The sequence below is a fragment of the Miniopterus schreibersii genome (genome assembly GCF_964146895.1).
Source record: "Miniopterus schreibersii genome assembly, chromosome: 13".
Lineage (NCBI taxonomy): Eukaryota > Metazoa > Chordata > Mammalia > Chiroptera > Miniopteridae > Miniopterus > Miniopterus schreibersii.
The window spans coordinates 42,878,881-42,950,969 of NC_138113.1; the positions used below are offsets into that span (position 1 = coordinate 42,878,881).

General features: G+C 38.3%; 1 protein-coding gene and 1 pseudogene across 3 annotated transcripts; both read right to left on the reverse strand.

The window, feature by feature from the left end:
• Positions 1-210: 210 nt before the first annotated feature.
• GCFC2 (GC-rich sequence DNA-binding factor 2) lies at positions 211-32,355 on the reverse strand. Of its 2 annotated transcripts, XM_081156585.1 has the most exons (17): positions 32,027-32,355; positions 30,880-31,005; positions 26,967-27,191; positions 25,777-25,874; positions 23,819-23,934; positions 19,494-19,680; positions 18,009-18,132; positions 16,983-17,064; positions 16,338-16,450; positions 15,193-15,392; positions 12,655-12,805; positions 11,910-12,031; positions 8,079-8,155; positions 6,596-6,662; positions 5,250-5,396; positions 2,590-2,714; positions 211-1,791 (listed from the first exon to the last, which is right to left on the reverse strand). In XM_081156585.1, exons 1-17 carry the CDS (start codon positions 32,304-32,306, stop codon positions 1,674-1,676), a joined length of 2,358 nt encoding a protein of 785 aa, XP_081012711.1. In that variant the 5' UTR covers positions 32,307-32,355; the 3' UTR covers positions 211-1,673. The 2 variants fall into 2 exon arrangements, with proteins under 2 accessions (XP_081012711.1, XP_081012712.1); XM_081156586.1 differs by lacking the exons at positions 211-1,791; positions 2,590-2,714 and adding an exon at positions 3,714-3,820 and having other exon boundaries at positions 32,027-32,350.
• A 10,976-nt stretch (positions 32,356-43,331) lies between these two features.
• LOC308566258 (large ribosomal subunit protein eL42 pseudogene) lies at positions 43,332-43,657 on the reverse strand (annotated as a pseudogene). The gene has a single exon. The product of its transcript is annotated as a large ribosomal subunit protein eL42 pseudogene (transcript).
• Positions 43,658-72,089: the final 28,432 nt, after the last annotated feature.

The following is a 72,089-nucleotide window of genomic DNA, read 5'->3' on the forward strand; positions in this document are numbered from 1 at the left end:
ATTATAGTATATGACGGATAAAAATCTTGAGGTTCAAACTCCAAACATAATGAAACTTAGTTGAAAATGGCTGAACTTGAAATCAATTTGTAGTTTTGAAAATAGATCCAATATTTTCCATTCTATGACAAGCAAGAGAAATCTCTCTGCCCAAGTTGAAAATGTAAGAACACACCCAATACATCTTTAATAAAAATGCTAAGTCAGAGGGAAGTTTCCAAATGTGTATGTACTTTAATAGTAAAAAAAATTACAAATTTCATATGCAAAACAATAAAATATGGCTATTTATGTAAACAAAACCACACACACATGCACTTGTAAATAGAGAAAAGGTCTGAAAGAGTAACACTGAAACGAAAATAGCACTGACCTCTGGGAACAAGAATTGTGTGGGAATGCTAAAAGCTTTTCAGCAATGGCTTTAATCTTCTAGATGAGACTCTATTCCTGTATAATTTGTGTAATTAAAATAAACTTTAAAAAAACTATTCATCAAGTGAATCATGAGTCTTCACTGCAGTAGAAATAACACATCAATCTGTTAAAATATATGCAGCTTCAAAGCTAGGGTGACAGTGTCAGAGGCCTCAGGCTCAAACCCTACAATAGAATCATGTTTTTCCTGATTATCTTTTGGGCAAAATATATATTTAGGGCTGCCACTGAGTTATTTTACAAATAGATTTAAGAAATATTATTAGTGAACTCTTACTTTGAAAAATATTCTCAACATTAACCCTTGCCCCAGATTTTCTTAGTTATACAAATATTTTTCCAGAAAATGAATCACATGATTTGTTATTTAAAATACCAGTTTCTTATCTAAATTTACCTCATGACAAAAACCATAACAAAATAGTAATTACCTAACAAGTAATGACTTATTATACCAAAAATAGACACAGAATTAAAAGAAAAATGGCAAATGACACAGGACAGACTAAACACTGGTATCTTTAAATATATGAAGCTCACAAATCCATAAGAAAAAGACCAATAGACATGTCACAAAGAACTACAAATGGTCAAAAAACAAGCAATCCCACTCTAATAGCCCAAACACATAATTAAGATTTTTTTTTTCACTTATTAAATTTACAATGAGTTAAAAAAATAATACCTATTGCTGGGGGGATTCACAGGCCTCTCTCGCACCTGTGTTGGTACAACACATTGGTACAGCTTTCTGAAGGACAATTTGATAATTATTAGCTATCAAAGCCTTAAAAATGCCTTAATCAGTTAATACTTAATAAATAATTCATTCCAATTAAGATTTCCATTTTAACTTATTTGTAAACAGAGATCATTAAAATGAAAAGATGTTTTGTGGATCAGGGCATAACACAAGACTCACTAAAGCCAAAGCAGCTACAAGCAAGGTTTCGCCACCTCCTCTCTTAAACTGGAAAAGCTGCAACAAAAATGGAAGGGGAACTCGTAGCTCAAATTCTTAACTGCCCAGTGTGCTCAATTTCTGCAAACACACAGGATCAGGAGGGCAGCCCTTCCTGATAGAGGGAGTGGAGGGATGAAATCCGTGTTTTCCCCCCAAATGCTCGCCTCCATTACTAGGAATAAAGAGGCACTAGCCACTCCTCCACCCCCCAGCAAAGGAGCCGAGTGTGACTATACTAAAATCTACTTTAGTACTTTCCTATAAAGTTTACTCAAACTTGATTAATTAATGATTTAAGATGGTCTAGGTGATACTCTTCTATGAATGATTCCGCTTGATTCAAAGCTCTTATTTTCACCAGAATAAGAATTATTTCTTTGACTTCATCCCTGAAAAACAAAAACATTTTCCCCTTAAAAATGCAATGTATGAGAGCACAGTGAACCATCAGTTGTTTACCTGTAACAAAAACTTCACCTTAAGCCAGTAGCTAGAACAGCATAATATATTCAGATGCTACCTTCTCCAGGTGATTATGAAGTTCCACTTCAGACTATTTCGTGGGTGTATCCTGCCACATTTTAATGTGAATGGCTGTGAAATGCAGAAAAGCACAGAGCAAATCTGTGGTGTGCTGCTACCAGCTCATGTGGGCTATTATGTGGGGGGTATTTACCCCACAGACATCCTCTAATGCCAGATCTGGGCCTTGTAATTTTTGGAGAGGTGGTTCACCAGAACAACACTGTCCTCAAGCCCCTAGACATCCAATGCTGTGAATGATAAAACAGGGATCTAGCCCCTGTTGGGTAAACACCAGGCTGCAGGCCTATACTTAAAAAGCACTGACCCTTTAAAAATGGCCAGGATAATTAAAAACATATTAAAAACATGCTTAATAAGAGGTTTTGATTTACACTTTTAATTCTAAATTTCCCTGTGCTATAGTTTTCTGGAAGTGATTATTTTGGAAGACATTTACATTAAAAAATATGAACTATATATATGCATGAGGTGTGAGTATAAAATAGTGATTCCAAAGGTTGTACATAAAAATATCTAGTAATTCTATGGTAATAGTCTCAACAGGTTCTTAAAAGTAGAGTAAAAGTACAAATCTTTCCAAAAATTGCTGAGAATAGAATCCTTGAGCTATGCTTATGGAGGGACAATTAAATATACATTACCTGAATTCATTTCTAGATAATTTATGTGCAGACTGCAGTAAAAACTGGATGAAGTTTTCTAGCTGGGGAATAGATGTTCTCATGGCAGAATTTTCAAACCATTTTTCTGGTAAATATGCTATTATCTGTTAATCAAAACACATGGTTGGTTTTAATAATGACAGTTATCACTTAAGGACTTTAACATGATGCTATTTAATCTTCATGGTGAACATGCAGGTAAATTTTGAGAATTTCCCCTTTCTTTGTCAAAGGTTATAAACTTAACATAATTTACAACTAAACACCAGAAATGCCCACACAAAACACTTTTAGTTGACACAACTATAAAATATATACATTCAGTATTAGTTCACTAAGATATTGGGTGACCTAGCATATGATCTACATAAACAAATTACAGTTAAGGAATCAAGTAGGTAATTCAAAGATACACAGAGGAAAAAAAAATAGTTTTGATTTTCTTCTAATTTAATACATTGCTTTAAATGTCCATGGCAGCATAGAGTGTCAGTGCATGTGCATTCAATTTTTCTTTTGAAAAACCACCACCACCACTCATTATCACACTAAAGGTAATACATGACTTGGGGGAAAGTTTTGGTAAGAACAGAAAAATTTTAACAAAATAAAAGAAAAACTTTATAGCAGAAGGAAGAATAAAAAGGAGAGAAAAGGGGAGAAAGGAAAAACCTGAGGTCATACTATTCAAAGAAATCCTTGGACGAACAGGTTATGCTATAGTTGGTAAGATCAAAATCAGTACTTTTATAAGGTAAAAGGGGGAAAATGCATGTTTAAAAAATGTTAAATGAAAGTTCTAGAATACACTCTTTCTAAAAGAAATCTGATTGGTCAGCACTGAAAACACAGATGAGAGAAAAGATTTATCCCACTCCTAGTCACCCTTTGCAATTACCCAGAAAAAAGGCAGACACACTGCCTGCCCAAGGCAGAGTCCTCCAAGTTGCATCTCTTTTTCAAGTTCTGAAACCAGCCCTCACTGGCTTGCATTGTAGTATCATTTGCACCTGCTTTCCCTTTGTTCTGTATCAAAAGCCTCAATAAAAGTCTCATGGAACCTCACAGCTTTTCCAGAAAAGATCCCAGAACATAAAACTACATTGCCTTGGCTTGGTTTTCTAGCCACAAGCTGTGGAGAGAATGTCATGAGTTGTCTTCTCTACTTCTGCATGGCAGACTCCTATGGTGAAATGACACTAAATGGAACCTGAAACACACAGCATGGACGATGATTTAAATTTTTGGTAGATAATGTAGTTAAACTACATGACATAGAAACCATAGCCAGAAAAATTATGGCTGGCTAGGATCTGCAACCTAGAGTGAGTGTGTGTATTTAAAATTTAAATTATAAAGTAACTATTTTCTCATATTCTTAAAAGTTCTTCAACAACATGACTTTTATCTTATGGACAGAAAATGTTTTCGGACATTAGGTTGTTTTTAATTTTCTTCCGTTATAAATAATGGTATAATAGTATTATATTCCTTGTACTTCACATCTGTATGTGCACCTTTGATTTTTAACTTAGGCTAAATCCCATAACACTGCTAAGTCAAAGTGTATGAACGTTAAAGGTTTGGTATCAATTGTGCCAAAACAGTCTCCAGGGTTGTGTCCCTCCTACAGCGCAGAGATTGCTTCCCTGGACCTCTGTGCCACACAGTCCAGCTGGTGGTGCCCCTGGAACGATATGGGGTTGCTGTTTCCCTGTGTTTATGACGGTACTGGGAATTATAATGAAAATAACAGCAATCAAGTTTGCCAATGCAACAGGTAAAATAATATCCTCACTGTACTATTTGCATTTCTCTATTAGTACTGTTTAGAGGTTATTTTTGCATATTATTTTTTGGTGAATTGCCTGTTGAACGTCGTTTGGCCATTTTTAACTGGAATATTTGAACTGTTTACTGATTTGTAAAGAGCTTTTTTGTATGTGGATATTAATCCTTGTTACATACGGGAGTGAGCAAAAGCAGGTTTACAATTGTAAGTATACGAAACAGAGTTTATTCTTGTATTACAATTTATTACTTATTGTATTAATAACTATTAAGTTACTTTTGCCCACTCCTGTATTATAGCTTTTGTTTTTCAATTCACTTTCTTTTTAACTTTTTATTGAAGAAAAATTCAAACATGAACATCAGGAGAAAGAATAAGTAGAGTGAGCTCAATGAACCCATCTTCCAGTTTTAACAATGATTAAATAATCCTGATATCTTTTTGGTTAATGTTTTTTGATCCACTGAAGTTTTATGTCTTTATCAAATCTATCTCTTTTTTTCATCATTTCTTTTGCTTTTATGTCCAGAAAGGACTCCCTTACCATCACAGTCATTTACCTTCTTAGTCCAATATTTTATTTCATTTTTAACACTTACTTCTTTATTTCACCTGAAATTTATGTAGGTACTTAACAAGAGGTAAGGACCTAACATTCTTTTAGTAAACAAGAAACCAGTATAATAATTTTTAAATACTGAGAAGTTGCTTTTGGGTTTCTAGTTTATTAAAGAGATTTGTTTGCTATTATTGTGAACATCACAATTTTAATTATTTTGCTACAAAGTAATTTTAACAACTGAATTTTAAAAAATGATAAAATTAGAATAATTTTCTACTAACTCACCTGGTTGCACTTTTTAACAACATCTGGCCCAGGCGTGGCATTAAGAAGAGCTATGATAAGGTAACGATTTAGCAGCTTCCCCAGTGCTAGCTCTCGCAAGGTATCATCTGGGAGGAGTCCATTCCAAAGAAGAATATTGCGAAAGAGCTAAAATAAAATGAAATGTCAAGTGACTATGTACCTTTTCTCCAAAGGAAAACTAAAATAGTCTCCAACAAACAAGTTGGTCAAACTTGTTTAATCTTTCACTACAAATTAGTTGGAACTGTCCATTTTAAAATCAATAAAAATATTTCTAAGTACCTGATACGTTCCAGCCTCATCCTATTTTCACTTTTTAGGACAACCACCCAAAATCCATTTCAAATAAACTTGCTGGAGCCTTTCAAAATCAATAATCTACTTCCTCAATCCATCCCCTCCCAGACCGTGGGGCCCCTGGATGCAAGACTCCTCGCTTAGTTCCCTTGATGCCCCTCTCTGGTGCCCATTCTAAGTTTCACAGTTCATTCTACGGCTTCTCTGAAGACTCCACTTTCTCTGCCCACCTCTATGTCAGTGTTTCCCAAAGTCTGTCCTTAGCCTTCTTTTCCTGCTTCAGCCAATCTCAGAGGTCGTCATTCATGACCATGGCTCCAACTACTACATGTGGTTTGACTCCCAAATCTCCAACTCAGATCTGTCCCTTGTAATTCAGACTCGCATACCCGGCTGCCTCTTAGGCCTCTATTTGGTATCTTTAGTTCAGTCTAAAACAGATGTATCTTCCCTCCCAGACCAGTTCTTCCTGTATCCCCTCCAGCGTCCTCAAAGAATGTCCTAAGTTACCAGGTGCTAAAGTCAGAAGCCTGGCTAGCACTCTGCATTCGTTATTAATTAGCCATCAAGTCCTTTCAATGGTTCAGCCTAAATACCTCTGAACCCCTCTTCTCCTTCCCATCTGTTACCACTGACTTGGCACTGACTTCGTCCTTTATCTTTTAGACCAGAGGTGCCAGCTATGGTTTGTGGGTTAAATCCAACTTACTGCCTGTTTTTGTAGAGCTGGTGAACTAAGAATGGTTTTTACATTTTTAAATGATTGAAAAAAATAGAAGCAAATTTTGTGACATGTGAAAATTATGTATTTAAATTTCAGTGTCCAGAAGTAAAGTTTTATTGAAACAGCCATGCTCATTTGTTTAGGAACCGTCCGGCTGTTTCTGCACTACAGCTGCAGAGCTGACTAGTTCAACAGAGACCACGTGGCCAAGAACAGTCTGGTTCTTTACAGAAGTTTATTTTCTCCCTCTATAGGAAACTGAATTTACTAGAAAACACTTTTATTTTTGCAGTTCTCTGCTTACCTTTAGAGCTGACCAAAATTGTCTTTCTTGGAACTTTGAATGTGGCGATGTTTTGTTTTCTACAGCACTAATGTGAAATGAAAGAGAAAGGAGAAAATGCAAACCACTGTTAATCTTTCAGAACCAGAGTTTAAAAAACTTTCAGAACCAGAGTTTAAAAAACTGAGTGCTGTTGTGTGTTTTTTTAACCAACCAAATTAAGCCTTAATGGAATATAAGTGGAGGTGCTCTGATTGCATCAAAATTACAAATGCATGCACACTTTGACCCAACAAACCTATTTTTGAGAATGGCTTCTGTAGATATACTTGCACAGGTACAGAATGTGTACAGAATGTCCACAAAATGGTTCACAGCATTGTTGGTAATGGTTTACCACTTAGATGCCCATCAGTGACAGTACATCTATATGACAACAAACTACTTATATGATGATCTCACTTATATGAAGATCTCAAAGATATACTAAGTAAAAAAAGGTACAAAACAATGTAGAGCTGTTTACAGTATACTTTCTTTGTTCTAAAAAGAAGGAGAAAATAAGATTACAGCATATGTAAGTATTCTTTTTTTATTTCATTTTTAAAAACTTGTTTATTGCTGAAAGTGTATTAATTGCATAAAGAAATCCTGGAAAGGTAAAAAAATTACTGCTTATTGTTATTGCATGCACTTATGTACACAGTGGAGGAAGGTCAGGAGTAGGATGGAGTAAGACTTTTCATTTTAAACATAAAGAACATTTAAAAAAAGATACACTCATACTTTGAACCAAGTGAATATATTACCTGTCTAAAACATTAGAAAACAAACCTTAACAAGGCAGAATTTTTACACAGATATTTTTCTTGATTCAAACTGACCAGAAAGCTTAGAAATGCCCTTCTTTTCTTTCCATAAAACTCTTGAGTTCTCTGAGTACTCGCAGGGCAGCTTCAGCTCATGATTCATTACTGTAACTGATGCCTTCTTGGCAAATGTATGAACATGCATCAGATAATACTTATTCATAATTTAAGGTCAATACAGAATTCACAGATGCGGTTTCTGGCCCCTCAGTGATGCTCCAGGCCTTCTGCTGTGTTTCTTCTGTGCCAGGCACTGCTCCAAGCACTCTTCATCTTCACAGTCCTTCCAGGTAGGCATTAACTTAATGTCCCACTTTACATTTGAGGACACAGAAAGGCCCAAGGTCATTATCTAGTAATGGTGAATCTGGACTCCAGAATCTGTGCTTTTAATTACTCTGCTATGCCACCTGTCATGCTCTTAATAATAATATTTAAAAAACAAACAAACCTCTCTCCAAGTGCCAAGCATCAAACATGGTATACAGAAGGTAACTGAGCAATATTTGTTGAAATCTCAATTTGCATCTAAATGGGTATATGAATGTTTTAAATATATAGTTTCAGGTATTATATTCTTAATCTGTATTACATGATTAGCTATTTCAGACAATCTAGAAATTAATAGCTCTTACCTCTTTGGATACAGAGGAATAAAAACATCATCTTCTACTGCTTTCTTCATTCTTGAAACAATGGATTTAGGTAAATCCTATTATTTAAAAAATTAAAAGCATCAGTGATAATCATAGGTAGAACTATATTTACCAAAAGGAGTATTTTGTACACACCCAGAGAATCAAGTATTAAAATGTCAATTGGGTACAAGAGAACTTTAACTTTGTTCATCCACGTTATTGCATGTCACTGCAGTTAGTACATTTTCCTTGCTGCATAGTATCCATTGCATGAAACTACTGACAGGACATTTAGATGGTTTCCAGTTTGGGGGCTACTATGAATAATGTTGCTATGAAAGTTCTTGCACATGTCTTTTAGGAAGTAGTGGTACTCAATTTATAGTCCCACTGGCTGTGTATGAGAAAACCTGTCCACTTACACCCTCACCAAAATATGGGTTTTTTGTTGTTGTTTTTTAATGTTTCTGGTGGGTATTTAGTCATATTTTATTTTTATTTTTCTGTTGAGTAATGTGATGTTGAGCACTCTCTCATGTTATTTGCCATTTGAACATGCCCTTTTACAAACTACCTAATTAAGCTGCCTGTCTACATATCTGTTTATTTATTAGGTCTACCTCTTTCTTACTGACTTGTAGAAGCCTTTTATATACTCTAGCTATGGGTCCCTTGTGGGTTTGTTAGTGTCCTTTGATACAGTAAATTTATTTGAGAAACTCATTTTCTTAAATTTGTATATAAAAAATTGGAAACAACCAAAATATTCAATCATAGGGACTTTTAAGAACATCAAGTTATAGCCATCATTCATATTACATGAAATACTATTTAGCTAGTAGGCTGTAGTAATATATACATTTAAATATTTAGTGAGATAATATTAAGTGAAAGAAGTAGGTTGCAAATGTACATGTTTGTTAGGATTACAATTTTGAAATGCTGGATGAAAATATCCTACAATGGTATCAGTTCTTGGATGAAAAAGATAAGGGGAGGTAAACAATTTTTTTTTTCTTGTATTAGCAAGATTTCTATAAGATACTGTTCTTTTAAATCCATATTTGAAAAATGAAAATGGCCTACATTAGATTGAAAGTTATTTTCTTATTTAAAAAATTTTTTTTTTTAAAATCCTCACATGCTCAGAGTAGGGGAAACATCAATTGGTTTGCCTTCCATGTAAGCCCAACCGGGGACCCAACCCACAACCCAGGTTTGTGTCCTGATGCGGGATCGAACTGCCAACCCTTTAGTGCACAGGAGACACTCAACTAAATGAGCCACTCTGGCCAGGGCTGAAAGTTATTTTTTAAGTAAGTGACAATATGTGTAGCACAAATTAAACTGTCATATACTCTACACTAACCAAATTACTCATAAATATAGAATTCAACTAAATATATTCTTTTCTTGAAAAGTATATCTAACTGAAGTCCTGTTTCTCATTCCACTTAAATATCTGTAACCTATTCCCTAAATGGCCAAATAGCAATAGCAATATTTAATAAACATTATAAACAAAAACTGAATATGTAGGCTACTTTTATTCATGACACTTTTCTGTAAGTTTTACATTATTTTAAAATAAATTGTTTAAAACAAAAGAAAACCTAAATACATGTATTTTAAAACTCAGCTCATTAACTTTTCCAAGTATTAAAATACATTATTTGGTGAAAAAAAAGTTCTCGAAACAAGTAGACACACACACCTCTGCATATATCCTTTAAAACAGCTTTGAAAAGGCACTTAAAAGCCCCAGCTAGGTGTTTTTACATTTCTCTGTATAACTCTGGAGATAATCCTGGGTGGCTTGGGTGGATACTGAGGCCCTCAGGGAAGAATGAGGGCAGGTGCTCGCCATAGCAGTAAGTAAATTTATAGATCAAGTTTTGCTTTTGTGTGTGTTTGTGTATAGGGGTGGGTGAGACTTATTTGAAAAAGGCTCTGTTGATTAAAAAAAAAAAAAAAGGTTGAAAACCACCAATCTATCTACACACCCAAACGAGGCCATTTTCACACTTCCACTCACTCGTTAACTAACCTATGCCTAAAAGCATGCAATGAAAGGAATCATCTCCTAAGGCCGCCCATAACTGTGGGCAGCTACTGCCTATTAGATTTCAGTTAACAAAGAAACAAACCTCTCTCTCCTACACCTTCCACTCCATGGTCCTAGTTTACTTAGGATTATACAGGACAATTTTTAGCTCCCTTCATGTTGCTATATGTTCAAATCCTCTCCGTTCTTAGATCCCACCTCTAACAAACTCTTTCACTGCAGAAAGTAACTTCTCTGTCCTGCCTCTCTTTTGAAGTTTCATAGCACTTTACCTGGGCTGCTCATGGGGGGGCACTGTGGTCAGTGGGATGACGCTGGCTTTTAAGACTAATGAAGGTTCAAATTCTAGTTCAAACTCAAGGTATTACTGTGAACAAGATTTTGAGACGGCTACTTCGTCTATAAAACGAAGCTATCACCCATTTTTTATAAGACTGCTGGGACTAAGTAGAAGGACACAGTTATAAGACGTAACAGAGTATATAGCAGGAATTGAGTGTTCTGACTTCCCCACTCCTCACTTCCTGTTTTAAACAATAGTTTGTGTTCGTCTTACTTCCACTAAGATTATGTACTTCTTGAAGGCAGAATCATGATGGAACCCCGGTCTCCCTCTTCTTAGTGTCCCTCCTTCATGATAACAATTTCAAGTGCTAAAGTTTAAGTGCTCAGAATATGAATATGACACACCTCCTTTTCAACCACTTTGGTTATTCTACTCTGGGTGCCCTCCAGTCAATCTCTTAGTTTACTTAAAGTTCAACATAAAATTAATTTACTTATTTAACTGCATAAGTATACAACATTTTCATAAACAAAAAGAATGACAAAAAACAGTACTACAATAAAAGTTACAACAGACTGTCACCCAAGGCCTCTAAAAAGTTCCTCTTTATGTTTAGTAAAACTCAGTTCTAAATCATAGTGCGGTGATAATCTATCCTATTGAACTCTGGATCCTGGTCTTTGGCAGATTACAAATAATTAGTTAATATAATGAATGTTAGTCTAATTTTAAAATCATTGTTAAAGCAAGGCCACAATGCCACCAGATTTTTGCCAAAAGAACAAAGGTAATGAGATTTTTTAAATTTTCTTTTAGAAGGAATGAATTTGCTCTAATTCATTTATGGCTGTTCATCTCTGCAGGACCAATGTACATTCACAAACCTGAAGGACAGCTAGCTGGGCACGAGAACACAAATTAGACCACTGAACAGAGAAATAAGCTAGTAAGAATCAACACAATAATCTGGGTCTCATTATATGTATGTGTATCCTGTAATAATGGTTTCCATTCCTGTTATTCAGGAATATTAAAGTGTATTCTTTCATCTTATTATAAATAGAAAAAAATGGTCAATCCTAGTTTCTTCCCTTTTTTTTGGTTAATCTTCACCCAAGGATATTTTTTCTTTTTAATTTTAGAGAGAGGGGAAGGGAGGGAAGGGAGGGAAGGGAAGGGGAGAGAGAAACATGGAACAGTTGCCTCCCACATGCGCCCTGACCAGGGCCAGGGATTGAACCTGCAACCCAGGTACATGCCCTTGACTGGAAGTTGAAGCTGAGGCCCTCTGGTGCGAGGCTGACGCTCTAACTACTTAGCCACACTGGACAGGGTCCTGGTTTCTATAAATTAGAACTAAATATATTTTGCCCCCAAATAGTCTTCTAATGATTACTTTGTGCTTCTTCTATAAACAAAAATTTATAATAAAATTATACTGATTTATAAAGAAATATATAACTCTGGAAATTATTACCTGTTTGCCTTTACTAACGTCATTCGCACAAGTGGAATGTTCTTCAAGAATCATTCTGCAGTTTGTTATTAAACTTGTTGTCTGTGAGGTCGACAAGGGATCCCATATGAATTCTACAAAGTCTGAAACAAAAATTTCAGTGGTGCATAATTTACTCAATTGCTTTGCTTGTTACATATGAACAATTGAAGCTTTTTAGTAAAGACTACTGCCTGCCTTTTATGGTTTAAAATGCACAACAATTACCATGACATATTTGCACACATCCTCCATTTCCTTAACCTTGGGGCTTTGTTGAAGTTGTCTGGCTAAACCACCCTTTGCTAAACGCACCTTGTCACCGAATCTGTGCTTGCAATCATGCAGCTAAAACGTGGCTGGAAAAAACTACACTTCAAATTCATCACCATGAAACTCTAGTGAACACTGAGCCACACTGGCCAGGGGAACAGTATCTTTTTTAAAGAGAAGAAATAAAGAGGAGAAAGATAAGGGGACAAGTTAAGGAAATGAAAAAAATAGCATGGAGTAGGGACAGAAGTGTGCCACTAAATAAATGACTTAGGAGTTATATGAGCAACGCTAATGTCGCAAATGCTAAAGGCCAAAGATTATCAATAGTTTGACAGCAAATCAACTGCAGGAACAACTATTTGTTAACCAGCTTTAATTATAACATCTGTAACAGAAAGTAATGATCTTATACTCTGCCCAAGAATAATTTATCAAGACTACAAAGCAGTACCTGTAAGTCGAGGAATAATTGTTTTGTTGATGATAGAAGATAAGATTTTCTTATCAGAACTATCTTCCTTCTTTGATTCTTGCACACTATTATCCATAAATCCTTCTATAGATGTAAACCATGGCATCTGTTTTAAACCTACGGAATCAAACTTATAAAAAAATTATCAAAGTTATAAATAAATTCTTAAACATTAGTTTATTTTTAAATGGTTAACTTTTTCAGTAACCACTATAGCTTTCTAAGGATCAAAGGAGAATAATTCCATATTTAAACTCCATATATACAGCACTAGAACACCAAGGCTAGGCAGGAAGACACAACTAAGGCAGGATGTCTATGCAGTAAGCATGCATTTCTATGACAAATGCTCCAAAAATACCCACTGTATGTTCAAAACCGAACACACCTGCCGGTACTATTAGGAGCCAAGTATACATTTATAAGAATAGAACTTAGTAAGAGATATTCTTACTTATTTTTACACAAAATTCATTCTGGCTCCCTCAATTCTCATAGGCACAAATGTTTATTTTGCATGTGATTTAGCTTACTAGGCAAATAGCAAATGGCCAGTTATTATTATTCGCTGAATGAACGAACAGATTTCTGCTAGGCATAACAGAGTACTTCATTCAGCCTAAGTGGTTAACAAGTAGGCTGCTGTCCCACCACCGACCTACCATTCCAAAGTAAGCATGGCGCCTGCACTATGAAGACTATGGCCTTGAACCTAAGGCAGAGCCCAAAGGCCTGGCGACTAGGGCAGAGAAAGAGGAAAGGACACAGCTCCACCTTCACCCTGTTAAATCTCTACCTTCAGCTCTCTCTCTTCCTAGAATTTCATTACCTCATTTCTGTTTGCTTACCAGGCATATCTAGATGGATGTCCTGTTATTATTTCATTATCTATAAAGTGAAACTTCCTTCAAAAAACCCTTTCCTTTTCTGAAAAGTCCCCATTTCTATTAACTACCACTGTTCTAATAACCCAGAATCGAATGTTGGGGTCATATTTGGATGTAGAGTGTAAGGTTTATTCTTAGCATTTTGCTGATTTTTGCTTCACAACACCTCCAGTAATCAACTATTTTTTCTCTTTCCGTTGTCACTCACCCTATGTAAGAAATTCATCACCTTGTACTTGGGCTACAGCAAATCCTTCCAATATATACCCCTACCTTTTATCTTCCATCCCTCTAGGTTAGCTTACTGCTAGGATTTCCCAAACCATTACTTGCATCATGTCCCTCTTCCCATTATTTGCCAAAACAAGTTCATATCTGTTAATTTAAGACCTGAACATCTGTGCAGTGTCTAGCTTCTGAACTCTGTTTTTCCCTATGCATTTTTACAAAATACCTTTTCCTCTCTCTCCCCTCATGTTTAAATCCTATATACCTTTCAAATCCCCATTAAAATTCTTCCTCCTCAATGCATTAGTTTTACTGACCAACTATTCCAAATATGTTATCTCCAACTTCAGAACTCCTGGTACCTCTATTGATTTCCCAAGACTGTAAAATTCTTAAGGCCTAACATTACCTTTACCTTTTGAGTGATCTTAAACTTATCAAAAAGAAGCAGCTTAAAAAAAATGTTTCCTTTACTGGTATTTAGTGCCACTCAACCTCAAAAATAAAGTGCAAATCAAGAAAAGATGGATGTAGATTATTACTCCAAAGCACCAACTACCAACTCCAACTCTGAAAGTGAGTTACTTTACAGCTAACCTGATAACAAGGGTATTTAAGTAACTACAATAAACCTTTGATTTCGTGGACCTTGATTTAATGGACTTCAGATTTAATGGACAACATTTTTGGTCCGTATGTCATATGTGAAAATTAACACCTTGTTAATTTTAAAATGCTTTTAACCAAGATTTATAATTAAATTAACAGGTTATTTTTTGTTATTAATTCACTGTTACTTTTAACAAATTTTAGCAAACAGGCTATGTGTTGGGAAAAACACTGTAGTAATTATTAAGTAAACATAAGTAAATATTACATATTTACAACTATAGTCTTCATATTTAACTCCAAGAATCACTGCTTGTAAACAATGTTCAGCAAATGATTAGCAAGTGATCATATTGCATCATACACTGAAACTGGTTTTGTTTTCTCGTGGACTGACTGTGTGTAGCAGTTTTAACAGGTGTGGGCTAATGTTCCGACATGTGCTAAGCCATGCCCCAGCTGTGTGCATTTGTTTACTCGAGGTGGTGATTGTACCCATTTACTAGACCTACTTAGTATAAATTTAAAATTACAGTAATATATATAGAAAACTTTTCTGTGAAATTAAACTTTTCATACTTAATTTTAATTACACAAACATGTCTACATTAAGAAAAACCAGGTAAACTAATTAATTTGTCAATTTTTTAACATACCCACTCTAAAAACCTATTTTATTATATAATGGACTTCTGGCTTTAATGGACACCCTCTTGCCCGAATTAGTCCATTATATCGAGGTATTACTGTAATGTGATCAAAATTACTTTTTTCACATGTTAAGCTTAAATACCTTAAGAGGATTCCAATCAATCAACTGAACTCGTATTAGGGGATTTAAAAGCTTCGGTATGCATAAACCAATGAAAGCTTCATAATAAGAATCAGGGAACTTTTCTCGCCATTGTTGAAATTTTAACAAAATATTTTGGATATTACAAAAATCATCATGCACATCTTCAAAAATCTTCTTATGATCTTGTAAAATGTCATCTGTGAACAAAATGAGTCTTTGTTATGCATTTTAAGTGTGCTTCCTATAAACAGTCATATATAACTATGTAATCAATGGGTTGAAAACTTTCCTTTGATATTGACGTACAAACTAGTTATTAAAAAATAGCTTTAGTAATAACAGCAATATTATCAGTAATAAAATCTACCACTTATTGAGCCCCTCCTATATGCCAAAATATTACAAATACATTATCTCAATTTCACCATAACTACCGTCCCTAAAAGGTAGGTGTTACTAGCTTAACTATATTTATTTATTTATTAAATATATCTTTACTGATTTCAGAGAGAGGGAAGGAGAGGGATAGAAACATCAATGATGAGAGAGTCATTGATCAAGCCCGAAACCGGGCATGTGCCCTGACCCGGAATCGAGCCCCGATTGCCTGGATCCTAGGTCGATGCTCAACTGCTGAGCCATGCCCGGCTGGGCTAGCTTAACTATATTTAGATACAATAAACTAGCAAACAAACAACATCAGATTTAGGGAAGTCAAGGAATCTGTTCAAAATCACACAGAATGGAGCCCCTCTCTAAACCCATCTCATAGACTGCAAAGCCCACAACTCTCAACTGTAGGTATTTTACCTTCTCTTAATGCTACAATGGCTTAACCACATTCAATTATTTTAAATTACAAATGATCATATAGAAAGTATGTAGTGGAGAAATGAAACAAAAAATGTTCATGCTTCTTTTATAAAAGAGAAAGGCTGAAGGAAAAAAACTATAAAGATGCAGTAATACAATGTTCTCCATTTTACCTCATTTTTTCAAAGGTAGGAAAGAAAAGTGGTTTTCCCCCCCCTGAAATTTTCCAGCTATTTTATATAGCTATGTATTTAAGGGCAATCACTACAAAGCAATTCCTACCACTTCAATACTTCAAATAAAGACATATTAGAAACTTGGTGACTGACCCTGGCTTTTCTGGAAGCCAGTCATGTCTGCTGAAGGTAGTTCATCATCACTAGATGTCCCTTCCTGATGATCACAATTTCCAGAAAGCACCCTTGCTTGTCTTCTTCGTGCCCTGTTTTTTTCAATAAACCGAAAATCAATTAGACATATAGCTCCTGCTGAAAGTAAATGCTTTAAAACAGAAAGTCATAATTTATTTAAAATGCCCAGAAATACAGCATTATATTAGCACACAATTTTAAGTTAGTATTTTTGACATTTTAGCTTCATTAATCTGAATAGGTGGCTCTCCCTCTTTTTTCTTATAAGACATTCTCAATTAGGACATTCCCATAGGCTACCCAGACTTTGAAGAATGGGTAACAATATAATTAGCACTGGCTTCTGCTTAGTAGCAATTCTCAGCCTGATAAATGACATTTTACTTATTCCCTCTGACTGATCCAAATACACCAGTGTGTCTTTAAATTCCGGGACTGAGGGTTTAAATTATTTTAGTTAAGACTGCTAAACTACATTTTGGTTTTATGTCATTCTCAGAAATTAATTTAAGTTAGAGTTAATTACACCATATGGGTAACTAGACTTAAGTAGTGAAAAATACTTGCTCAATGGTGCTTTAAGTCTTCACTGTAGATAGCTACCTTCGAGATTCAATTTCTTCTAAAATCCGTTGAGTTTTTTCATCTACAGCCAAGCTTCCATTTGTTGATGTCGCAGCTTTGGCTGTTATCAAAAGAAATAGTGAAACACTTTGAAAACAAAAGTTATATCTTAGATGTGTATACACATATGTATATATAAACAAACATGGATAACAGGCTTAAATTCTATTATTTCATCATGCAATGAACTGCAATGTTAATTCCCTATCACAATATTAATAGGCACTGAGTTTGTGAGACTAAGAAAGTGTACCTTGGCTGGGGAATATAGTTCAGCACTTGAGGACAGTAATGAAATTCCTCTAAGTTTCTTTCCCTCATATTCTTTTTTAGTAGTTTTCACATTTTTTTGTCCCTGTAGCTAAATGCTGGATACATGTGCATTACCAATGTTATTCATATTATTTCCTATTTTAGCATGTACCATACATAATGCATGACCAACTAAATGTCATGTGTTTGAAAGTCATTTTGCTTTTGCTATTATTCCCTACTTGATGATGGTCTCATTAATTTCACTATCTCCTGACAACACCTTAATCAGAGGATGGCATCTCGGAAAATACAAAACCAGTGTGAGAACTAAAAGGCAGCATCCTAATCTTAAATGAGATCTTACAGACGATTCTATACTGAAATCAATCAGCATTTCTTTAACCTTCATAACCAATCTGTGGAAGGGCTACAGAAACTTATAGATTTCTGACAAAGTCTATGAATTTGTCAACTCATATCAAAAGTCATTAAATGGTCATATAAATATTTTGTCTCAATACTAAGTAATCAGAAGTTGTAATTTTTATATTTTAGTCTTAGACTTAATTTAAGACATTTTAAAGCGCTAGTTCTAAATGTTCTGGGGTTTTTAGAAGGGAGTCAGTTAAAGATCAGTGGGAAAATACACAAAAAGCATTTTTTTAATAAAGGAATATAAGTATTTTTATTCTCCAGCTAATAATTTAGCTTAATGAATAATAAATTATATTGAAGATGAAAAACACTAACGTGATAACAGTTGTAAATACGTTGACTCATGTTTTAATTCATCTTGCCTGCGTTTCATAAAGGTCATGGCTTGTTTTAAAAGGAGTGCATGCATGGATGATTCTATTTCTTGGATGCTGATAATCTGAAATACATATATAAGTAACATTTTGTGGGTCATCAATAATAATAAAATGTATTATTTATGTATTAGCATGTATATATGAATTCTCATATAAAGAAACATTTTTATCAACTAAAAAAATGTGAGGAACAGATCTAGCTGCCAATACTGCCAATATTAATAAGACCAGAAAATCAACTTAGTATACCAAAACAGCTACAAATATCATAATGAAACCAAATGGGCTGAAGTCAGGAACATGGATAAAAGTGGACAGATAAGATGGTACAGCCAAATTTTATAGGCTGAGGGAACAAAGTGTGTGTGTGTGTGTGGGGGGGGGGTGCTTGAGGAAACTGGTAAAATTATAAAAAGTGGAGAATGGACGAGACCTAACTAGACAGGTAAGAAAGCCGTGAAGCAGAAAATAGTGATTAATTGAAACTGTCATTCTTGTATTTCTGGGGTAATTTCCCCCACTCCAATGATGTTACATAGCTGCTGCTATGGACACATCCATGTGTAGACCAGCAAGACTTTAACGTATAATTCTTCAAGGACAAGTGAAGGAAATTATGTTGTAATAAATACTTCAGAAAGTAACTACCAAGTGATATTAGAAAGTAGTTAAAACAATAATAAAAACTAATGCAAAAAGTAGAGTATATTTCTAAAATGGTTCAAAAAAGGAACTCAAGATTCTAATGTATGGACTCAGAATATGTAAAGAAACCAGAAGCTATAAGAGGGAAAAAATGATTCATAAATCTGATTAACACAAGAATTTCAAACCATGTGGTAGTAGAAAAACCACTGTGAACAAAACCAGAAGGCAAAACAAACTGGAAAGTTTATCTAGGTCAAGTAGGATAAAGCATTAAAAATTTAAAGCAATAAAAAACTCATATAGGAAAAAAACAACAAAAAAGGGGAAAAAAATCCCCACTATGAACCAAAAACATGCAGGGCAAAGGAGAAAAATAATTCATAAGAAAAACTACATGTGTTAATAAAGTAAAGAGTTTGTCTGAGATCAAAATAAATATATAAATATATAAGAACCTTTTTTTAATGTAGTAAACTAAAAATAAAACATAATATTTCTGGAGGAAAGTTCAGCAGTTTCATAAGCCTTAAAAATAACTAGACCCTTTGACTTAATAATTCACTTTCTAGTAGTTTTTCTTAAACAATTATATACAAAACTTCATACTACCTTTACTATCCAACATTAAGGGAATGCTTAATATCACGGTATATAAAAATGTGTAGAAAAAACACTAGAGGAAAGTATTCAGTTATGGGATTTAGGCTTTTTGTAAATTACATGGTAAGGGAATTTCTCTATAACAAGTGATATATAAGTATTTATAGCCATGTACCTTTTCATTAAGACAGTCAATTAAATTGTCCACATAAGTTTTCATGCTTTTATAGAATTTAAAATTTAGAGCTTGATTTGATGAACCCTCTAGGTTCTGGATGGCACTCTTTGAGCTCCTGACATCTTCTATATATTTTTCATATTCCCTCAGGTGTGAGCGGTGAGTATCTTGTAGTACTGTTAATCTACATAAATAAAAATAAATAAAAATTGATTTATTTTTCAGACTTTCATTTCTACTATAGTAAGCAGCAGTCTGATGAAAGTTTTTTCAAAGCTACCTTACAGAGATCACCAAGGAAATTGACAATCACATAAACCTGGGCTTATGAGACTTGATGAACCAAGGAGAACATCACAAAGAAAGTGGTCTCCAAGGGCAAGGCAGGAAAGGACATTAAAGTTTTAGGTGCTCAAGCTAGTAACAGAGTAGTTGCAGTCCTTTCCTGCCTTTCCCTTTGCATAAAATTGAATTGTATGCAATACTAGAGATAACAGTTGTAATTCTAGATATTTTCTTCCAATTAAAAAAGGAATATTAAAAAAAATGCAATAAATGATAGTGAAGTTGTTATAAAACTAATCTTGAATTAAGGCAATCTGATCATTTAACATCACTACTGAAAAGCAATGATGTAGAACTAAGGTTGGAGAACTTTTCTATAAAGTCCAAGTAGTAAAATATGTTAAGCTTTGGAGGCTAGATGGTTGTGTTACAACTACATACTCAATTCTGGATTGTAGCATGAAAGCAGCCACAGACAACACATAAATACACAAGTATGACTGAGTTCCAATAAAACTTTATTTACAAAAACAGCCAGTGGACTGCCTATCCCCTAGAATACAGAGATAACCTAATGTTTAAAAACTGGTACAACCGAAGATTTCCATATATTTATTTCACTATAAAATGCTACAAAATGTTTTGGTATGAAGCTACTTTAAAGCTGATTTATACGAAAGATACAGGGGTGAAAATTTTTAACCTCTTCCTAGGGTATTAGAAAAAATTCCCAGGTATTTAAAAAAAAAAAAAAGAAAAGAAAATCTTTAAAAATACTTGCTTTGGGAGAAGAAACAAAAATTTCTCCTTGTATCAAATCTTATATGAACTAATTCGACTTTTATCATCATACTTACTATTTTATACATCTAAAAATGCACTAGATGCTGAGTAGTAAAACAAAACCATTCAAAACAAAACAATCTATTATGGAGTCTGCCTTATTTTTAGCAAAAATACTACTTATTTTGAGATTAATATTATTTAAAGGAGAATAAAGGTTAGCTGTGTTTCAGATACGTAATCTCTATCAAGAGCCATAAAAATATGCGTAACTTTTGCCAAGGTCAACTTTCCCTGGAAATTTAACAAATAACATAACATTAAGTGATCTACAGAAATAAAATATTCATTACCTGTAGCATTATTTATAACTGAGAAAATTTAGAAATAAAAATGTCGAACAGAGAAATACTTAAGTAAATTATGCTGTATCAACTATATGGATGAACAAATATTACTATTATGCTTTTTATTTTTTATTGTAGTCAAGAATATTTAGCAAAATTTACAATCTTAACCATTTTAAGTTCAGTATATTAGCTATATGCACACTGTTTAACAAATTTCTAGAATTTTCTCATCTTGCTAAACTGATCAACAATGTAACTGTAACTGCTATAATGTAAGTAAATAATTGGATTTTAAAAAATTTTTTAATTCAGCCACTAGAAGTGTTTTGATTGTAGAGTTTAATCCATTTATATTGAAAGTAATTACTGAATTGGAAGGCTTTACTATTACCATTTTATAAGCAGTTTTATGTCCATTTTGTATTTATTTTGTCTCTTTTTCTGTCTTGATACCTTGTATTTTGTTGATTTTTAGTAGTGACATGCTCTGCAGTCTTTTCTCATTCTTTTGTGCCTCTTTTATAGATATTACCACGGGGGTTACAAAAACATTTTAAAGTTGCAGAAATCTACGAACTTGATGTCAATCACATACAAAACTCCTTTACATCTTCCCCTGCACTTATTAACGTACTACATTACATTTTTAAATTTTGTATTAACACAGTGTTAGTTATTTTTTTGTTTTTTAATTTCTATATCTGAATTAAAAGTAATTTTCACACCACCCTTACAAGTATTATAGGATTCTGTATTTGTCTATGTATTTACCTTTACTAGAGAACTTTATATTTTTGTATGCTTTGTGCTGTCTAGTGTCCTTTCATTTCAACCTGAAGGACTTTTTTTAGGAATTTTTCTAGGGCAGGTCTAGTGTTGATGAACTTCCTCAGCTTTTGTTTATTCAAGAAGGCATTTCTTTACCATATGTGGAGAAGTTTTGCTTGATGTAGTATTCTAAGTTGAGAATTTCTTTCTTTCAGAACTTTGAATATATCATCCTACTCCCTTTTGGCCTGTTTCTGTTGAGAGATCTTCTGATGATCTTACAGGGCTCCATGGTTAGTGATGAGGTGCTTTTGTTTTGAAGCTTTCAAAATTCTGTTCACCTTTAAAAAGTCTGATTATAATGTGCCTCAGCATGAGCTACTTTGGGTTCATCTCATTGGAGTCCTCTGAGCTTCTTGAAATTGGATCTTTCATTTCCATCCTCCAATTGTTCAAGTTTCTGGCTATTTTATGTTCACATGAACTCTGCCCCATTCTGCCTCTCTTCTTCTTGGACTTCCATAACGTGAATGTTGTTCTGCTTCATGGTGTCCTATAAATCCCTTAGACTGCCTTCACTTTTCATTCTTTTTTCTTTGTTTCTCTGACTTGATAATTTTTTAAAAAATATGTCTTTATTTCAGTGAGGGGGGGGGAGAGAAACATCAATGAGTGAGTCATTGATTGGCTGCATCCTGCAGGCCCCCTACTGGGAATTGAGCCCGAAACCCGGGCACGTGCCCTGACCGGGAATCGAACCTCGATCTCCTGGATCATAGGTTGCTGCTCAACCGCTGACTCACACCAGCGGGGCTGACTTGATCAATGCAAATGACCAGTCTTAGAGGTCACTGCTTCTTTCTTCTCTTGATTAAGTGTGCTGCTGATGTCCTCTAGTAAATTTTTCAATTCAATTACTATATTCTTCATCTCCAGAATCTTTGGTTCTTTTTTTATAGCTCCCCTGTTGATATTCTAACTGTTCATGTACTATTTTCCTGATTTCATTTAGTTGTGTTCCCATGTAGCACACTAAACTTCTTTAAGAGGGTTAGTCTATATTCTTTGTTAGGTAATTCATAGGTCTCTGTTCCTTTAGGATTGGTTCTGGAGATTTATTTTGTTCCTTTGAGCAATGTTTCCCCATTTTTTTCACATTTGGTTATTTTTTTGTTCCTTTGTGTATTTGAAAATGCTTTGTACTAGAGAGAAAAATCACCAATTAGCCTAGATAGAGATTCTTTAGGGGTAGGGGAAAGGGTGTCTTCTCACACCTTACATGGGGAATACATCTTCTCTGGGCTTCTACAAGAAATTTTCCACTATAGAGATTTGTGTGTTTCTTTTTCAGGAGAGTTTGTAGTCTCTTGTTCACTCTGGCTGGCTCTGCAACAAGCCACCAAGCTCTCTTTTGTCCTTTGTGGCCCCAGGCATCCAAGGTATGACAGTTCCCCATTAGTGTTCTGAGACAGACAAGGCAGAAATTAGTCCTTTGGGCAGTCTCCCCAAAAGTGAGAATGTTGGGTGTATGTTCTACTCTTCTTTTTCCCTTCCAATGGAGAAGTCATGAGTTGAGCTTTTTCTATCATAAGCAGTGCTGGCTTATGGGAGGGGCTGATGCAGCTGAAACGAAATGGCTTTTCTTACCCATTACAATGTGGCTATTCTTGGCTTTGAGCCTGCCTCGGCATTGTGACTTCCTAACTGGTTTCTGGAGTTCTCAGAAAGGCTTTTTAAACATATATTGGTTAAGTTGGTATCTGTGTGAAGGAAAGGTCTAGGTTTTGTATTTTGGCATCTTGCTGTCATCACTCCCAACATACTATTTTTAAAAATTAAAGGCTATTTAACAATGCAGATAAATGCTTATAAAAACATTAAGTAAAAAACAGCAGAATTTGATATTTATTGAATTTAGCCACATAACATATACCTCTTATAAAGACTAAAAAAGACATATACAAAAAAAGAAATCAGTTATGTTAGTGTAGTAACACAGGTGATGCTATTTTTCCTATCACTTTGTTTAGGATTAACATTTGTATTTAATAGTTCAAAAGGTTATATACATAGTACTAACTTTTCACTACTGAATTGTCTAGGACAAGTATAAATTTTAATATGAATATTACTTACCTAGTATTTAATTGCTTCTTTATAATTTCTAAATTTACTGGTGGAAATGAAATGGAAGTATCAAACTTCTTCACTGTTTGAAATTCACTACTGTGGGAAAGATCTATGTTTCTTCCCTAAAAATAATATAAAAATTAGTATTGTTTTCAACATTCATTAATCTTACAATTATTAATAACATAAAAGCAGACTACATACTTTAAGATTTCATTAGCTCAAAATTCCATGCCATTGACATTTTTCACAGTTACAATAAAATAGTTTCAAATTCTCAGTTTTAATATAGAACTTTAAGTTAACATGTAAGAGGCAAATTACAAAATCTTCTTTTTCTTTCTTTTTTAATCCTCACCCAAGGATATGTGTTTTTTTAAAATTGATTTTTAGAGAAGTGCGGGGGGGAAGGGGAAGTAGAGGGAGGGGGGAGAGAGGGAAAGAAGGGGGCAGAGAGAAAGAGAAAGAAATATCGATGTTATAGAGAAACTGATCAGTTGCCTTCCTTATGCACCTGGACTGGAAATCAAGTCTGCAACCTAGGTACGTGCAGAGGGAGAATGGAACCTGGTGTACAGCTGCAACCAACTGAGCCACCTGAGCCACCTAGCCTGGGCAAAAATCTTATTTTTCACAAAAGCTTGATTCTCAGTGTTTTTAAAGCCAGTTTTATTATCTTGATAATTATCTAAATTAAAAAGGATTATGCAAACTTGAGTAGTTAAGAGTAAGAACTGTGGCATGTTTTTTCTCAAAGTATTATTTTAATGCTGCTGTTACACTGATTTTACTAAAAAGAAAAAAAAAAAGGGTGTGTGTGTGAAGAATGTAAGCTTGTTACAGTCATAAAATCGTCCTCTAAATCATTTCCCTGGTCAGAAACTTCTAAATTACAACCAAAGGCCTACCTTTACTTAGTTTTTTAGTTTTAATAACATGGAGATTTTATAATACTTTCTTAAGAGAGTAAATAATCTTTCAAAGTATTCTTATTAAAAAGATTAAAAACCTTGTATTTGTATACCATTATACAATTTATAAGCACTATGATTTAGATCATTATAATTTTGAGCATTACAGCCTACTCAGTTAAGTAACATAATGATTTCCATGTTATTGATGAGAAAACAGATTTAGAAAAATTAAATGATTTGCTCAAAGTCATACACAAATATTTATAGAGCACTCACAATATTAGGGACTGCGGGATACAACACTGGACAAAATAGTTAATTCTTATGCTCATGGAACATGTATTTTAGTGGTAGTGCCAGAACACAAATCCAGAACTTCTGACCCCAAGTACAATATTCTCTTTGTTTGTGAGTTTTGTTTTAAACTTCACTACTTGTTTCAACTTCATGTTTAAGCAACTTACCATATACTATATACTGTCAGTTACTATATAATTAAGGATAAAAAACATACGGTCCTTTAAAGTGGCTTGTAATAAATATGTGAAAGGTGTTTAAAATCTAGTGGGAAAAGCACATATATATATATAGTGTAGTGGGTTAAGTGGTGGCCTCCCAAAAGATATTTCTATTTTCTAACCCCTGGAACTTGCAACTATGACCTTATTTGGAAAAAGGTCTTTGTGGGTATAATTAAGGAAAGCATCTCAAGATGAGATCATCCTGAATTACCAAGTGGGCCTTAAATCCATCAAGTGCCCTTATAAGAGACACAGTGTAAAAGCAAAGCAAAGAAGGCCATGTGAAGGAGGCAAAGGAGTAATGCAGTCACAAAGTAAGGAACACCTGGAATGACCAGAAAAGGCAAAAAAGGGATTCTCCTCTAGAGCCTTCAAAGGCAGCACAGTACTGCCAACACCTTGATTTCAGACTTCTAGCCTCCACAACTGTGGGAGAATAAACGTCTCTTGCTTTAAGACATCATATTTGTGGTAATTTGTTACAGCAGTCACAGGAAACTAATACACATGATATAAAAGAAATGATTACCTCTGTGATTTTAACTGCTTTCCTCATTTGCTGCTGTTCCCAAATATCTTGATTTTCATCTTCTTGACTTTCTTCACTTGTTTCTTCATGTCTGGTTGCTAGGGAAAACAGCAGCAGTTCACGGTTAGATAGTCAACATTTTTTCCATTCTAATACAGTGGCTAACACTTCTGGGGGGTTTATAATGTGCTAGCTTAGCAGCCTTTTAGATGTGTTAACTTATTCTTCACAGTAATTCTGGGAAGAAGGCACTATTATCACCCTTGTTTTATAAATGAGAAAACGCAGATATTAGAAGGTTAAATAACTTGTCTGAGGACAGTGTTGAAGCTGGGACTTCAATCTATCAATCTAACTCCAGAACTTTATTCACTCAAACTGTCCTACTCAAAACACTATAGGCTCATGAAAGATGGTTGGAAAAAATGAAACATTTGGTTTTCATTACCAGAGTTTCTCAATTCTACTTGAACCACGTCTCACTATGAAATAATCGTATTTGAAGTGACAAAAATGTTGGTAAATCATATAATATCGTTTATAAAAGAGAAACGTAAAAATGGTCCTTTGAGACCTAAAGATTAGTGGTTGAAGAAATTTTTTAATTATAGCAGGAAAGATTTTAATACCTGACACTTAAAATCCCTGTAGATGCTTCCATGTTTAACAACAACAAAATCTTTATATGCCCTGGCCGGTGTGGCTCAGTTGGTTGAGCACTGTCCTGTGTACTGAAGAACCATCAGTTTGATTCCTGGTCAGGGCATATGCTCAGGCTGTGTGCTTGATCCCCAGTTGGGGTGCATGTGGGAGGCAGCCAATAGATGCTTCTCTCTCTCCCCCTTTCTCTCTCTCTAAAAAAAAACATATTTAAAAAATCTTTATATAGGTGAAAATGAAAGACTTAAATATCAAAAATAAGACAGTATGAAATTTTTTAACTTGTTAGAAAGATCAAGTGGAGATCAGATAATAGTAAACAATATTACACATACCCTTTGATAACATTTTGATAAAGACATGTCCTTTAGAGGCCATGTTGTCATTAACCAAATTGGTATTAAATAAAAACCAACCTTAACACCCTTTAGACTATGAGACACTACATTCTGTTTTTTTATGGAGATTTTATCATAATATTATATAAAATGCCTTAATGTTCATATACTGTAAATAAATTAAATATGTACTTGTCTCTTCAGCCATTCTTTGTCGAAGTGTTTGAGGCTTTGGGGTAAATGGTATTCTTTTTTCATGGTCATCAGGCTCACTCTCAGGATCTTCATCACTGCTCTTCTTCATATCAGAGATAGTAGATGGATGTTTTACATCCAAAGAAATATAGTTCTCTTGGGCCCTGGCCAATTCACGTTTTCTGCGGGCCGCCTGAATAAAAGCTGCATCAGGGATATTTACTAAAAGAAACGAAGAGGAGGATATTGAAAACCAAACACCAACAGAAATATTCTTCACATTTAAATAAAATTTAAAAAGATGCCGGTTTTCTAATTTTTTCACTATTCTGATATGAATGTAAATAGCTCACAATCTACATCAGTAATGGAAGAAAACTATTTTGATAGAGATTAAATAATTCTTATTTAATAATTAAAATTTATCTTTACATTAACCAAATGAAGAAGTATCAGAAAATATACTGAAACCACTCCAATTTATCTTTTAACTATTATTCATCAGGTGTTATTGGTGACTTTTCGTTCAGGGCTAGCCATTTCTCATCTCCAGAGGCTCTGAGATTGTCAGGGTACAGATGTGGAGAGGGCCTAGCACGAGTTGCCCAGTCAGGAACAACTGTAGAGGTTAGCTGGTGATAGACCAGTCTGACATACAAAGTAACAGGAACACTATACTACGGTCCACCCTTCTCCACTGGGCATCCAGGCATACAGGGAATGAGAAACACACTACAGTCATCACACAGACACATCAGCCTTCAAGGTCCTATGGTGATTCTCACGTGAGTAAATGTGACATGTTAAAAAGTATACAAGAAATAATCAGGTTCATTTACCAGGTGAAAAATATTTAAGGAACAATATTTTTTAATACAGTTTTGTTTTATTTTTATTTCATACAGTATAAACCTTATTAATATGAGTCTTCCAATTCAAAACAAGTTTCTTCATGCATGATCTAAAATAAAATTAACCTTTACGCTGTGGGAAGAAATGGTTTCATAAGCAAAATGATGAGATAAAATGGCAAGAGACATTTTTACCATTTCAAGCACTTCAAAATATTATTAGGGGTGTCAAGTCACTGAGGCTCAAGTAAAATTTTCTAACCTTTCCCAAAAATTGGTCCCAATTCCTTTGAAAACAAATAGAAAAAAACCCACACAAACATTATATGCCAGGAGATGCAGAAATATTCCAGTTTTTTAAACAGAAAAAGAGACAGATTTCAGGAATCACAGACCAATATACTGGATAACCAGTCCTAAAGGAAAACAAAAAGTACCTGAATTATGAAGCACTAGGTGGCAATCACTAGAAACCAACATGTGCTCATTAAAAACAAGGAATACCAAAGCAAGTGCTTTGGTTTTTGTAGCCTAGTGCTTATTCACAGATCAGTATCAGGAAAATGATACAGGCCAGGTGTCTCTCCATCCTCCCAAAGATTTAACAGCTGCATTTTCCTCGTGGATAACGTTAAAATATGGGGGAAATCATACGGCACACTGCATTCTTAACCGCTAAGTACTCCAAAAAAAAACCACCCACAGAAGTTGATTATAAAGTAATGCCAGAGGGTTGTGAATTTTGTCTTATTATTTTAATGATCTTATTGTGATGTGGCTGAAGACAACATGACGTCTTTAAAGCTGAGACAGTTAATATAACCTGAAGCAGAATTAAAATTCAAAACCATCACAACAGATTATACTGTCATTTCTTGACCCTGGCTACACATTAGAATCACCTGGGAAGCTCGATAATCTGCTGGTACCCAGGCTCCCAGCCCAGAGATCCAGATTCAGTTGATCTGAGCAGCAGCATGTCTTTAGAGCCCGCTGGGGAATTTTAATGTGCAACCAGGTTAAGAGGACACATTTAGGTTTAAATACTCAGGTTTATAAAAACAGGAATACTTAAATTAGAAGTGAGTCACCTGCCAATGACTTGATAGGATTTAATTAACAAATTACAATGAATGAACTCCCTAGTGAGATACTAATTCAACATAAAGTAAATCCTCTTGAGCAACCATAAAGTAAAAATTCAAAAGAAAAAGAGTACTCTATCCTGTCCTGCCTATATCCAACACCTAGCTCAAGGGTTCTCACATAGCAGATGTTGGGCAGACATGGGATTAATTAATAAAGTCAGCATACTGCTTTATAATAACAAAAACATGTTTTTATAGATTTATAATTCATACTTACATTTTATATCCTATCTAAGGAGTAGAGGTTAAATACCATGCCCCATTGTTAACAAGTAGTCTCTGCAATGTGAACATCTCATGACAAATATTCCATATTCCATTACTGGATTATTCTAATAGTTCTATCATCTGAATGAAAAATAAATGCACTTTCTTCCACATACCAATCCTAAACTTATATTCCCTCTTTTTCTGCTCCGGAAAAAATAACAATGAAAGTGTTTCTCACGGGACAAGTTTTCAACTTTCAATCAGTGTTTCTCAAAAGGGCATTTGAGGAGGGACAATCCTTTAGTGTGTAGAACTGTTCTGCAAGATATCTATTATTGCTTGCTTCCAGGGCACTACATGCCAGCAACACCTCAGTCACCATAATTAAAAACTATCTCATACATTTCCCATTTCCAAACACTGCCTTCTTTCCTTAGGTGCACAGTGCTGTCAACACTTTACAACTACTGTCTTACACTGTCTAATCCACCATCTTTTATAGTGGCTCTGTTCAACAGAGTAACCACTTGCCATATGTGACTATTTAAATTTAATCAAATTAAAAATCCAATTCCTTAGTTACACAAGCCACATTTCAAGAGCTCTTATAGCTTCATGTGGTTAGCAGCTAATGTACTGGACAGTAAAGACACAGAATTTTTACATCCTTGTAGAAAGTTCTATTGGACAGCGCTGTAGCTGGAGTCTAGCCAAGGCTTCACTTGTCTGCTAGGCTTTATCATAAAGTATCTGTACCTTGTAAACTTGTATAAAAAAAAATTACAAGAGCTACTGGTTTTTGTTATTTAGTAAGTTAATAAAGCACTTGTATTTTAAAACATATTTTAACAATTATATTTCAAATTCACTTGTTCCCTTTATAAAGCTATGTATTTTACTTTATTTTCTCAGAAGTGGTCTTAGGTTTCATCAGACTAAAAAACAATACAAAATAAATTATGAACTCTTGAGCTAGAGTAAAAGGCATTTTTGGCTTTGTGTGCCATAAAGTCTCTTGTCAATGTCTCAATGCCACAGCAGTGCAAAAGCAGCCTCAGAAAATACATAACTGAAGGAGTGTGGCTGTGTTTTAATAAAACTTTATTTACAAAAGCAGGGGGTGGGCTACATTTGGAACACAGGTGGTAATGTGCCAACCCCAGAACTGGATTGATTTTTCTAAAATACAAAAATGATCATGTCATCTAGTTGCATAAAATTTTCAGTAGCTCCACCAAGCCCTGTATTGCCTGACTCCAACATGTCCCTCTGATTGCTTTCTTTTTGTTCCTCTTTCTTAAACTCCAACTAAATATTTTCAGTCCAACTATTTTTAGTTCTCTACACATGCTGTATTATCTTCCCTCAAGTTTTATATATACTACATTTTGTACCTGAAAATTCCTCACTGACAAATTCTTACCATCCTTCAGACAGTGGCATGAATCGCCCAATAAAGAACATAGGCTCTGGGGTAGAGTGATTGGTTTGAATCTTAGTTGTGCCCCTTATAAGCTGTCTGACCTTGGGCATGTTACGTAATGGAAATGAGCAGTCAATTTAGAAACTTTCACCATCGTTAGTAATGACTTACTTGCCCCATACTTCACTACAGTTTATGTTATTAATAATAAGCTCACAGGTACAGAATATACTGATTTAGGAATTAAGTTCTTAAACAAAATTATAAGAATTACCAACCTATTGATGAAAATTCTTCTTCCAGAGAGCTAGAGTTGTTGGAAGATGAACTCTGATCACCTTTACTTTCTGAGGCATCGTATGTTCCGTCCTCTTCATCTGTTGAAAGATCAACTGTTCTGGATTCTAACAGAATATTTTTGAATATAAAAAGAAAGTCAAGATATTGGAATCAATAACTAAAATTCTGACCAACACATGGCATATGTATAATATGGTGTTCAGGTTTTACTCCACATATTTAAAGTAGGTATACAGATCTTTCTCCAACTTCCATTCTCTCTGAAACCAATGGATAGTCTAAAAAATGTACAAAGACTTACACTACTTATACTATTTACTTATCTGTTAAAATGCTCCTTTAAAGGATGCAATGAGAAGAGGAAAGGGAATATTAGAGAAAAATCAAAACAAGGAAGAAAAAACAGTTGTACTGAATAAGTAGAAAAAGAAAAAAATATTTACTGTACACTTAGAATGTGTTAGGCACATTGGAATCTGTTTTATAAGGTATAATTAATTTGATATTCACAATTCTATAAAGTAAGTGCTATTACTGAGGAGAACTAGAGTCCTCATCAGGACTGGGGAGGCTAAATAACATGTCCAATGTCACAAAGTTAACGAGTAGAGAAGCAGGGCTTTCAACTAAATTTCACCCAACTCTGGAATTCAGGCTTTTTAAGTATTACGAAAACAGGCAAAAGAAAATGTCTCAAAGCCCACCATCTGCATTCTTCTAATGTAATATTCTGGTTAAGTGTTTTCGAGAAAAGTAATTGGGGGCGTTTCCAAAAGGCACACATAACTTTCATGTACCTAAGGGTATTAGAAAAATCTTAACTCTTCTGTGACGGTTTCACATAAACATCAAATACTGCACTAAATCTATAATTTGTGATGGTTCATCTGGTGTTGCAGACGAGCCCCCAAACCGTACAGGATTCCTTGTACTCCTTCAAGGCGCCCCATGGGGAGATGCGGACCGCAGGTCAGCGCTCGCGGCGGGCGGTCTTGCTCACTAGCTCCGGACAGAGCGTCGCTCGTGGACAGCAGCAGGTTACAGAAACCTCTAGAGAGTCCAGCGGGACTCCTCCCACTCCACCCCAACCCGTCACCTGGGGCGCCCACCCCGGTCCCAAGTCACCTGGGACGCCCGTGCCGCCGTCCCCGCGGGGAGCCGCTCCGGGGGCGCGCCGGGAAGTCGCCCAGACCCGGCCCCGGCCCCGAGGGCCTCGGACGCGAAGGGGCCGTTCGGCCGCCTCTGCGCGGCCTCCTCCAGGGGATGGCTCTTCCTGCTCAGGGGCCGGGACTGCCTGCTCCCCCGGCGCCCCGGGTTCAGCAGACGGCTCCTCGGCGCTGGCGCTGTCGCTGTCACTGGAGTCGGCTCGCCGCTGCCGGAAAGTCCTTTTGGGCCTGTGAGCCATAGCCGAGAGCAGGGAGCCTCCAGCGCGTTCTCTTCCGGCGCAGCCAACGCGAGTCATTGACGTGCGACGCGGCGCGCGCTCCCACCTCCGGCCCGGCCGCCGGGTGCGTGCGCCGGTTCCGCTCACCGGCGACTCCCGCTTCGCTGTGCGCAGGCGTCCTCGCCTCTTGGGCGGTGGTGGCCGGAGGCTCAGGGGACGCGCGTCCCTGAGGGAGGCCGGGTTGCGAGCGGCGGACAGCAGCGCCCGCGGGCTGACCCTGTGCGCGCCCGGCCTGGGGACCGCTGTGCCGCGTCCTGGCGCGGAGCCGAGTCTGCTGCTTCCTACTTTCTGGAGACAGTCAAGTTCTCTCTCTAACCAGAAATTAAAGCAAACAAAAAGGGGGTGGGGGGATTGCTTCCGAAAGCTAAACAGTAACATCTACGCCTAACGACAGGGGCACAAATAAGTACGCAGTGATCGCTTCCAGGCTTCCGCAGAACCTGGTTAAATGCTTTGGTGCAAAAGAGAAAATGTATCTGAAAAAAGGAGGTTTTGTATAGAAAGATGCGCAGAGATAAGGTCGACTGAAGCCAACTTGGACTGTGTCCCCGGAGGGGGAAGGAGGGGGGGGGAGAGGAGGGAAAGAGGGGGAGGGAGGGGGGAGAAGGGGAGGAGGGGGAGGGGGAGGGAGGGGGGAGAGAAGGAGGGAAAGAGGGGGAGGGAGGGGGGAGAGAAGGAGGGAAAGAGGGGGAGGGAGGGGGGAGAGAAGGAGGGAAAGAGGGGGAGAAGGGGAGGAGGGGGAGGGAGGGGGGAGGAGGGGGGAGAGAAGGAGGGAAAGAGGGGGAGGGAGGGGGGAGGGGGGAGAGAAGGAGGGAAAGGGGGGGAGGGAGAGGGAGAGACTTCACCACCGACTCAGCCTTTGGTCCTCTTGGTAAAACCCATTCTTACTTGGGCGCCATGCCCATCTGGGGCAAGTGAGCCTTCAGTTCATTTAATTCCTCTTGCTGGGATTGGCCCCACACTCCGCGTTTTCTTTCCTGCATTGAAGGTCAAGAAGACTTTCCGAAAGGTTAATAGAAAGGATTATTTTAAGGGACCAATTTCCAGACGCTTCGCTCAGAAAGGGAGTTAATTTAAGAAAAATATAAGTGTGATGTTGGTGTTCCAGAAGACTGCCCTTGCCCTTCAAATGTCACCAACTTACAATCCATGTCCAACCGAAATGTGAGCTAGGTTCAGAGCCATCAGCTGTTGCAGGATAATTCTATTTTATTTTATTTTATTTTATTTTATTTTATTTTATTTTATTTTATTTTATTATTTTATTTTATTTTATTTTATTATTTTTTTACTTAATAGCTTTATTGATTTCAGAGAGGGGAAGGGAGAGGGAGAGAGGGAGATAGAAACACCGGTGATGAGAGAGTCATTGACCGGCCGCCTCCTGCACACCCCCGACTGGGGATAGAGCCTGTAACCCGGGCATGTGCCCTGACCGGGTATCGAACCACCGTCTCCTGGATCCTAGGCCTACGCTCAACCGCTTAGCCACGCCTGGCCGGGCTTCCTTCCTCCTTTTCAACTACACTCCCCTCACAGGGCCCTTCTCTTACTCATCTTGATGTGCATGTACTTGGTATACCCTGAATGAAGAGGAATTCAAGGAACTAAATGTGTGGATGAGGCTATTCTGAAACCCAAAAGCAAATTAATCTGTCTAATTTGTTGAATGCACATATGTTAACAGGCGATGTACTACTGAGATAGGAAAAAACTCTGCTATTTAAAACATAAGCCAAATATTTATTCTAAGGGAGACAAATGAGATATGTGGTTGTCTCTGGGTATGGCCTGGATGAGAGATGATGAAACAGACAGAACTTATTAAATAAAGGGGGTACCCTGGGTTTCCTCCCCTGGCCCCAGGGAAAGCAGAGCAAATGCTCTAGCGCTGTTATATTTAGAAAAAATAAAAATAAAAGAATGTCTAGTAAAATTTGAATTTCAGATAAACAAGGAATTTTTTTTTTTTTTTTTTTTAGGATAAGTATGTACCACATATAATACGTGGGACACACTTACATGGGACATATTGGAACTCTAAGATAAAGAGAAATGTGAAGAATTTCAAAGGGTAGGGTAAAGGTGTTACAACCTGGGGATTTTAGTGGTTCTGGAACCCAAGGAGCAATGATGGCCAGTGAGAAGTTCCCAGTTGCAGAGGGTAAAGGGACAAAGGACTTTTAAGATACAGTGCTGCCCCCCAGCCTCCTCCCCCCCGCCCCCAAGCCTTTAGGAAAACTTTCTTCCACAGTCTTGAGTTAACACTGCTGTTGGGAATGAAGGATTTGGCCACTGAGTTCAGGGTGGTGGCAGCACTTGTTTTTGGTGGATCTTCAGTTTCTGAGCTGAGAGTGCCAGAGGAGATGTAGTAGGTGACAGGGAAGAAGCAGGCTGCTGAGCACACTGGCTATGAGATAGCCCTCTTCCCCAAATGTACCCAAGAAGATGCAACTTTAAAGGGCAAAATTCCTCCCAGAGTTATACATGGAAACAGCCAAAGGGCAGCTAGAGAGCAAGAATTGTATTGCCCCAAACCGCCTTTCTGGGTACCCATAATCATCACTGCCTTATAGTATTTGCTCTCTCTCATGAATAATAGGAATTTTTTCTCACAAGAGAAAAGGATAATGCCACATCTCTTATTAGACCCACACCATACTTATAATACTAACTTATTGTATCAATTGACTACTAGGAACTTTGTATTAATCACCTTTTATATAATTTAAAATTTCAGAGGTTAATAATTGAAGGAAATTGGCATATGAAAGATTCTCAACTTCTGGAAACAGATGTCATATTTTACTCAAACAGACGGTTTTCCCCTAAAGTAAAATGGCATTTTATCCAGCTCTTCTTGATCAGTGGGTTCTGAGCTCCCTCTAGTGAGAAATACGCTACTTACAGAAGGGTTGTGTGAAATAATCTTTTGGAAATTGCCTCCTTTCTTATTAAAGAGCTATGTTTTCGTTCTCTGTTGTTACAGTAATGGATAGATTTTCATTTTTAAAGAAGCTTAGTCAAACTTTCTCAGAGGACAACATTTTGGGAAGTCATGTTTATAAGAAAAGTGTCACTTTTTCCTTTGGGGGAAAAAATTGTTGTGGAAATGCATCAAAAGTATGGACCGAATTGTGCTTTCTGGTACCATGTCTGCAGCTTTCTGAGGCTGCTGTCCTGGGACCCCTGCCATTCATTTCTCTAACTGCTACAAAGCGGGGGGCGAGCATACACTGTAGGGGGCAGACCAGTTCCTCCAAGGGTGCTGCATCTGTGGGTGGATGTTCATCCTGTTGCAGGACTTAACACTCTGAGACTTTCTACCGCACCCCCAGCCCTGGTTACAGGAAGGGATGTTTCACAGAATTCTGAGTGGTCGGTTCTTATCTTTGCATTTAAATAATGATGGACCGAGGCAGTGGTCAACTTTTTGACCCAAGGTGCATGTGCCAAGGTTTTGTGTATCCTTTACACCGTTTCCCCCAAATATAACATCTTGCAAAAGTATAGTGCAACATTAAAACCAGGATATTGGCATTGATATAGTCTTTACTTTCTTTAGGTGTTTTCTTTCATTTTTTTTTTTTTTGGAGGGGGGCTTTTGAAATGAAAATTAGCTTACTTAATTTATATCTTTTTGGTTTTTTATACATGCATTTAAAGGCTTAAGTATAACACTAAGCATTGCTTTAGCTGATACATAGAGCTTTCATCATTATCCGCTGTTTAGCAATTTCTATTGTTATTTTGTTTTTAACCTATAAGTTATTTAAGAGGCCATTTTCTAAGTTTTCAAACATATCTTTTGGATATCTTTCAAAAATGTTCTTTTCCTTATTGATAAGTAATTCAATTTTATTGTGATCATAGAATGAGGTCTGTATAATCTGGATTTTTAAATTTCATTGTATTTGTTGAGACTTTCTTATTGACCCAGAGCCTGGCCAACTTCTGTAAATATCCCACGTGTAATTGAATTCTCCTTGGATTCAGGGCACTGTGAATATCTAATAGATTAGTTTATAAACTTTATTGCTCACATAATCAGTATCTTATTTTTTCCTTTGCTTAATATATCAACTTCTGACTGTGGTAATAAGATTGTGTATGTTTTTAAAAACATTTCTTCCTATAATCCTGTCAGGTTTTGCCTCATCTATTGTAAAGCTATGCTGCTAGGGATACATAAGTTCAAAAGTATTGTACTTTTGTAATTATGTAATGCCTTCTTTATCCTTCTTAAGTAACTGAATTCTATTTTATCTGGTATAAATATTGTTACACCAGCTTTCTCCCGGTATTTGCTAGCATGCCAGGCAGTTTCCCTGCCTTTTATTCCTTATTTCCTTGTAAGTTTTTATTTGTAATGCAATTGTGGAGTCGAATCTTCCCTAAGGCTTGTAATAAAAAAAAAACAGTAACACCCTATTTCCCTCCACCTAGATGAAACAACTTTAAATACTTTTAGACAAGTCTTTTCATATTTATCTCCCTTTTTATGCTACTTCCCCCCCCCTTTTTTTGCAGAATTCTTTATTAGCTTCTCACTATGGAGTTAATAACAGCAAACATGTTTAGAACACTTGTTTTGTGCCAGACACTTGTCTATGCCCTTCACAAATATTGTTCACACAGTCCTAAAAGGCCTTTGAGAGGATTTGGGGGAACTGCTTCTTAAGCGCGTTCCACCAGCCTTTCTGTGTACAGAGTCGTTTTCATTACCGCTCCCCATTCCCACGGCCACCATTCTAAGCATCCGGAGTCTGTCTTGCAAACCAGGCTGCTTTCGTGCTTTTTAACTAGCAGCTGCATCAGTTACCAAGAGCCCACTTGCTTTACAGCTACAACTTCATGGCTAATGTTCTTGTACCATTGTCTTTTATTTTTAATATTTTTTGGTGTAGGCTTTAAAAACTATACTGCTACCTGGCCGACGTGGCTCAGTGGCTGAGCTTCAACCTGGGATCCAGGAGATCACGGTTCTATTCCCGGTCAGGGCACATGCCCAGGTTGTGGGCTCGATCCCCAGTGGGGGGCGTGCAGGAGGCAGCCGATCAATGACTCTCTCATCATGGATGTTTCTATCTCTCTCTCTCCCTCCCCCTTCCTCTCTCTGAAATCAATAAAGATATATTTAAAAAAACAAAACAAAAACACTTATACTGCCATTTTGAGTGGGATTTCAGAATGGATCATAGTAAATTTATGTGTTTCATTTCTTTTTTTCTTTTCTTTTTTTTTTTTACTTACAATCTGGTATAGTTTTTTTATCCATTCATTTTCAGATTCTCTGTATTGTTTTCATTTAGGTATATGTCTTAGCTATAAAGTTGGAATTAGAAATGCTTCTGTTGGTTAATAGAGGCATTCAATCTATTTACATGTATTATGAGCTATTTCTACAATTTTGTTTTATACTTTCTCTTTATTATCATTGCCCTTTATTTTCTTGCTTATGGGGTGCAGAAAAGTAGATTTACAGTTGTGAGTATGTGAAACACAGGGTTTATTCTTGTATTATTTTTTAATTATTGTATTATTTATTAGCATTACCAGTGTAAACTTATTTTTGCCCACCTCTGTATACTGTATGTAATGTGAGGCTTCCCATATTTGTTCTGTTTTTATACTATAAAGGTGTGGAAAGTATAGATTATATTTTTTAGACTTTTAGTGATTATCTTTAAACATTTAATACACAGTTCAATATCTCTATCCAACTTCTAAACAGGACAAAGGATATTATCATTGAATACCCCTTTTGTGTCTAGCATTTTAGTGAGCACGTTTATAAACATAAGTTTTTAAAAAATTTGTATTGAATTTATTGGGGTGACATTGGTTAATAAAATTATATAGGTTTCAAGTATACAATTCTATAATACACACTTATATATTGTATTGTGTGTTCACCATCCAAAGTCAAGTCTCAACCACTGAGCCACACTGGCCCGGCACCTTGTTTACTCCTTGATCTAGACAGACCTCAACTCCCATATTCCATTTCTTTTTTAGTGTCTGGTACATTTATCTCCTGTTTTTGAACAGTTTTTACTTGTTTTGTTGCTTGTTTTCAGAACTTTTTCTATCACTACTACGTATTTTAAGAAGGAGTGTTTCAGTGTGGGTTGATTGCTCTATATTCCCTGAGCTCTTGCTTTATAACCTTTTGTTCGAGGTTTGGTGAAGAGTTTGTTGCCTGAATCCTGCTAATTGTCCCTGTTGCCCACTTGGGTTTTTGTAGATGGGGTCCCTACGAGGACAAATTCAAGGAGTTCAAAGTGTTCTAAAGTCCAGGCTTGTGGAGTAAAATGTATTGGAGAACTTGGGGCCTTTTCTCTTCTTTCCAGTCCTAGACCTTGGGATCTACTAACTTTGACTTCCTACTGCCCACGCCCTCTTTATGACTCTTATAGGCTCTGAGGCTTTAAATAGCAGTCCCTCCTTGCTTGGGTTGTGGTGGTGGTGGTCCCTGCCCTGGGGGATGAAGAGCTAAGGGAGCCAAGATGTCAAGGGATGGAATGCACATCGCAGAAACCATACCTGTATCAGAGGATATCAGCTCTCTCCAATTCTCCAACCATGTTGGTCACTCTTTCTTCCTGGGGCAAGATCAAATTTAGGGTCTACATAGGGCCTGAAAGTGTTTGCATCTGGCCTGTCCATACCCTATAAAGACACAGGAGCTGAGACCACAGTATTCCTTTAATACTTCTGATCCAATAATTTCATTTCTGGAAGTCAATTCTAAGGAAATGATCAGAGATGTGGGCAAGATTTATGCATAAGTATATTTCCTAACTTTTACTTATATTAGTGAACAATCGATGGAAAAACCCTGATGTCTAAAAATCATACTTGATCTATGTGATAGAACATTATGTAGCTTTTGTTTTCAGGGTAGTTAGTGACAGGTGCATGGTCACAGTATAATATTAAATTAAAAAAGCAGAATTAAATGCTACATATATGCTATAATTTTAATTTAAAAAAACAGTAAGATAAATAGAATAAAGTTTTTAGAAAAAAAGAACTGGAAGAAAATACACACATGTATTAATAGGTTTCCCTTCTCCATTTTCAAAGGGTTCTCATATAATTATATATATTACTGCTACAATCAGAAAAAATACATGGTTAAATTAAAAGACATCATAAATTTTGATATGTAAAGTGACATAATAAAAAATTTGGGATTAAACTAATATCCAAACATCTGCTGTTATGAAGAAGTTTTATTGTATGTAACTGTATATAACTTTCTGTTCTAGATAGTTAATGCAGAGATAAAAGAATATAGCCCAGCCGGGCATGGCTCAGCGGTTGAGCATTGATCTAGGATCCAGGCGATCGGGGTTCGATTCCAGGTCAGGGCACATGCCCGGGTTGCGGGCTCGATCAATGATTCTCGCATCATTGATGTTTCTATCTCTCTCTCTCCCTCTCCTTTCCTCTCTCTGAAATCAATAAAGATATATTTAAAAAAAAAGAAAAGAATATAAATTATTGCATATAATATTTGAACTTTGCTTGCAGACATTTAAAAAAAAATCCCTAAAAGGAAATAAGATGACACACACTTTTTTTATAACAGGACGACAAATGTCTCATTAGGTAAAGTGCATGTTGGCATAAAAATGAATGTAATTTATATTTGAATTTTTGGCTAATCAAATGACATATGTTTTATTGTCTTGCAGTTATAATGAGCAGTATTTAATTAAAAGCTAATTGAATATTCTAGGCAGCAATTATCTTGCAATAGAGATGCCAAATTTGACATGAGGAGGCAGGTGAGCAGAAAGCAGAACTTGTGTGATTACTCTTTTGGGAGATGGCAAAGCGAGGACTGCACCAACCGTCACCAGAGAAAGATATGTACAGATCTGCCCTTAACTGCACCGTTTCCTTTGTTCAACTTTGTTTACATTTTCTTAATCAGGTAAACTATATTCAAATTAAAGCTAATGTAGCCAGTGTCCATGAGTTCACAAACGCAATTCTATAGACACCCTTTGATCCCGAGTCAGGGAGACAAGAGTAAGCCTCATTCACTTTCAGTAATTTAGACACAGATTATGTGGACTATAACCTGAACAGGTGTCCTTTAGCACATGGGGTAGGAGACAAAAAAAACAAAGACAAAAATACTCTTTTAAAACTAGAGGAAAATTGGACAGAATCCACCAGTTGAATTTAAATTGAATCTTTTTATTTTTGCAGACATTTCAAAATTTTTTATATATAATTGTATATACATATAGTATACATATATGTCTGTATGTTTATATGCTTGTGTATATAAATGTGTGTATATATATGTATATAGTTTCTCCTGATTTACTGAGGCATAATTTACACATGATAAATTCACTCATTTTTAATTGTACAATTTAATGAGTTTGGACAGTTGTATACATCTATGAAATCACCAGCATAATTAACATTTAGAACCTGTTTTTCATTCCTAAAATTTCCCTTGTGCCCCTTTGTAGTCAGTCCCCTCCCAGGCCCCCAAGCCTGAGGCAGTCACTAATCTGTTTTCCATCACTATACACTATACTTTTGTTATTTCTAGGATTTCATGAGTTAAACATTGTAATGTAAGTAAAATTATGTCCATCTTCTGTGTTTGACTTCTTTTCGTGGCATAATGTTTTTGAGAGTCATCCATGATGTTACACATTTTATACAAGTTACAGCAATTGCTATTAATGAGATTACAGTTATGAGCTACAGGATGGCATTTTAGTCAACGATGGACTGCATATATGACGGTGGTCCTAAACAGTGTAAGGGACCTGAAAAATTTTTATTGCCTAGTGATGTCATAGCTGTAGTAATGCTTTGTGGTGGTTCCATTCCTGGTCAGAGCACATGCCTGGGCTGTGAGCTGGATCCTGTGTAGGAAGCAGCCAATTGATGTTGATGTTTCTTTCTATCTCTCTCTCCCTCACCCTTCTTCTCTCTCTAAAACAAATAAAAACCTTTTTTTTTTTAAAAAGTGCACAAAGGACTCAAACAGACATTTTTCTAAAAGAAGACATACAAATGGTCACCAGGTATATGAAAAGAAGCTCAACATCACTAATATCCAGGGAAATGCAAATCAAAACCACAATGAGATATCACCTCACACTTTTATGTTAAAAACAAATATAAAACAACTCCCAATTTTTTTTGCCTCTTCTTATAGGGCAGTTGCCCATTCCTTTATTTTCACTTTACCTGGATGATGTTTAAGAGATCTATGAACAGTGGGATATAATCAGTGTATATTTCTAGCTTTACTGCAAACTATACCAGTTATCTCTATGACTTGAGTAGAGACTAGGAAGAGAAACATTGCCTCTATTTTGTTGTTCCAATGTTCTGTTGAAGGAAATTAGCAGCTAAAACTGTATTCAGTATCTAATCTGGGAATTAAGCCAAGAATTAGGTAAAAAAGCTTATAAAACAGATTAGATTGCAATCTGAAAGCCCACAGAGCCAGCTGGGCAAAAAAATAATGGTATACTGAAATGTGACTTCTGACATTCTTTTTAGTCTCAGAACTGAGCAATGAAAATCTGATCCTCTTTGAGCTACGGAGGAGCTTATTGTAAATTTCAAAATATGAAAAAAGATGTAGCCTTTTTATTACCACTATATCATTATCTTGATATGGCTGTAATTAAGCTGAGCCAGTCTATCATCTGCTGTTGAAATATATAGAACTAATTAGACATGAGCTATGTATGTTACCTGAATAAGATTGGGACAATAAAAATTTACACAAATAAGGCCTGAAATGAGGAACACAAGTCATAATAATATTTCTGGCACAAACTAAAAACAAGACCAAAGAGAGAATGAAATTAGTCAGATGGATAGAGATCCTACTTTTCCTACATGTAGACTAAGTAAAAACGCCACAGACAGGGGAAGGGGAGTGGGGCAAGGGCTATGAATGCAGAAGAACATACGATCTGAAGATGTGGTGGGCCTTCAAAGGAGCAGCAGTCCATTGCTAACCCCAGGACCCAGGGGGTGCCCAGTTGTCCCTCTCATTGCTATCTGGTATATGTATAAGGATAATCTTCACACTGTTATTTATAATAGTGAAACTCTGGAAATAATTTTAAGGCACCCAATTAATGAATAAGAAATTACACCTGGTATATGCATTTAACAAAATACTAAGCAGAAATTTTAAACAAGTATTTATCTGAGAAAATATTTATGTTTTATGTAGTTGAAAAGTGGGCTTCAAAATTTTACATGAAGTGTTATTCCATTTATTCACTTAAATGTACATCTCTGCATAGGAAAAAGATTTATTGACAACATACTAATCTAATATTTAGCGCTGGTTATCTTTAGCACTGTTACCTGGAAAAACATTTGTCAGTGTGGCAGGAGAAACAGACTAGGTTATGCTGAAGTAACAAACAGCCCCTAAAAATCAAGAACTTCGCACAATAGTTTACTTCTTGTTCATGTAATATGGCCAGTGCAGAGCTAAGTGAGGGCCCCAATAGTGGTAGCCACTCAGAGATCTAGGCTGGTGTAGGTTCCTATATGAGTAATAAAATTAAAAGGGAAAAAAAGGAATAACATCTAGCATTGGAAACACAGCTCAGTTCTGCTATTTGAATACCTCATTGGGAGTTTAGAATACATTGGAAATTTTTTGGAGGAAACCCCCACCAGCACAAAACAATCTAAATACACAATAATGGTTATTTATTAAATACGAATGGCATTTCCAAATGCCATAATAGTATACAACCACTAAAAACAATATTTTGAAAGATTACTTACAAATATGGGAATATAGTCTCAATGTATTGTCAAGAGTAACAAGGTGTTTTGAATGCATTGTATAGAGAGTGATTCTCAGTAATCAATTTGCATAGAAACATAATCTGTATCGCAAAATGATTAAAAGACAGCAAAGTCTTTTTTTAGCCTCAAATATGATTTTATTGTCATAATAAAACAAAATATGAAGCTTAGAACTGGATCACTTGGCCCTTTCTCTTCTTATCTCCTCCCAGTTCAAAATGCTTGCATCTGTTAATAGCCAGCATTCTCTTAGATGTGCACTTGGGCTCAACGCATCCCAGTCTCAGCACAATCTTCTTTGTAGTTTTAGCCTCTTTGAGGGAAATCGGCTCAGTCTGCCCACCATAGCCACTCTGCTTCCTGCCATGATGCCACTGTCCCTGCCCACACAGAGAATCCTTGCCCTTCTTGCACTGTGTTACGTTGTGGGGTTGATTCTCTCCACATTCACAGAAAGTCGGGCAGGTTTTAGGATGGTTCATCCTGTTGGCGAGAGCACTATCGGCACAGAAAGGAGCAAAGCATTCTCCATAGTAAATATTTCTGACTTGGGGATGCTTAGTAATTACAGGTGATCTCTCGATTCATCTTGCATTTTTCTCTGTTTTCATAGATGAGTAGTATTTGGGAAGGAAAGGGTTAGCAGCAGGCCTGCATTTATTCCCTTACTTTATGGAGGGAAGTTTCAGGAAAGAGAGAAAGATGACTTGGTCAAGTCCCTTTGTAAATGTGCTAATGACAGACATTCTGGCAAACAGATTAGTGATATTTAATAGTGAGAGATACTCATCTATGACACACTTTTAGCAAGAGGTACCTGGTCTGTCTGGAATTGCTTATAATAAATAAACCTGGAATCTATGGGTGTTTGGAGCATAAGTCATGGGAAGATATCACATAAATTATGTACTTATCCAAGTACATAGAGATGTTTCCTGACTAAATTAGCTCCCTTTTGAATAAATGCTACTTGTACCCATCACACAAAGACCTTGAATATTTAATCTGGGCCAGAGCATGACCTAATGTAGCAAAAAGGACCTCAGCCATGGTGTTGGCAATTTTGGACTCTTTCACACTCTACCTGTGCCTTGTAATTACTTGAGTTCTTGAACTTATTAGGAGTCAAAACTGGATAAGATCTCTGGTGCTTGTGAATCTAATTTGATACTATGATTCTCTGTGTTAGCTCATATTATTTTCACTACCGGAAAAAAATGCTTAAAAGAGGTAAGAAACTCACAAGAATGTGAGGTACATGCTAGATTCAAGAAAATATAATCATTGTGATGGTTTATATAGTTAGCTTCCAAGTTTATAAATGGTTTTGAGGGGCAGGATTGAAGGCAATATTCACAAGAAAGCTGTTTGACAATTCTATGATTTACATTACTGTGATCACTAGTAACACCATTGGAATCTATGAGAATATCAATTTATTCCAGAACTTACTATTGCATCTCAAATACATGGCCCCAGTCAGTTGGTTGGTGGCATGAAACACCAGTGATAGCAAGAACAGTTCTGTTCTGCCTTCAACTGGAAAGGCTTATTGTACATCCCTCATGAATAAGTCAGCTGAGCCAGGGGTTTAGAGATAAAGTGATATATTGGGCTCTGGGATGAAAGTGTCTGGGATTGAAACCTGGGTACAAAATTAACCCAGTTTATGACTTTAAAAATTCAGTAGACTTTTTTGAGCCTGAACTTACTCATTTGTAAATTAGACATAATTGTATCCTTTCCTCATACGGAGGCTATGAGAAGTAAAAGTATAGAGAGGGCCGGAGGAGGTGTACCTATTAATTACTTTAATAAACTCAATATTTCCTAAAAGCTTAGCTAATTATGTTCTTGCTCTCACTGAGTTAAGGTCTTCATAAAACCTTCTAAGTTCCTCCATATTTTTCCATACCTTTTGGCACATGGTCTTTCTCATAATCAGTTGAAAGCCTGTTAGGTTAGAGTACAAATGAAAACAAAACAAACTCCTTTGTGGCATTTTGAAGAGTAAAGCAAACAAAAGGAAAGTCATTGTGCTCATTGGATTTTTTTTTTTTTTTAACACATCACTTAAATTTTTATTGACATTTCCCTTTTTCTCACTTTCTCAGGTTATATAAGCACTGCAGCAATGGAATCATTGGATTTTTTTATTTCAAGGACTTAAGCCTGGAGAAATTTGGTCCCACATTGAGATGGCATTTATGGATTTTGAATACTTTTGATTTTAACACATCTCATCATCATCATTTCATTATCTTTTCCTGTCTTCAGAAAGCTCTGTAATATCAAGAAACTTATCTAGCTCCCAATGAGCTATTCAAAAATCACAGCTAGGCAAGTACCCATTGTCTCCAAGGAAAACTGCTCTATTTCCTTCTTAGCTCCATAATTTCATTTAATACTTGCTTGTCAAAGCTGATGGAATTCCACGGCCCTGATTCCTGTCTGCTAGCTTCAGACTGACATTTTCCATTTGTACAAATCCTTTGGTAGTAATTGAAATAAGAACTCTTCATTTTTTCCACCTAAATAGTTTTCTCCCTACTCTGTGGAGACACTCATCTTTAACCAGTTAACAGAATAAGGCAAACCTTTCTCATGTGTGCCCAGGACATAGGACTGTGGAGTGGGACTGCTGATTCAGTCCAGCTTTGCTTGGCACAAGCAGAATAAGCCTTCCCCCCCCCCCCCCCCCACTAGAGCCCTGTGCTTGACTGCAGCCAGGAGCCCTTATTGCATTCTGTGTGGATGTCACGGAACGCTGAGCATTCAACAGTAATGACTCTGAAGTACCATTTCTTTTCAATGGACTCATCTCCTGAAATTCATCTTTCTAATTTCTGCTGTTCTGAATCCCAGCAGAGTTATGATGAGTTTAAGTGTTCATCAATTAATGTCAAAACTCTGACTTGGGGTGGTGAAAACACAATACAATTCACGGATGATGTATTATAGAATTGTACACCTGAAACCTACGTAATTTTATTAACCAATGTCACCCCAATAAATTCATTAAAAAATAACTCAATGTAACACCTTCAGAACTGCCTTTGACAACCACTAGAATACAAAATGGATTCATTAATGATCAGTTTCGGAGCAGAAAGAGTTTAAGAAATCTGTGATGATGGGACATTTAGGCTCAGCTCATAAAATATTCATGGTTTTCAAAATAGGGATTTAAAAAATTTGATCACAGAATAAAATGAGGGCACAAAGAACAGTCACAGGATACAAGGATATTTCTCTTCTTTTGGTTAACTACAGTTTACCCTGGTACCTGAAATCCCAACTCTCTCAGAAGTCATATTTTCTTAGTATTTATTTTATTGTTATGATAAAAACATGGGCCTTTCTATTATTTCTAAGTGTTTTGAATCAGTCCTATATAGATGATTTTCAACAGAATGAGTTTACTTTCTTTTAGGAACAAAGCACTAATGCAGTGTGTTCCCATGGAAATTCTCATGTACCCCATCCCTGCTTTATTACACACATGCCTTGAACTGACAGGGCCTTACAACAACTGGTTTGGGCTCAACCCACTCAAAGGAGATTTCCAGCGCTCTTACACTGAGTGTTTGGGGCTCAGTTCCAAGCAGGAGTGCCTGGCTCTTTGTCTCTTACACAGGAAGTATGACACCTTTAAATTTCTTTTTGGTATCAAAAATTTTAATTGTATTTTGATAAACAGGTGCATGCATTACTGTTGTGTTATGGAGCATGCATATGTACAAATTTAGTAGATGCTGCCAACAGGTTTTTACATTGTTTTTCCAATGGTTTCCCAAATGGCAGTATACGCACATCCTCACTGACGTTATCTCCAGAGCCCTACTAATTATTTCACTATGTCCAGCTAGCTCATGGGAACCCCTAAGCGAGTGCCCAACCCTTAGGGTGCTGCAGGAAGCCCACTGGAATGTGACCTCTGCCTGTCGTCACCGTCTCCTTCCATCATGAACTCTAATTCTAGATGTTACGATAAGCATCAGCTTTCTGAGTAATCTGTGCTCTTTCTTTCACACTTGCAATCTTTTTTCACACCGTGTTCTCTGCCTGGATGCCCTTTACCTTTTTGTTATCCTAAAAAAAAACTCTTTCTCAACGTTAGGCAAAGCCAAGTTCTTTCTCCTCTGCGTTCCTGTAGCGCTCACTGCTCTCTTACAGCCTTTCGGACTTTTGTTGAAGTTGTTTCTGCATCTGACTCTTGCATCGCCTCATCTCTCAGCTCTTGGGAATGAAACCAGGACGTGCATAGTGAGAGCTCCATACCTGTTTATTAAAGGAGAGAATGGGCTGATGAATGACTTAGAGCTGCGGTTCTACAATCCTGCCTCCCTCCCACCCAGGATTTATTTCTAGCTTCACCAGGGAACCTTGGGTTATCACGGAGCACATTCAAATTCAAAGTCCTAAGGCAGGAAGAGCACTGAGAGGTTCACAGGTTATTTCCTGTCTCCAAATACCAGCAGGGCCTATTTACTGTGCCAGACAGAGCCAGTCAGATGTGCTTAGCTGGGTAGTTGGTAGAGATGCAATTTGATTTTGAAGATTCTTCTGCCCTTTTCTCCTCTATCTTCCCTCCTTAGTAAGAAATGCCTAAAATGGGATGCCTTTACTGTGCACTGCCAGAGAGAAAATGTGGTCTCAGCACAAATACAGTGATGGATCCAGAGCTCTGGCAGCTGAGTCGAAATCACTTGTTTTTATTTAAACTAACCGTCATTATTCAGATAGTCAATTTCGCTCCCTGCAGTAGCAGGAGGTCTGAGAGGCACATTTTCATGGCAGTTACACAGGCTCTATTCTAAAGGTACTTTTTAGGTATCATTTCATTTAATCTTTTTGACATACCTATGGAACTGGTAAGTTCTATTATTATCTTCATTTTACAAGGCATAGGGGCGCTGAGTAACTTGCCCAAGACCCTAATGACAGATCTGGGATTCAAACCTAATTGGTTTGGTCCCAGAGACTGGGAGCTTAAGCACTGCATTATATTGTTTCAAAGTATCCCCTTTTGGAGAATCAAATTGCACCTTCCCAATACCCCACTCCATCTTATTGCTATATCTGCTTTTTTATTTCACAATGTGCATAACCAAGGCTCTTAGAAGTTCTGCAGTGAAAATATGTTTAAATTGGTTTATCCAAGTGCTTTCCAAATTTATGAACCCACAGTTCATAGCGCCAGTGTGCTCTAGAACACATTTGGGAAAATATGCTCAGCTTGAAAGGATTGGCAACTAGTTCTTTGCAGTGAGCGAGGTTCTGCGGGAGTTGAAGGAGACACTGAGAAAGCTGAGCACCTAGGTTGGTCATAAAGGCAAAGGGAGCAGAAGTTGAGATTCAGCACAGCAGAGTTCATGCCTCATTCCACCCCTCTCTGATGGGGTGGCTTGGTTTATTAACCACCTAGTTTAACCTGTGTTTCAGCTGTCAATCATGGGTCATAGTGCTTACTTCCAAGGGTTGTTATTGAAATTAAATATGAATTTATATAAAGGTGCTTATCACAGTGATTGGCTATCATACAGCTGCTATCAAATATTAATTTCCTTCCTTGGTTTTCCCTCATAGAAAGACTAACTTAATTGACCCTTTAGCTGAGGGTTGGTCCTCTCAGTGACAGCTGAGCCTGCCTGACCAACGTGCCTTGTCTCTTTGCTTCAGGATATTAACTGGGAAAATTAATTGGAAACAATGTTTTCTGTTGAGAAGGGAATTAGGGAAAATGTTTTTGTGGATTTGAGGGAGTATCCGTATTTGGAGTTTGATTAAAATCTAAGACGATCCGTCTTTTAACATATCCCTTGGAGAACAAGAGGGCTTAAAAGACTGGTTGTGTTCCCCCCTTGCTTTCCTCGTATTGTTAAGATCAAAATTGAATGCCCAGGAATGAAAGGGGGAAAGGAAAAGCAGAGGAACTATTGGTTCTGAAGGGGAGATGGCAGACGGGTACTGCAGTCTCATTCTTTCCCGGGAAGGAGGCCCTGGCAGATCCCTCTGTTACTGCCCCTTCTGGTCCTCTCCCTCCTCTCCTGCTCTGGGACTCACTGGGCAGCTTTAACCAGTGGGCTCCCCACTTCTGTGCTATGGATGGTGGCCAACAGGCTCTGAGCATTAGAACTTTCCACATATGAGGGGACTTAGCATTGGAGACTTGATCACTTGCCACTCTTCTACTTTTTCTGTAATCCAATGGTATGAAATCGTCCACTGTACCTTCACTTTCCCCATGGAAATTGGGCTTCCTTCTGATCCTCCCTCTTTGTCCCTTCTCCACTCTGCACTAGTTATGCATATGACTGTCCCCCCTTCTCCCCCATTCCAGGATCTGGTGCTTTCCCAGGCTCCCCCCCCCCCGCTACACATGTGCTGCTATTTCAGTGTCTTTAGTCTTTAAGGGCTGGCCAGGGACAGAGATGCTCCCTGACAGAAGGCAAGGGCTGATTGTTTCCAAACACATATCAATCTGTAACTGGCTCTGGCCTTTATGCTTTTTTCTGGTACAAAGACACAGATACAGCAAAGCACAATAGGTGGGCTGCTAGGAGAATATGACCAATCCCTTCCCTCCAACCTAAAGGGTCTAGATTTTATTTTTGAGCCCTATCGACTTTCTCCCTTGATTAAAAATCTTTTATTTTTTCAGAAGTAGCAGGCTTATTTTAGTTGTTTTTGTTTTCAAATCCCACTGATCCTTCAAGGTTCAACACACATGCCACACCATCTGGGAGGCTCCCCCGATCTTTCTGTCAGAGGGAATGACTCCCACCTCCCTGTTCTCAGGGCCTCCCTTATGGCCCTCTGCCTCTGAGTGGTTTGCATGGCAGGTGGTTTCAGTGTCATTTTCCTCTCTACTCAGCTGTCAGTCCCCTAAGGGCACCTTCCTCCAATCTGCACCACCTGGCTCAACGAGGTATTTTTGAAAGAAGAATAATTCTCAAGTTTTAGTCACCGAGAGATGAAATATACAGAGGATGGCCAGACTATATATGACAAAAGAAGCTGCCTCATTTCTCTGTAGCAACCAGCCTGGGAAATCCAGCCCAAGCTCTGCAGCAAGTAGCCCAGAACAGTTAGAACTTGGTCAATAGCTGCCAGCTTCACCGATTCTTGCCCCCACTTCCAACTCAAGACCAACCAAGAAAGTTAATTATGTTTCCCAACCAATCACTTAGGATGCCGCACTCCTAGTTAGCTTCCTCTAGCTTCCTCACGTTAATAATGTCCAATTGGAGCATATCTGAAGCCTTCCCTTTTTTCCATGATACAGCTTCCCTACTCCCATGCTTGCCTTTGAGTCACTGCCAAATGTAACTGATGGTGGCTGACTCCCTTGCTATAACAAATTCTGAATAAACAGCCTTTGCTTGTTCTCATTTGGATGATCTTCATTTACTTCTACATGGCATAAAAATCATTAGTAAGAGATCTCATTAAAATATAGATTGCTGAGTTCCAACTTCCAAGATTCTAATTCAGTAGGTACAGGGTGGGGTTTGAGATTCGGCATTTTTAATAAGCCCCCAGATGACTTTGAGTAGCCCTGAGATGGAGTGGTCAGATGAAGGGGTACTATTATAAAATATTAATTTATATTTTCCCCTCACCAGATTTTCTTTCCCTTTGCTTTGCTCCTGTCCACACAAGGAAGCTATCCTGAGTTCAGTATCTCAGGGGAGAAATGAGGCAAGTAGAAGAGAAATACTTAGGGCCTTTCCTCTTGTTTTTTGTTTCACCAAAATTCAAGTTCTAGGTTAGTAGTTCTTAACATGGGGTTATTCTCCCTGCAGGAAACATGTTGCATTTCTGGTTGTCCCAACTAAGGGGTATCTTATGGGTATGTGTAAGATGCTACTAAATATCCTAGAATTCACAGGACAAGCCTCCACCAATAAAGAATTCTCTGTTCAGAATGTTAATAGTGCCTTGGCTGAGAAACCCTGATATAGAAGAGTAGAGAGGCACAGGTGGAATGTTAGGAGTTTGAGGCAGCAATGGTTTCCCCCATTTCCTAAGATTCTCTGGGTTGGGGGAGTAAAGACAGAAGGAAAGAGAGGAAGGGTATTTTCCTATGTGGAGGGGACTGTACCATGTTCCCTGGATAGACCTCTGGGAGACAGAAGGACTTAGAGGGCTGCAAGTTGAGTCTGGATCAAGAGGGACAGTTGGACAGCTTGAGAAAGATGACCACACCCTACCCAAAACTGCATTATCCCAGCATGGGAGGGCTCCTTGGAGGACAGATAACATAGAGGAACCAGAAATAACCTCCTCTCCTTACCTTGTACTTTGAAAGCCCCTGAAACCTAGATGAGGACCTGGGAAAAGTGGCATGATGGACCCTAATAGGCTGAGATTAATTTTCCGGTATTACCCAGACCAGTGGGAAAATAAATCTTTCTATATTTTCTATGTTTGTGGATAATCTGCTCTGCTTCAGAAACCTCGTGTGTGTGTTCAGGATAATATTAATAAATATGGATATTAAAAACTGAACAGGATCCAAAATAGAAAATAAGCTGAGTTAGAGAAAAATAAAGAGACTTCCCCACACAGGAGTTTTTGGCCTGCTCTTGCTGATAGTCAAAACCATCTACCCCCACAGTTAGGCTGGACATCAAGAATTAAAGCTGTGCCTTACTGTTTGCATTAATATGACAGTGTACTACTTCTCTCTTCATTAGCATACCTTTTCTATTCAGGCAAATGGTTTGAGTGTTCGTTATGGAAATTTCCCAAAAGACTCATGAACTCTTTAATGGAAAACATCAATAGACGGTTTAAGATTTTTTTAAAACCCCTCTTCTCAAAATCCTCACCTTGCTGTTTCCACCACCCCTGGACTGCTATATTGTGATCCGTGCACAACCCTAATGAAACCCTAAAGTTGCCCTTCAACCCTCCTTCAAAAGACCTGCCTTAACTCAAACTTTCACTTCTCAATACATTCTGACTTCCCTTCTCCATCTCAGACACTGCCAAAGTAGTGCCAGGCAGTCTTCTCCCTCAATTGTGGTGAACAATAAACAGCTTTATCCCCCCTTTACGTAGCCAAGCAGATACATTGCATTACACATATGTTCTCAAGATAAATGATAAATTGATCTCAAGTAAGAGGACTTGACAGAACCCTTGTTTATACACAGTTCATTCATCCTCAATCTTGTAATTGGGGTGGTCATCTGTGTTAGCTAATTGGCTTTATCTAGAGGAAAAACAAACGTCTCATAGAATTATGACAAGAGGTAGTTTTGCAGCTTGGAGCGAGGCACCCACCAAAGTTAGGCTTCTAGCCTAACTCCCTTGATGTTTGCATTTCAAAAAGCAGCTCCCAGGTCTTTGAAAAAGACATTTCTGGGTTATAAACCTGACAAAAGACCCATCTAGTTTTCCAAAAGATTTATATAGATTTCAAAGAGAGGAGAAAGTACTTACAATTTTATGTTTTCTCAAGTCAATGCTCTAAGAAAAAGGAAGGGAGGGGAATCTTTTTTTAACAGGGAGAATTAAGCTTCTTATTTTAAATTTTTCTTTGTCCTTACATTATGCATTGATTTGACTGCAATGAGAAGTTCTGCCATGGGGGTTATTTCATCTATGTGGGAGAAAATTTGTGCTTTCGCCAAGCACTTTCTAAAGCCTATCTTCAGGGTTATCTAATCCTAGACGTCCGTTGTCTTTGCGCTATTTTGCTACTCTGTAAGTTGTAGATAACTGAGAGCAATGCAAAATAATTTCTGTAGGTAGAAATGTGAATTTTGTCTCATCCAGTAGAAGTTCAATGGACTCCCCTCCTCTACTATGGAAGACACCCATTTTGCTTCCATTTGCACATTCATTGTAATCTTCCTGATCAATCGATGTGTCTCTGTTTGACTTCTCCTTTGAACCGGTTCCCATCTTACTATCTTCTTCATTGAATAATGAATTAAGTGAAACCTTTAACATGTGTTCATTTTATATCTTTATGAGAGTCAGGATTTTACCTTTTTTGAAAATTACCCTTTAACACCTGGCATAAATCCAGTCTTATCAGCATTCCCAAGTTCCACTCTCAGCTCTAAACTTGGCCGTCTGACTTTGCAGAGACCCCCTGTGCTAACAAATTATTAACTTCTTAGTGCTCATTAAGAACAAATAGAAATGGACACTGATCAGGAGCAGAGCCGGTCAGGTGCCTCTGACAGCTCCATAGATCACTCCTGTGTAACCTGCTTTATCCGGGCAGGGGAATGGGATGTATTTTTGTTCACCTGTTTTCCATCAGTGGTTTTCGATGTCCTTTGTATGCGATGTGCCTTTTATTTGTCTAATGCACTTTATTCTGATATTCAGGGGGAAGGTGATATTTGTTCATCTTGCTCTATAGCGTTATGGGCTGTTTGCTTTTTACTGTTCTCACAGAGGCATCAGGATTTATGATCCGATGCTTCTGGTTCAGTGAACCTCATATCTCCTGTCATTGGCAGTGCTCCAACCCCCGGAGTTTCAGAGGGAGCCAAATAATAATAATGACAATAATGATCTGCCCAGGCATTGTAAGATGCTGTACACGAGGTGGGAGGTTTTTTCCTGATACCTTCGGAGGATAGGCATTCGATCTGAAAGGTGAGATGTGATGAACTCACCAGCACAAATAACTAAGAATGAATTTTCCACAGGCTCCTTCATTATTGGAGCTCCAGGTATCACACTTGTATTTGACTCTCAGCTTGTCATTTACTAGCTGCATTGCCTTAAGCAAAGTGAATCTCTCTAAGCATCAGTTTACCTGTTTGTCAAATGGGGATAGGTATAGTATTCACCCCCAAAGGCCTTTGCCCTCACTCTCAGTCTGTCTGCAGTGTCCTTCCTCCTGCCAGCTGCCAGATGGTGACAGCTCAAATGTCATTATCTCAGGGAGAGTTTCTCTTCTTTACCTTCCAGTTATACTCTCTCAGAGCATCTTAACTTTTAAAATAATTTTTTAAATATGTCTTTATTGATTTCAGAGGAAGGAAGGGAGAGGGAGAGAGAGAGATAGAAACATCAATGATGAGAGAGTCATTGATCGGCTGCCTCCTGCACGCCCCCTACTGGGGATGGAGCCTGCAACCCGGGCATGTGCCCTGACTGGGAATCAAACCAGTGACCTCTTGGTGCCTGAGATGACACTCAACCAACTAAGCCACACTGGCCAGGGCATTAACATACTTTTTTTTTTTTAATCACGCTGTTCACAGTTTGTAATTGTGTATGGGTGAGCGTGTTCATTCAATTTCTGCCTTCCCTTCTAGGGCGTATGGTCCATGAGGGTGTAGGTGGGGGAGGGTCTTACCACTCTAGGCCTAGTACCTCCTACTGTGCTCAATAACTACTTGTTGAAGAGTAAATGAAATATTTAAAATAGCATCGACAACAGAGAAGCACTTAATAAATGTTATTTGTTATTGTTGCTGCACTCAAAGGAAGAAATTCAGGACATTTAAAAGGCAGTAGGTTGAAAATAGTTTCTTTTAGATATTCAGATAAATGAGGAACACCTCTTAGCACAGCCGTATTCTACAGATATATATTTGTTATTTCTCACTGACTGTTTAAAAATTGCACCCTACCCCGGAAAAGCTATTAATTTTCTGCTTTGGCTTTTCATATTATTTTTTATATACTGAGCATCTCGAGTGCTGATGGTATCTGGCTGATCATCAAATTAATTTCTATCAAAAACTGAAAAGGCAATTGAAATGATTTCTTGACTGAGATTTGCAAAGCTCTGGGCCAGGGTGCTACTAATTCTGTAAATGCCGCTTAGTGGAAACAAACAAAACAATGATTTAAAATGCATGCTCTTCTGTTGCACTGCATCCCAGATTATTATCATGAACTCGTTACCTTCCTTAGCTAGTTATTAAATGAAAGCAAGCAGGGGAAGTCAGAAATTGTTAAGCATGGTCTGCTGGGGACACTGAGCCTGTTTCCTTCACATCCCAGGGATCGCAGCATTGTCCTTCCAAGGGGATTAACACCCCTCCCTTCCTCCCTTTCTCCCTCCTGCCCCCCCTCCATACTGGATTGCGTGCCTGTGGGGAGAACAGGGGGAGATAGGGACAGGCGCAATAAAATCAAAATGACGAAGGGGGAGGTACTTAACCAGATAGGACTGTCAGTCTAACCTGGGGAAAAGATCATCGGCTAAGGGAGGTGGAACCAATGTAAACTAGGGAAAATGAGTGGATGTTTTGAAAAAGCTCCTGGTTAAAATCCCCAGAAACAAAGGGTGCTCTCTCTATTTTCCTTTCTTCTTCTCTCTCTCCCTCTCTCCCCCCCACATCTCTCAGTCTCTCTCTCTGTCACCTGCACTTGCCCCATGGATTTGTCATTTCTCTGTTGCTTGGGAACATGAGACCATTAGGATCTAGTGCTCTCCCCAGCCTGCCATAGGTCCAGAGGCCTCCAAAGGACTGTGAAACAAAAACTCTGCACACTGGCTTGTATTTTGGCCCCACTGAGGACAGGGTTGGACATTTTCCATGGCGGGCAAGTGCGAAGGAGATGGGACATTGGGAACCCAGGGACAGAGGCAGACTTCCCCAGTAAATCTTTCCACCAGATCACAATCTCCCCTGAATGGGCCCTTAGAGTTCTTCCCCCACTATCCTGTGGAAGAGCCTGTTTTCCACCACCAACAAAACGAGACGAGCAGTACAGTGAAAGCAGAAGCACTGGGAGACCTCGAGAAATTCTTTTGTTCTTTGAGTCTATTCTTTTGAGAGAGTTAATTTGCTAAAACCTTGGTTTTGAATTCTACTTTTCCCTATGAGGTGAAATGTGTTTTCAGGGAGGCGATAAAACTGGGACATTTTATTCCTTCTAAAAGCATATTTAGTCTGCTCAAAAGGCAGGTTTTAAATTAAAGCCACGATTATCCATTTGGCTCCCTGCGGGGGTCTCTGAAGCACAGCGGCTCCAGCATTGATGCGCGCACAGGATCCCTTGATGTTGGTTGCAGCTCTGAGTGTGAGAAAGGTGAGACCTGCAGGTGGAAGCCCAGCCCTGGGACGTGGAGCCTCGGCAGGGGGCTCTGCCACCCAGGGAGGCGCGGACAGAGCCTCCAGATCCGCCAGTGTCTTCAATGACCTTCCTCAGTCACTTTCCGTTGTCTTTGCTTACTCAACGTGAAGCTTCCAGTCCATGACTGTGTCTGAGGCTCCACATTAGAACAGAAAGGAGTGAGGTTAGAGGTCACTTATTCCAACTCCTTCACTTTGTAGAACTGGAAGGCGTGGCTCTGAGAGTTCAATACCCTGCCAGTCATCCCACTGACAAGACAATCTAGATGGTCTAGTTCCTGGCAAAAGTTCCCAGTCCAAGGAAGGCAAAGGGCTGTCTTCTCTTTTTATTTTTTAAGATATGTGTTCTTTATGCTTGGTGTTTAGAACCTGCAGAGAGGAATGTGTGTAGTTTGCAAACTTTCACAGTTGTTAATTATACTTGGCAGGTCAGTCTGTTCCCAAAACAGTTCAAAGAAGGTTCTTGCAAAACAACTGAGGTCCTTGTAGCCAAGAGACTAGGTAAAACAACAACAACACAATTAAACATTCTTTTTAAAAAATATATGTCTTTTTTAAATTGATATCAGAGAAAGAAAGGGAGAGAGACAGAGATAGAAACGTCAATGATGAGACAGAGTCATTGATCGGCTGCCTCCTGCACCCCCCCCACTGAGGATCGAGCCCACAACCGGAGCATGTGCCCTGACCAGGAATCAAACCATGACCTCCTGGTTCCTAGGTCGATGTTCAACCACTGAGCTACACTGGCTGGGCTAAACATTATTTCTAATCAGAATCTTCCCATGTCCACACACTCGTGCCTTTGAATCTCATGAAAATTGCCAGGGTATATCTTTAAGCAGTCATATCATAGTACTATTTAAGTGAGGAAGTCTAGTGGAATCATCCAGAATTTCCATTAAAAAAAAGCTGTTTTTTTCAGAAATTATCATTATTTTTCTTTTCTTTTTCCCATAATTTCATGTTGGGCTCCTTTTTTCTGTTGTTATACCTACTGCTGTGAATGGAATAGCTTCTATGTCAGATAATGGGCTGCCTGCCTTGGGTAAAGCCCTCCAATCTTAATCCCATTCATGCCATTTTCACGAATCCTTTATCTAGTAAGTAGGTCTCCTGATAAATTACCCTTACCTTAGCCTTTTAAGGCAGAAACAAATCTTCTGTGTGTTTGAAAAACACCGTGTACACAGCAGGTAGAATCCTGGCTTATTTAAAACACACCAGAAATATATCGAAGCACTAACGAACCTCTTACCCACGGGTTTCTGAAATAGGCAAGACGGCTGGTTTATTTTCTCAAAAAATTCATCAGAGGCAGCTAAGCCGGTAGAACAACGCGCTGAGTCCTGCGACGTGAGCATCTTCGCTGACCCCTTACATTTGGAATTAGCTTCACCTTCTTTTCTCAGATCCTTTGATGCTCAGATATGCCTCATGCGGTGAGACATTTCGATGTGTAAAAGGAACCCTAACATTTTTACTTTTCAAAACCCAAGTCTTAGATCAAATAAAAGTTGCATATCCCTTAACATTTAAAACTCTCATCCATAGCAGTATTCTGAAGTCCAGATAAAGGAGAGACATTCTACAACCGAAGCCTAATAAATACCAAAGAAACACAGCTGCTCTGGAAACACAGATTATCGTTATTTTTTTTGCCTGTGTTCATGGAGACAAACATAAATTTCTTCATTTTGTTTGGTTGATATTTATGTTCTAAACTCACTAGCATTTAGAATTTCTTCCTAAATGCGAGCACCAGAATACTGCTGTTTCCTTTACATTGGGGGTTAGGGCTTAAACATATGGTTTTTAGGGGGGACATAATTCAATCTATAACAGCAGAGAAACTTCCTAAATGAGGAAAGTTAGTGCCAAAGATATTAGGATTAGAATCACCTCCAGAAAAACTAGGCCAAGATTTACCTTGTACTTTTGAGTATCATCTTTAAAAAAGAATGTGAACATGTTTTGGTGAGGCCTCTAAATTTTCTATTAATGACATGAGCCCTATGTAAAGAGGGCCTATAAGTGCTATTCTGTACCTGGAGATTTATCTAAGCTCCACCTCCAACAACCCCCTGTGTACGTTCTTATTGTGTGGTGTCCCTGCTGCCTTTTGCTGGATCCCAGCTCTCTGCCAAGAATTTTAGATTGATCCCTCAGACTTCTTGCTTGTTTTGTTTGTTTTTTAAATTATTAAATTTACTGGGGTAACATTGGTTGAAAGATCATATAGGTTTCAGGTATAGATTTCTATGTTATAAGCTCTGTATATTGCACTGTGCCTACCACCCAAAGTCAAATCATCTTCTGTTACCATATATTAGGCCCCCTTTACCCCCCAACCCCCAATTTGCCTTGAACATAGCCCTGAGTTTCTCACCCTGCAACCTCAGGCCACTGAAGTTCTCTCATGTCAGCCTAATCTTACAACTTTGGCAGCTCTGGCTTATCTGAAAGAGAGATTGGATTTTGCTTTGTCATGGAGAGTAAAGCTGAGCTATTTTGTACTTACTATAGGAGAAACTAATTTGAATTGAATTAGATTAGTGAGAGACTATAATTATAGATCATTCATAGAAAAACACCATCTTATTAATTTGAGACTTGCATAATGAATGGCAAAATCAGTGCCGAGTCTATGCCATTTCTAAGCAGAGTGCTGTCAAGAATTTAAAATGTTGGGTTTATACTGTTCAGTAACAGCATAGGAGAGCTAATCATACTCAAAGGGTAGTCACATGAGTGTTTTCTGATCCTTGAAAGTGAAATAGAGTATTAGCAAATTATGAAATGCAATGATAACCTTGAAGAAACGAAGAAATGAACTTTTATAAACAGTATATTTTGTCAATTCCATGCCTGTCTCAACTCTCTATTATTCATATATTGCTGAATAAATAGAAACCTTACCTGTTTCTCATGGAAAGGACATGCAGACATTGCTTCTAGCTGCAGGAGACAGAAAACTTGCTAGGGTTTGAAATATCCATTGAAGGTTTGTAGAAGCAGATGGTTAGAAATATGCTATATTTGAACTTTAAAACTGCTTTGGAGAAACATACTTATCTCAAGTGTCTGAAGAGCAGAGATTTGTCTTTTAAAAATCGGTAAGAATGAGACAATTTGAAGTTCAAGAAGTTCTGGACAGAAGAGGAATTAACCAAAATCTAGGTGCTATTTAACATATAAGTTAAATCACTGTGGCCATCTCTTTAGACAAGCTTCGTAAATTTCCAGAGCTATTAAACTCCAAGATCCTAAATGCCCGAGGCAAAGAAAGTAAAAGAACTAATATAGTTACAAGGTCTCACAGGAAGCTAAGTGTATTATTAACATTCATAAGAAAATTTCCTAATTAATGACCTGGAGAGAATAACATTTGGGTTTAATGAATCTAACAAAAGACATATCTCTAATAATGAGTAAATAATGTCCATTTGATTTTTACCTTGTGGTGGGGCTGGGCTACGGTGAAGGTTTGTAAAGTAGTTAACACGTCTTTTAACCTTGGAAAAGCATAGTGTGAAGTAGCCCCATTATATCTGGCTTCAATTTCTTCAGCTTTAGGAAATCAAATTCTGAAAGGCAGCTGTGTTCGGATAAATGTATCACTGTGACCTGTGACTTATACATCAGAATTTTTGAGAGAACTAGAGACTGGAAAATCATTTAACCAGCTAGATATTTTCTGAACACAAGAGCCAACTAGCTTTGTTCTTTTCTGTACACCCTACCAATTAAATAAACCAAATTCATCTTTTTCCCCCCTTCTGTTGATAATGCTATTAGGACTTGATTATTCCTGCTCCTTGGGAATTGTGTGTGACAGGCATGAGCTGAAACAAAACTACAAATTCTATTTAGTTTAATTTGATGCAGTTTCTTTCCAAATGAAGTTTATCTTCATCTCCTGTATAATTGTTACTGGTGATTCCTATTCTTTGAACTCAATTATCCTGTAAAAACTGAACTTTTAGCAAATGAAACCACAGAGACCCAAAAATTTCAATGAGTTCATCAGCCCAGATACTAGTGTGACTGGCTTACTAAACAGTCTGAACTTGGTGACACAGGCACATGAAAATATTTTTTCTCCATTAATTGCTTTTAATCATGCTCTGTTGCATTTCTCTTTCCTGCCTCTGAACTAACTACCTCTTGGGCACACGTAGATGTTAAAACTCAATCCAGTCCTACTCAAATCTCATTTCCGACTTTATTCCCCACAGACGCCTGGCCTGTGGCTGGCTGGATTTGTATCGGGAAGGTGGTGTGGTCAGCTCCTACACTCTGCCACTCTGAGTTGGGGCAGTGGGGAGGGAACAGGGAGCTTACCGGCTTGCCACTGGGGTCCTCTCTTACACTCTGCAGGTTTCCCGGCCAACTCTTTTGGATGGCCGGTCTCTCTGTGTAAGCATGGAGGTGCTGTGTTATTTTGGATCCATCCATGCATGAGTTTTCCTGAGGCTCCTGCAGGAAGGACTCCAAAGTGCACAGTTGTCTCTGTAGATGTGATTCTGGCTTCTGCTTTTCCACCCCACTTCCCTCTTCTTGTTTCTTCGCTATCTCCCCAGTTTCTAGCTTCTACTTGGGTAACAATAAGGCAGCGCGGGCCCAGCTACCTTGCATATGTGACCCCCTGACGCAGTGGAAATGACAAAGGGTGGGGCTGCAGGTTTTCCTGTTGCCCCCTTTTTGTCCTGCTCCTTTTTACTGACTCTTATCTCCTCTAGCTCATATGGGCACAGGACGGCTAATCAGCAGGTTGCTTTACAGATTGCCTCGTTGTGAGATGTGTGTCCCCTTCCTGCAGGCCCATGCATCTCAGCTGGGGAGGGGGGGCCTTCCTCTCTCCATTCTGTGTGATAAAGAGGAAAAGCTCAAGTTCTTCTCTTTAGATGAACTGCCCCCAATTCTTATGACTTTTTGGGATCTCCACCTAGTCTTTTGCTCACCAACACAAGAGGTGAGGATGGCAGGTGGAGCCTAGATGAGTCAGTGTGGCTGTCTCTTGCTCTGCCCGAGGATGTGTCCAGCTCAGTGGTTTTCCTTTCCAATATGAATGGTGGAATCCTTACCTTGTCCTTGCCCCCACTTAACCACCTGTCATATTAGGAAATGACCAGAATGATGTCCAGACCAGCATAGGCCATAAACTGGAATCTGCAGACCCAGATGATGAGAAGAAGGGAAACAGAGTTTTGTCACCCTGAAGCTGCTTTGTGGGATATTGATTTTAAGCTGGTTATTAAAAAATAAGACTCAGAAAGAACCTTTGATCTTCCCACCTTTCCTGACCCAGATATGCAGAGAGAAAAAAGATGCTTCAAGAGGATGGAGCCCGCAACCTGCCCTGACTGGGAATCAAACCGCAATCTCTTGGATCCTAGCTTGACACTCAATCGCTGAGCCACACCTGGCCGGGTCCAATCTTCTCATTTTGTTTGAGGTCAGAGTTGAAAACTTCCTCTGGCAGTTTTGGAGAGGAGAAAAATTAGGAGTTTTTATCTGAAATCCCTGACTTCTGCCCTAGTCTAATAATTAGTCAAAACTGACAAGCTTCCAGTGCTTACTGAAGGGAACTTAAACAGAGATGGAAAAGCAAACTTTAACAAGAAGAATTTACAATATAATTGATCAGTTTGAGTAGTAGTTTTGATACATAGTTAAAAATATTTCAAGTTTTTTTTTTTTTTTAAATAAATAAGGAAATGCCACCTGTTATCCAGAAAATAATAATGTATGAGAGGTCAGGGTTACCTGGCAGTAGTTCTTAAAATTTGTCACTTGTAAAATATTCTATCAGGTGAATTCAGATGGAATGTCTCCATATTACACGGTCAGCTTCTGTCATTACCAATTGTTACTAGGCAGCCATGACCACAGAAACTCTGGTTTGTGGAACATAGGTATTCTCATGAGGTTGCTAAGGAAATAAAAGTGTCACAAACAAAAGACCCTTTTATACCAATATGGAAGAGAGAGAGAACATAATTCGAATATGAGTAATTATCAGACTTGCATGCATATAAGTTAGTACTACAGAGAAAAAAAGTGACTGCAGACTTTGGACAGAATTTTACACAAATTTATACAAAAAAGACAGAACAACTAAAACTTTTCTTATTCCCTTGAGACATCAGGGGATTCACTTGTGATTGCTTTACATGTACCTTACGAGAGACCTTGGGCTAATTCTGGAGATGTTAACACTCTCAAGGTCAGAAGGCCCATAAAACGTGCACTGTGCAATTAAAAGATTGAGCCTTTTATTTGGCCTACTCTGTGCTCAAGGAGACACCCTGAAGAGGGGAGGGTGGGTTGGCAGCAAGTGTCAAAGAAAAAGTCATCCTTATACTCATAAAAGGTCCAGGTGAGAGCTCACTGATGGCTACACTCCCAGTGATCAGTTTGTTGCGTATCAGGAAACCAACACATTCACATTCTCTGCCCTAGCAGTTCAAGTTCTAAGAGTCATTTTGTAATAAATACTTACGTTTGTCTTACTTTTATATAGAGAAGCTCATCTCAATTATTTAGATATAAGAGCAATATTTAGGGACAATCTAATGTCTATCAATAACTATTGGTTAAATTAAACATGGAACATTCATGCGATGGAATATTTTGATGTTGTGACTATATTTAATGGCATGGGAAAATGCTCATAATACACTATTAAGCCAAAAAAGACAAAACCTTGTGTATATATGATCCCAATCTTCACATCTAGACATTTTGGGGGGGGGGGAATCAAAGGATTTTAATAAGGCTGTGTCTACGGAATGAATGAGGGATAACTAATATTCTACTTTATGCTACATTCTGTATTTTCTATAGTTAACATTTTCATTCAGGAAGACCAAATGCTATTAAAAACAAAGTGAAGTAAATTGTAGTGAGCTGACATTTAATAGTAGTTGCTGTTCAAGGCTATCTAATCATGCTTTTTAATGAAAATTCCTTTTGAACTCTCCATTTGTGCTGTAAAAGGGACATCAGTTTTCATATCTCTCTGGCTGTATTTCGTTTATATATGTTTTCTCGGAGTAGCTGGGGTCTACTTTTTTAAGTGCACTTCTGCTACAACTCCCTTTGATCTCAAAGAAGCGTCAGACCGGGAGCTAGAAATCTAAATCATAACTCCAGCTCTGTTATGATGTGGTGAGAAGTCTGTAGACACAGTTCTTAACTTCTGCCCACCCTGGTATGTGTGACATTGGACAGAAAATAGATGGAAGAACCCAAGTCCTATAGCACTCAGCCAGAGTCACCCACGTGCAGGCGGTGGGTCAGGAGAGTCCACCCGAGGAAAGAGCAATTACTAAGGGCTTATGTGGGTGGAAGAAGAGAAGGGAGCCACCATCTTTCCAGTCTCTCCCTTTTCCAAGGAAGAGGCAATAAGAAGAAACTTTTTTGTCTCTCCACAGGATGAAATCCCGAATTGTTGCTCTTCTTTGTCGTGAAAGAAGTGGGTAGCATTGTCAAAGCAAATAGAAAACACTGTGATGAAAGGTACCCCGGAGGGCTAAACTACTCTGAAGGTTTAAAAACCTGTCTTTCAAATTAAAAATCTATGCAGAATGCTCCGATTTGTCTCTAGTGTATAATAGAAAACTCTAATTATAAGGATCTGCAAACGCTTTTTAATTAAGAAGTTACAAGACCGTTTTTGAAAAAGATGCTCAAACCTATATGCATATTATTTGGAAAAAAGAATTCAAAAATTTTGAACATTGCTAATTGACATATGGCACATCTAGTGATTCTTAGGTAAAGAGATTATCCCGCCATCTGGGGACCCAACGCTGCGTGTTCAACTTCATTGCATTATTTTTAATATTTGAAGATTGACCACTAGATGGCACTTAAAATCCACGAGACTCTAAGGACTGCTTCACCTGGGACGCAAAAGACACCGGACAGGAATACAACTTGAGTTCTCCGAGCGGCGTTATCTACTTTGCAGGAGAAGGAGGAAAGCAGGCCCAAGATTACTTTGAGAGAATTGGAGAGGAGGATTCTTAAAGCGTACCTATAAATGATAGAACATTTCTCTTTAAATGTAATTTCCCTTCACCTAAATTGCTATTGATGAGCAGGTTTTTAGTGTTAAGACAACAGGCTGTTGGACTAATGAGGGTTTGGTATAAACAGTGAAGGGCTGTGTTCTCTCTGAAGAGGTTTGGAGCATGCACAGGGAATCTAAATGCGGGGTTTAATCCCAGCTTGGTGCCTGCTCTGTTGTTTGGCACCAGGCTAACTGCTCTTTTTCGCCTGTGGTTAATTCGGTTTGTGCGTCTCTCGGGCATCAGGGGAGCAAAGCCCAGTGTAAGGACACTGTGACGCGCCACATGGAGCAGCAGCAGTAAGGGCGGATCGCAGAGACGCGGCACAGCCGACTAACCTCACTGGCCGTGGCAAGCGGAGATGGATGGACTAGCAGGTGAACTTGAAGGAGCCGTGGGGGTTCATTTTCAGCCAAGGCCTTATGCAACACCCTCATGAGAAAAGCAGGAACAACAGAACAGCCAGACCTGCAGTGCGAGGCCATGTGTGCAGCCAGCACGCGGAGCAGAAAGGTGACTGGCTCTGGAGTCAGGGGGGATCTGGTTCAAACCCTACAGCCAGTCACCAGTGTGACCTTGGGCAAGTTAAGGTCCTTAGGCCTGTTTCCTCACTTAAAAAGTGAAGGATTTGGTTTGTATCATTTCTGATGTCCCTGGTGACGTTTCTAGATCATGTCAGGACAAAATTTTTTTATTTAGTTATGTCAGCCTATGGTCATTGACACCAGTTCTACACCAATCTGTGTGCCGTGAAGAAGGAAACTTAATTCAGTGTGAAAGAGCTGAAATGCGATACACTATTGCTGTGAAAACAGCAGGGCTCTGAGGTGGCTATGAGGCAGCCCTCAGTTCTGGTGGCCCTGGGGCCAGACCCCTCTTCAGCTAGACAGCTCTGCTCCTGGTTAGTGTGACCCTGAGATGCAGGCTTCACTCTTCCACTGGAAAGGGAAAGTAGACTCTGGGGGGAGGGGGGGAAAGCTGGCTTATATAGACAGGAGACCCCACCCCTGGTCCCTGATTGGTCCATCTTCGTGCAAATGAGGACTCCAAATCTTCACAGTTTGATTGGTTCAAAAGGCACTATCCTGATTGGTCAGAATAGAGCTGCTCTGATTGGCCAGAGCACTGGGGCTATAATTATGATAGGGGAAGCCTCTGTCTTATTGGTTGAAATAGGATTCTAGGAACTCCTTTATAAGGACTGGCTCAGCTGGCAAAAACCCATTGCAGGCAGGTAGTTCAAAGTCAGCTTGGCTATGAAGTGCAGTTTGTATGATAGGCCCCTGTGCAGAGATGGCTGCTAGGCTCTGTTTTTTAAAATTTGAGCCCAGTTAGCCACCAGGAGCACTTCTTACTAGGTGCCTTTTTTTTTTTTTCCCTCAGGGATCGCAGTCATCACAATAATTTATGCAGGCATAGCAGAGATTTTGTTTTCCTCTGTTTTCTACAGGACATGGAGGCTGAGTAATTGGTCAGTGTCCTGGCTCAAATCTAGACGTAACCTACTTTTGCTGCTCAGTGTGACTTGGACTGTGTCAGCTTCATCTAGAAGCCTGTGGGAAATGCAGTCTCTCAGGCCTCATCCCAGAGCTAGTGAATCAAAACTTACATTTTTAACTATGCATTTTTAACAAGAGCCCAGGTGCTTTACATGCACATTCAAATCTGGGCAACGCCATGCTGTACCAGGCTGCCTGGAAAAGGCTGCTGACCACAAGAAAGCTAACTTTATAGCTTTTCTATAGAGGACATCCTTGAACCGAAGAGTGGGATTGATTTCTTCCTTCCACAAATATTTATTAGGAAACTGCTATGTCTCAGTTGCTGTTGCCCTCTGGGGTAACAGAGAGCAACAAGAATGAGAAGGCCTCTGTCCTCATGGAGAAGCCAGGGAATTACTTACATGAGTTCCTGTTTCTTGTTTTCTTTTTAGATCTTCTATATCAGAGTAGAATTTTAGGTATGATGAGGCCTGCAGTCCCTAGCAGCCTCTAAAACTTCCAAAACTCTAAGACAGGGTTTTCCAACAGCAGCACAGCTGACATTTTGGGTTGGAGGATGCTTTGCTGTGGGTGACTGTCTTGTGTGTTACAGAGCATCTAGCAGCATTGCTGGCCCCCATCCATGACGTGCCACTAGCAGTTCCCCAGATGTGACAACCAATCATGTCTCTAGATGTTGCTAAATGTTCCTGGAGGCTGATCTGAGAGGAACTGGGATATATATACAGTACAGGGGTGGGCAAAAGTAGGCTTACAGTTTTATACAAATAAATAATACAAGAATTAATAAATAATAATACAAGAATAAACTGTGTTTTGTGCACTCACAACTGTAAACCTACTTTTGCCCTCCCTGTATAGTCGAGAGGAAAGGCAGCTGGGGGAGCCAATTCCCAAGTCTGATTGGGTATAAAGTTTCCAGAAGAAGACCAGTAAATGAGAACTGGAGCTTTTGTTCTCACTGTCAAGCCCCTTCTCTATAGTAAGGAAGGAGAGAGACACAGGTTTCAGAGCAGATCTATTCAGAATTAAGTAGCGTCCATGGACTTAAATGTGTTTAGAATTGTCTCTAAGGGACATGAAGAAAAGTAGACAATGAAAGATCTTTACAGTTTCCATATTCCAAGGACTCTCTAAAATGAATTAGAATTGTTTCTCTGGACGGTCAATAGTCAAGATTATACAAGCCCCTGCTTTTTGTTTTTAGGAGCCAAGTAGAGTGGTATGGCATGTCCCACATGGAGCCAACCAGACGACCCATGAATAGGCTTGTACTTCACTGTACACCCCCAGACAGTGAGATGCCTTTTTCTTCTTTGGTGTCAGTACGATTTAAATAATATGCTCAGAAGACTCCTTAGCCACTAGCATTGTCACGTACCCGTAGAAATTTACAGGTGAGAGGGGTATTACTTCTGAAGTGATTTTAGTGCAAATAAACACAGTACCACCAAAATGAAACGAGAGCATTTCTCTTGGACAAAAGCCAACGCAGAAGAGAGTTGTACAAACCCTCTGCATCCCTGTTTCGTGAGTGTAGGAAGACCTGACCTTTCCACGCTCTGTGTAAATTCCAGAAGGCTAGTCTGTCTTGACTCGGTTGTAGATTGACCTCTGTCCTGTAGGGACTAGAATTGACTTCCTGAAATCCCTCTTCAAACTAAAAACCTGCTCTCTTGACTCATTTGTTTAACCCCTATGACATATGTTAAAGCTGTGGACTTTTAAATGTGGAAGGGATGCTGCTGAGGATGGGCTCCAGCAGCAGGGGGAAATCTTGGTCCCACGCACAGCCTTTTGGCCGACTGGCAACGTGAAGTGTATTATTGAAAAAGGCTGGCAGCTCGAGGCATTGTTTGGCTTTCTTCCTTGGCAACTGCAAGCAGCAAACTGTAGGGAAGTTTTCGCCTAATCTGCTGGCACTTTCTACCCTGGTGAAATTCAATATGTGGTTTGCGGTACACTGTTCCCTAAGAAGTGAATAACTTGAAGTAATTTCTCTGCTACCATGTTTTCTGCCGTCTTTGCCTACTGTGGAGAGTATGGCACCCTGTTTCAACAATTGCCAATAATCATTTTTTTCCAAAGGCAATTGGGGTAGGGTACTTGGGAGTACCCAGGTAAAAGTACTCAGTGTAAGTACGGCCCTTAGACAAATTGCAAAGCCTACTTCCTGCTACACAATGAATTGATTGAGAACCACACTGGCTCTACCTAAGAGCATGTTAGAAATGCAGAATCTACTAGGGTTATGTTTGCCCAGGCAGTATTTGTCCAGTGAAGGACTGGAGGCTCCCTTTGAGGTGCTGGGGCGAGTGCCACAGAGGAGGAATGGAGGCTGGAACCCCATGGTCTGGTAGGAAAGAACTCAGGAGGACCTGGGTTCAAATTCTATCAGTTGATTGTACCTTCAAGGCTCAGTGTCCTCATCTGACAAATGGGTACCTCCTGTATAGGGCTATGGTTAGGATTCAGTGAGAGGATGAATGGCGTGTGACTGGGGGGCAGATGGAATTACTAAGGGGGTGTGAGTCTTGATCTGCTGGGTAACCTCAGACATGTGGCTTCACCTTATTGAGCCTCAGTTTCTATGTCTGTAAAATGGAATTTAGAGAGAGGAGTCATGGGCCAGAGGATGTGGAGGGGTAGGGATTTCATGGGGCTTAGACACAGGGGCAGATGGGCACGGGGGGGGGCGCACAGGGGAGGTGGCAGAGCAAACAGAAAATGCTAAAAAAGTCTGACACCAGCATCTTTGTTTTATTTCATCCCACTCTCCATCCTACTCCCACCACCCCAAAAAAGAAATGCAGACTCTTGGGCCCACCAGACACCTACTGAATCAGAATCTGCATTTTAACAAGATCCTCAGGTGACTCATGTACATATTTAAATTGAAAAAGCAACACACTGCAGATCAGCAGTGCTCAGCCTTGACTGCACAGTAGACTCTCGGGAGTTTGGGAATATCTTGATGCCCAGGCTAAACCTTAGACCAGCAGTTCTCAACTGGAAGTGACTTTGCCCCCAAGTGGATAACTTGGCAACATCTGGAGACAGTTTTGGTTGTTAAAACTGTAAGAGTGCTACTGAGGTTTAGTAGGTAGAGACCAGGATACTGCAAAGCATCCTATAATATAGCAGACAGCTCCCCTCATGACACAGAATTATCTGAACCAAAAGGTCTACAGTGCCAGTACAGAGAAACCATGTTCTAGATCAGTGAGATGGGAATCTCTGAAGGTGGGAATAATAACCATATATACTTTTAATACCTTCCGAGTGATTCCAGTATCAGTTAAGGTTGAGGACCATTGGTAGATTTGTTGATCAAGACAAGGATTTGAGTTTAAGAGGTCCAGAAAGATGATTTGGTTTCAGAATACAGGGAGGTTGAGCTGTGGTGTATGCCCTATGATTTCAGTTTTGGGGAAAGGACTGTGGGACAGGGAAATAGATGGGACTAGTTAGAAATCAGAAAGTTGCCTGGCTATTAAATAAGCAGATCCAGAGACTTACTTTAGATCCAGCAGCAGAGGATTAAATGAAATTAAATCAGGACCAAAAAGTTTAGTCATGGAGACTTTTCCAGTGATTTATTTTTGCACAACAAACCACTCCAAAACTTAGTGACTTAAGATAACAATGTCTTACCATCTTATCATTACTTCTGTGGGTTGACTATGTTCAGTTGGAGTGTTCTTGCTTAGAGTCTCTCTCGAAGGCGTTGTCAGATATTATCTGAGGCTGAAGTCTTCTGAAGGCTGGTCTGTGCTGCATATCTGAGATGGCTCATTTATGTGGCTGGCGGTTAATGCTGGCTGTCCCTGAGAGCCATCTGGAAGCTCATCTGGGGTTGTAGGCTGGAGTACCTCCCATGACCTCCTCATGTGCTTTGGGCTTCCCTCAGTATAGTACCTCGGTTCCCAGAAGGAGTGTCCTAAGAGCAAGTGCTCCAAGTGGCTAGAGCAGGTTTGGATCCTTATGAATGAAGGTCAGAGGTATATACTATAGGCCTTCAGGTGCTAAAGACTTGGTGATTTCTTTGGAATTTCACTTTCTGAGAACTGAAACTTTTTTTTTTTTTTTAAATATATCTTTATTGATTTCAGAAAGAGGAAAGGAGAGGGAGAGAGAGAGAGAGATAGAAACATCAATGATGAGAGTCATTGATCGAGCCAGCAACCTGGACATGTGCCCTGACCGGGAATCGAACCCTGATCACCTGGATCCTAGGTCAAAGCTCAACCGCTGAGCCACGCCCAGCCGGGCAAAAATTTTTATATAATTAAATTCATATACTGTTAAATTTTGTTGATTTATGCTCCAGCAATAATTCCATAGGTGTTAGAAATAAAGGACTACTGAGAAAATACCAAGTGCCAACATGTTTTCTCTTTTTATGGTGATAGAAGGGATATTGGTGAGGGGATCTGTTTACTAAGAAAATAAATTAAAAAAAAATTTAAATGCCCTAGCTGGAGTGGCTCCATTGGTTGGGCATCGTCCAGTGTACCAAAGGGTTGCCAGTTTGATTCCCGGTCAGGGCAACCTTCACGCACTTCTGTGATGCTGAGGTTAGCCTGGCAATGGTGGAATCCCTGACTGGCTACCACTGTCCTGGGTCCTGTCAAGTGGAGTCAGGCTGCTTCCTACCCTGTGATGTGACCTGTGTATGCTTCCCAATCAAAGAAGAATGTAACCTTAAAAAAAATTTTAAACTAGATTGTTTTTAATGCCCAGGAGTGCTGCTCATTATAAATGACTCATTCATTCATTAAACCAACCATGCAGAAAGATATGGTTGTTAATTCCAATTTGTCTGTAATATATTTGAAATAACATAATAGTTAAAACTATTTGGTTTTTAGATTTATTGATAATTTAGACCTGTTTCCCCTTAATCAAAAGATGTTTTTTGAATTATAAATCACAGCCATCTCTCTGAGATAGTTCACATTGCTTTTGGACAGTAAAACCTGTTATAAATTTGATGGGAATGCAAATGTGTTATTTACATTTTCTGAAAAGAGCAAAAAAAAAAAAAAAAATGCTCATTCTATAAAGTGAAAATCCACTAGAAATCTTGGGTTATTCTATTTTCTTTTTTCCCCCCTCTGTTGGTTTTCATAAGACTTTATGAAATTTATCTCCATCAAAGCAACTGACTCCCTGGTTCTTGCTCTCTTCTGTTAACAGTATGAGTTCCAAAATTTTAATTAAATAAGTATGTTTATAATAAAGAAGTATTATTGCTCTTTGGATAGGACTAATGGGTCAATCTTTTATAATAATTGGTTGACTTTGCCCCTAATTTTTGAAAAACATTTCACTAGTTTCTTAAGACCGTGTTGGACTTTTCCCATCGTATAAGCAGGAACCATGATAGTTATGAGGATGAATAATTCCTACCTACTTCAGGGCTTTTCTTAGAAACAATTTGCTCTGTATGCTTCACAACTATACCACCTCAAAGAGGTGTCACTCAGAAAAACCTGGCCTGTAAAATTATGGGCTGCCTTTGACGGAGACCAATCACAAAGGCTCAACATGTGGACCAAAGAGTATGGGTGAAAGAGGGAAGGACCTTGTGAAAAGAGCAGTTGACAAAGATGTAAAAGGTTGTAATCTAGTTTCAACTCTGTTACCACTTAGTTATAAGTCCTGGGACAAGGATTTGACGTCATAGACCATCCCCAATGCTTCCCAGACTTAGAGTTGGTCAGGGAGAAGCAAGACACAGCCCTGACTTGCCTCCCCTGGGTGAGACACTATCTGCAGTACTTAGAAGGTGAAAAAGTGCTGTGTAATGCAGGTGTCACATCCCCTATTACCTCTGCTGTGATTTTCAGTGATCCCTTCCTGGAGTTGGCAGGAGCAGCCTCCACTTGAAATGAACGGAAGTCCCTTTGTTCATGCAGTTCTGTCAACAAAGGGCTGTTAAATAACAGCCCTGAGACAGTCTGTTCCCAACAGAAACAGAGAGACATGGAGCATCCCCTGAGCCCAGAGAGAGCTAATTAATAATAAAATAAGACTTTACTACATGTGACGTTTCTTCTTGGACTTGAGACCACCCATGTGGAAGTTAATGGTCCCATGAGAGACGCAGACAGTGATTAGACATAAACTAAAAGAACAAATGACTCTGGGCCCAAACTAATCTTTTCATTTCTGCTCTAGGCTGCAGCTGCTTTATCCACCTTTTGCTATCCATAGATTTATTCTAATGCCAAAAAACCAAAGTACCTCTCAAGGTATTTTTAG

Bases quoted from the DNA above. Each gene is read 5' to 3' on its own strand.
- GCFC2 (XM_081156585.1), bottom strand. From the start codon at position 32,306: ATGGCTCACAGGCCCAAAAGGACTTTCCGGCAGCGGCGAGCCGACTCC. The intron at 5,397-6,595 runs GTAAGCAGAGAA...ATTTTATTTTAG, and splicing joins AATTTTGGTCAGCTCTAAAG to CTCTTTCGCAATATTCTTCT. The intron at 1,792-2,589 runs GTAATGTATATT...TTTGTTTTTCAG, and splicing joins TTATCTAGAAATGAATTCAG to GGATGAAGTCAAAGAAATAA.